General features: G+C 41.3%; 2 protein-coding genes and 1 pseudogene across 6 annotated transcripts; 1 reads left to right on the top strand and 2 right to left on the bottom strand.

Moving 5' to 3' along the window:
• Window positions 1-1,024: 1,024 nt before the first annotated feature.
• Window positions 1,025-19,313, top strand: LOC109898466 (non-structural maintenance of chromosomes element 1 homolog). Of its 4 annotated transcripts, none has more exons than XM_020493443.2 (8): window positions 1,025-1,125; window positions 17,061-17,193; window positions 17,402-17,523; window positions 17,620-17,697; window positions 17,796-17,942; window positions 18,051-18,167; window positions 18,514-18,640; window positions 18,826-19,313. In XM_020493443.2, exons 2-8 carry the CDS (start codon window positions 17,076-17,078, stop codon window positions 18,933-18,935), a joined length of 819 nt encoding a protein of 272 aa, XP_020349032.1. In that variant the 5' UTR covers window positions 1,025-1,125; window positions 17,061-17,075; the 3' UTR covers window positions 18,936-19,313. The 4 variants fall into 4 exon arrangements, with proteins under 4 accessions (XP_020349032.1, XP_020349031.1, XP_031689967.1 ...); XM_020493442.2 differs by lacking the exon at window positions 1,025-1,125 and adding an exon at window positions 14,141-14,323; XM_031834107.1 differs by lacking the exon at window positions 1,025-1,125 and adding an exon at window positions 14,206-14,323 and having other exon boundaries at window positions 17,043-17,193.
• Window positions 9,301-10,685, bottom strand: LOC109898461 (uncharacterized; annotated as a pseudogene).
• LOC109898464 (lysine-specific demethylase 8) lies at window positions 19,015-26,830 on the bottom strand. 2 transcript variants are annotated; one of them, XM_031834099.1, is made up of 8 exons: window positions 26,403-26,830; window positions 22,061-22,522; window positions 21,690-21,862; window positions 21,461-21,593; window positions 21,316-21,363; window positions 20,478-20,627; window positions 20,264-20,356; window positions 19,015-20,106 (listed from the first exon to the last, which is right to left on the bottom strand). In XM_031834099.1, exons 1-8 carry the CDS (start codon window positions 26,412-26,414, stop codon window positions 19,942-19,944), a joined length of 1,236 nt encoding a protein of 411 aa, XP_031689959.1. In that variant the 5' UTR covers window positions 26,415-26,830; the 3' UTR covers window positions 19,015-19,941. The 2 variants fall into 2 exon arrangements, with proteins under 2 accessions (XP_031689959.1, XP_020349029.1); XM_020493440.2 differs by having other exon boundaries at window positions 26,791-26,818.
• Between the last annotated feature and the right edge of the window lie 45,259 nt (window positions 26,831-72,089).

Here is a 72,089-nt window from a genome sequence, read left to right on the forward strand (position 1 = left end):
GAATTTGTTCTTAACTGACTTGTAAAATAAATAAAATAAATTGTGTGAGATGCTGGTGCTAAAATACAACTGTAGGCCCCAGTTTAGATTAGAATGAAGGAAACAGTAATGTTGATCATACAATAAAAAGTACTCTAATTCAACTACTATTTCAACTATTCCTTTCTAAAGACTGTCAGGTAGCACCTATACTGTTGCGGTTCTCCTTTTCTTAGATGCAGGAAACAGATATGGTAACTCAGTCCAAGCAGAGACATTTGCATCCTCATGATAATGCACATCTCGTTTTTTTCCTACCATGGCAATAGGTTGCGTGTGCTGTTTTCTTTTGCAAGGCCTTTCTGGTCCTGTACGTCATAGTAAAGGTGAGTAAAAGTAAAAAAGGTTTTTGGTTTTAAATATACTTAAGTATCAAAAGTAAATGTAATTTCTAAAATATATTTAGGTATCAAAAGTAAAAGTATAAACCATTTCAAATTCCTTATATTAAGCAAACCAGACTGCACAATTTTCTTGCTTTTTAAATTTACGGATAGCATTTGTGTTTATTGAGTCCGCCAGATCAGATGCAGTAGGGATGACCAGGGATTTTCTCTTTAAATGCGTGAATTAGACCATGTCAGGGAAAATGTATGGGGTATATAGGGTACATTATTTTATTTTAAGAATGTAGTGGAGTAATAGTAAAGTAAACTACAGATACCTCAAACTACTTAAGTAGTACTTTGAAGTATTTTTTTTACTTAATTACTTTACACCACTGGGTACATATTGCTAAAGGTGAGGCAGACTTTCAGCCTAAAATATTTTCCATTACAAATGCTCACCTTAAAATGCTTCTTTGTCAAACTTTTTATTACACTTGCAACAATTTAGATAGAAGGCTAAAAAGAACCGGATAAAAGTGATTTAATTGTTAGTACTCCATAAAAGTTATGTATATTTTCTCCCTCTAAAAAGGACATTTTAATGTTGCTCACTGGCAGGAAGATGTGACATCACTACAGTTAATTTGTTTTCCAAGCAAGGTTCAAGAGCAGGGCCCATAAATCAAAGAGGTGGATGAGGAGCCTTAGAGAAGCGCGGGACCAGTGAGGGCACCAGAGGTCCCACAGTACTTCACAGGTAATTGAGTATTGATTGCATTATAATCAGAATCCTAAAGTGTTCTTCCTTTGTGCTATTTTCTAGTCAATTGTGCAACTTGATCCTTTGCATACAAACATAAAGAAGAATGTGTGGTATAAGTCCTGAAATGTACATTACCTATTGGAATCCACAAGTGCTCACCTGGTATTTCTAAAACTAACTGGACCCAAGCTTAACATACCTGCAACACAGAGAAATATAGACAGTTGAAGTCGGAAGTTTACATACACTTAGGTTGGAGTCATTAAAACTCATTTTTCAACCACTCCAAAAATGTCTTGTTAATTAACAAACTATAGTTTTAACAAGTCTGTTAGGACATCTACTTTGTGCATGACACAAGTATTTTTTTCCAACAATTGTTTACAGACAGATTATTTCACTTCCAATTGACTGTATCCCAATTCCAGTGGGTCAAATAAGTTTACATACACTAAGTTGACTGTGCCTTTAAACAGCTTGGAAAATTCCAGAAAATTATGTCATGGCTTTAGAATCTTCTGATAGGCTAATTGACATAATTTGAGTCAATTGGAGGTGTACCTGTGGATGTATTTCAAGGGTCTACCTTCAAACTCAGTGCCTCTTTGCTTGACATCATGGGGAAATCAGCCAAGACCACAAGTCTGGTTCATCCTTGGGAGCAATTTCCAAATGCCTGAAGGTACCATATTCATCTGTACAAACAATAGCATGCAAATATAAACACCATGGGACCACACGGCCGTCATACCGCTCCGTAATGAGATGCGTTCTGTTTCCTAGAGATGAACGTACTTTGGTGCGTAAAGTGCAAATCAAACCCAGAACAACAGCAAAGGACCTTGTGTAGATGCTGGAGGAATCGGGTACAAAAGTATCTATACCCTATATCGACATAACCTGAAAGGCGGCTCAGCAAGGAAGAAGCCACTGCTCCAAAACCGCCATCAAAAAGCCAGATTACGGTTTGCAACTGCACGCGGGGACAAAGATCGTACTTTTTGGAGTAGAGGTCGACCGATTAATCGGAATGGCCGATTTAATTAGGGCCGATTTCAAGTTTTCCTAACTATCGGGAATCAGTATTTTTGGACATCGATTTGGCCAATTTTTAATTACATTTCTTTTTTTAAACATTTTTTTTACACCTGTATTTAACTAGGCAAGTCAGTTAAGAACACATTCTTATTTTCAATGACGGCCTAGGAATGGTGGGGTTAACTGGCTTGTTCAGGGGCAGAAGACAGATTTTTACCTTGTCAGCTCGGGGATTCAATCTTGCAACCTTACAGTTAACTAGTCTAACGCTCTAACTACATTGCACTCCATGAGGAGCCTACCTGTTACGCGAATGCAGTAAGCAGCCACGGTAAGTTGCTAGCTAGCATTAAACTTATCTTATAAAAAACAATCATTCATAATCACTAGTTAACTACACATGGTTGATGATATTACTAGTTTATCTAGCGTGTCCTGCGTTGCATATAATCGATGCGGTGCGCATTCGCGAAAAAGGACTGTCGTTGCTCCAATGTGTACCTAACCATAAACATCAATGCCTTTCTTTAAAATCAATTCACAAGTATATCATTTTTAACCTGCATATTTAGTTAATATCGCCTGCTAACATGAATTTATTTTAACTAGGTAAATTGTGTCACTTACAACAGAGTCGGTATAAGCAGCGGTTTGGGCCACCTGGCTCGTTGCGAACTGTGTGAAGACCATTTCTTCCTAACAAAGACAGCCAACTTCGCCAAACGGGGGATGATTTAACAAAAGCGCATTTGTGAAAAAAGCACAATCGTTGGATGACTGTACCTAACCATAAACATCAATGCCTTTCTTAAAATCAATACACAGAAGTACATATTTTATACCTGAATATGTAGCTAAAAGAAATCCAGGTTAGCAGGCAATATTAACCAGGTGAAATTGTGTCACTTCTCTTGCATTCATTGCACGCAGAGTCAGGGTATATGCAACAGTTTGGGCCGCCTGGCTCGTTACGAACTAATTTGCCAGAATTTTAAGTAATTATGACATAACATTGAAGGTTGTACAATGTAACAGCAATATTTAGACTTAGGGATGCCACCCATTAGATAAAATACGGAACGGTTCCGTATTTCAGTGAGAGAATAAACGTTTTGTTTTTGAAATTATAGTTTCCGGATTCGACCATATTAATGACCAAAGGCTCGTATTTCTGTGTGTTATTATGTTATAATTAAGTCTACGATTTGATATTTGATAGAGCAGTCTGACTGAGCGGTGGTAGGTAGCAGCAGGCTCGTAAGCATTCATTCAAACAGCACTTTCATGCGTTTTGCCAGCAGCTCTTCTCAAAGTTTCAAGCATTGCGCTGTTTATGACTGTTCAACTCCCGAGATTAGGCTGGTGTAACCGATGTGAAATGGCTGGCTAGTTAGCAGGGTGAGCGCTAATAGCGTTTCAAACGTCACTCGCTCTGAGACTTGGAGTAGTTGTTCCCCTTGCTCTGCATGGGTAACGGTGCTTCGAGGGTGGCTGTTGTCGATGTGTTCCTGGTTCGAGCCCAGGTAGGGGCGAGGAGAGGGACTGAAGCTATACTGTTACACTGGCCATACTATAGTGCCTATAAGAACATCCAATAGTCAAAGGTATATGAAATACAAATGGTATAGAGAGAAATAGTCCTATAAATACTATATTAACTACAACCTAAAACCTCTTACCTTGGAATATTGAAGTCTCATGTTAAAAGGAACCACCAGCTTTCATATGTTCTCATGTTCTGAGCAAGGAACTTATAAGTTAGCTTTTTTACATGGCACATATTGATTGCACTTTTACTTTCTTCTCCAAAACTTTTGTTTTTCCATATTTAAACCAAATTGAACATGTTTCATTATTTATGAGTCTAAATTAATTTTATTGATGTATTATATTAAGTTAAAATAAGTGTTCATTCAGTATTGTTGTAATTGTCATTTTTTTTATTTGTAATAATGACAATTACAACAATACTGAATAAACACTTATTTTAACTTAATATTATACATAAATAAATAAAAATCGGATGATTTAATAGATATCTGCTTTTTTTGGCCCTCGGTAATCGGTATCGGCGTTGAAAAATTATAATCGGTCGACTTCTATTTTGGAGAAATGTCCTCTGGTCTGATTAAACAAAAATAGAATGGTTTGGCCACAATGACCATGTTTGGAGGAAAAAGGGGGAGGCTTGCATGCCGAAGAACACCATCCCAACTGTGAAGCAAGGTGGTGGCAGTATCATGTTGTGGGGGGTGCTTTGCTGCAGGAGGGACTGGTGCACTTCACAAAATAGATGGCATCATGAGGTAGGAAAATTATGTTGATATATTGAAGCAACATCGGTCAGGAAGTTAAAGCTAGGGTTAAAGTTAGCTTAAAGCTTGGTCGCAAATGGGTCTTACTGTGCAGCCGTATTCATCGACCTGGCCAAGGCTTTCGACTCTGTCAATCACAACATTCTTATTGGCAGACTCGACAGCCTTGGTTTCTCAAATTATTGCCTCGCCAGGTCTACTTCTACGTCTACTTGACACACTTCTCTGATAGAGTTCAGTGTGTCAAATCGGAGGGCCTGTTGTCTGGACCTCTGACAGTCTCTATGGGTGTGCCACAGGGTTCAATTCTCAGGCTGACTCTCTTTTCTGTATACATCAATGATGTTGCTCTTGCTGCTGGTGATTCTCTGATCCACCTCTACGCAGACGACACCATTCTGTATACTTCTGGCCCCTCCTTGGACACTGTGTTAACTCATCTCCAGACAAGCTTCAATGCCATACAACTCTCCTTCCGTGGCCTCCAACTGCTCTTAAACGTAAGTAAAACTAAATGCATGCTTTTCAACCGATCGCAGCCCGCACGGCTCTGACTTAGAATACGTGGACAACTACAAATACCTGGGTGTCTGGTTAGACTGTAAACTCTCCTTCCAGACTCACATTAAGCATCTCCAATCCAAAATTAAATCTAGAATTGGCTTCCTATTTTGCAACAAAGCATCCTTCACTCATGCTGCCAAACATACCCTTGTAAAACTGACCATCCTACTGATCCTCGACTTCGGTGATGTCATCTATAAAATAGACTCCAACACTCTACTCAACAAACTGGATGCAGTCTATCACAGTGCCATCCGTTTTGTCACCACAGCCCCATACACTACCCACCATTGCGACCTGTACGATCTCGTTGGTTGGCCCTCACTTCATACTCGTCGCCAAACCCACTGGCTACAGGTTATCCACAAGTCTCTGCTAGGTAAAGCCCCGTCTTATCTCAGCTCACTGGTCACCATAGCAGCACACGCTCCAGCAGGTATATCTCTCTTGTCACCCCCAAAGCCAATTCCTCCATTGGTCGTCTTTCCTTCCAGTTCTCTGCTGCCCATGACTGGAACAAATTGCAAAAATCTCTGAAGCTGGAGACTCACATCTCCCTCACTAGCTTTAAGCACCAGCTGTCAGAGCAGTTTACAGATCACTGCACCTGTACAGAGCCCATCTGTAAACAGCCCATCTATCTACCTACCTCATCCCCATACTGGTATTTATTTATTTTGCTCCTTTGCACCCCAGTATCTCTACCTGCACATTCATCTTCTGCCAATCTACCATTCCAGTGTTTTAATTGCAATATTGTAATTACTTCACCACCATGGCCTATTTATTGCCTTAACTCCCTTATCTTACCTCATTTGCACTCACTGTATATATACTTTTTGTTTTCTTTTGTTCCACTGTATTATTGACTGTTTTTTGTTTATTCCATGTGTAACTCTGTGTTGTTGTATGTGTCGAATTGCTACGCTTTATCTTGGCCAGGTCGCAGTTGCAAATGAGAACTTGTTCTCAACTAGCCTACCTGGTTAAATAAAGGTGAAATACATATTTTTTTTTTATGACCCCATGCATACTTCCAAAGTTGTGGCAAAATAGCTTAAGGATAGAGGTCGACCGATTTATTATTTTTCAACAGCGATACTGACACCGATTATTGGAGGACCAAAATAGCCGATACCGATTAATCGGCCAATTTTTTTATTTGTAATAATGACAATTACGACAATACTGAATTAACACTTATTTTAACTTAATATAAAACATCAATAAAATCTATTTAGCCTCAAATAAATAATGAAACGTGTTCAATTTCGTTTAAATAATGCAAAAACAAAGTGTTGGAGAAGAAAGTAATATGTGCCATGTAAAAATGTCTGCCATGTCAAAAAGCTAACGTTTAAGTTCCTTGCTCAGAACATGAGAACATATGAAAGTTGGTGGTTCCTTTTAACATGAGACTTCAATATTCCAAGGTAAGAAGTTTTAGGTTGTAGTTAATATAGTATTTATAGGACTATTTCTCTCTATTCCATTTGTATTTCATATACCTTTGACTATTGGATGTTCTTATAGGCACTATAGTATTGCCAGTGTAACAGTATAGCTTCCGTCCCCCTCCTCGCCCCTACCTGGGCTCGAACCAGGAACACATCGACAACAGCCACACTCGAAGCATCGTTACCCATCGCTCCACAAAAGCCGCGGCCCTTGCAGCGCAAGGGGAATAACTACTCCAAATCTAAAAGCGAGTGACGTTTGAAACAGTATTAGCGCACACCCAGCTAACTAGCTAGCTATTTCACATTGGTTACACCAGCCATTAGGCTGATATGCTTGAAGTCATAAACAGAGCTGTGCTTGCGAAGAGCTGCTGGTAAAACGCATGAAAGTGCTGTTTGAATGAATGATTACGGGCCTGCTGCTGCTCAGTCAGACTGCTTTATCAAATCAGACTTAATTATAACATAATAACACACAGAAATACGAGCCTTTGGTCATTAATATGATCGAATCCGGAAACTATCATTTCGAAAACAAAACGTTTATTATTTAAGTGAAATACGGAACCGTTCGTTATTTTATCTTAACGGGTGGCACCCCTAAGTCTAAATATTCTTATTACATTGCACAACCTTCAATGTATGTAATAATTACGTAAAATTCTGGCAAATTAGTTCGCAATGAGTCATGCAGCCCAAACTGTTGTATATACCCTGACTCTGCGTGCAATGAACGCAAGAGAAATGACACAATTTCACCTGGTTAATATTGCCTGCTAAACTGGATTAGTAGTTATAACTAGTGATTATGATTGATTGTTTTTTATAAGATAAGTTTCATGCTAGCTAGCAATTTACCCTGGCTTCTACTGCATTCGCGTAACAGGCAGGCTACTCGTGGAGTGCAATGGTTAGAGTGTTGGACTAGTTAACTGTGCGGTTGCAAGATTGGAACCCCTGAGCTGACAAGGTGAAAATCTGTCGTTCTGCCCCTGAACAAGGCAGTTAACCCACAGTTCCTAGGCAGTCATTGAAAATAAGAATGTGTTCTTAACTGACTTGCCTAGTTAAAGAAAAGGTCACAAAAAAAAAAAAACGGAAATCTGCGCCCAAAAATACAGATTTCCGATTGTTATGACAACTTAAAATCGGCCCTAATTAATCGGCCATTCCGTTTAATCGGTCGACCTCTACTTAAGGACAACAAAGTCAAGGTATTGGAGTGGAAATCACAAGGCCCTGACCTCAATCCTATAGAATTATTTTGGGCAGAACTGAAAAAGCGCGTGTGAGCAAGGAGGCCAACAAACCTGACTCAGTTACACCAGCTCTGTCAGGGGAATGGGCCAGAATTCACCCAACTTATTGTGGGAAGCTTGTGGAAAGCTACCTGGAACGTTTGACCCAAGTTAAACAATTTAAAGGCAATGCTACCAAATACTAATTGATTGTATGTTAACTTCTGACCCACTGGGAATGTGATGAAATAAATAAAAGCTCAAATAAATAATTCTCTCTGCTATTATTCTGACATTTCACATTCTTAAAATAAAGCGGTGATCCTAACTGACCTACGACAGGGAATTTTTACTCTGATTAAATGTCAGGAATTGTGAAAAACTGTGTTTAAATGTATTTGGCTAAGGTGTATGTAAACTTCTGACTTCAACTGTAGGTATTTGAGCTATTAAATGGCCATGACAGAAAGTGGTGCCCATGACAGAATAACTCAATAAATTCACATTTTCAAGATGACCTTTGAGCTCAACAAAATTCAATTTAGCAAGGAGGCCTGTGAAAAGTAAATTCCATCACTTGCATTCCTGCATACTTGCTCAATATAAGCATGACAAGTTGGCATAGCAGACCTGTGGCTCTGTGAAAATGGCCTTACACAATCCCCTCCTGTGTCTCCACACTTCTATGTTGGCCTTCGTTCAAAAACATCCTGTCACAAAACCACCACAATACTGTGAAAGAAATTATGCTGAATTCCTCAGTCATTGCAACCGTATAATATTATTGATGGTTAAACTGGCAAACGCCTCACAATTTTCTGCATGATAAACCATCGCTATGTGTGTCACTAGTCAGGTAGTCTTTATTCAAGCTTCACCAGTTAAGCGAAGAGCTTTGAAGGGAAAAAAGTGTATGTTTTCTACAAAACATGAACTTCATCCTCAGAATTTTTTTGGGGGGTTTAACCTGATTCGCAACACATCTATGACATCAGAGGCTGGCTCTACTTTGTGGGCGTGTATTTCCATGGAAGCTGCAATATACTTGTTTCAAGAAACAACGCAATAAGGAACTAGGCCTACCACTTTTTTCTTCAGAAATTCAACCTCATGCTTGAGGTTTGTACTGTTAACACTATTTTGTCTATCAAGCATCAGATGCAATGAAACTGTCTGACTTTTTGACTATTTTGGGAAGCCATTAGAAGAGAAGTAACTTTTAGAGGCTGGAGACTAGTTTGACAACCTTGATGTGTAATCTAGATGTTATTGCTCAGTATTTCAGTATACATCCTTATTTTTTTCCATCCCAGATGATGAACAACATGTTTCAGACAGATGAGGCAAAGACAAGTCATGTTGTATCTCTTCAACAATTAACTGTTGCAGTTTCCCAAAGACAAATGTTTATTTACAGAAGCAGTACATCCAAAATGGAACATTTCTGAACTTGAGACTACAGCATTTTCATGGCAGAATGGTATTCAAACTGTTTGTATAATATAGAAAAAACATATATATATATATGAGCTCAAGTCCCCAAAATAAAAGAAATTGTGAAGTGCAAAAGTGTCTACCGTATAATCACACACAATGATAAGAGCTGTCATTGTCTATTTGCATGGCTTGGTCTGAACAGAAAGCAGTAAGAAAGGGACTTCCAGGTATCTGACATTGTCCTCCCTGTGAGTTGGGTATGACATTTAGAGGCATGTTCCCCATGGAGCTTTGAGGATTCTCAGTCTCCAGACACTTGTTCAGCAGTTTGTCTGAAACCTACTGATCTGGGCAATTTTGTCCCAGGCTCTGTAAAGCCTGATAATTGCCATCACTCGGGGGGGCGGCTGCATCCAGGGTCAGGCAGGCTGTGGTAACATGGATCCACATCGTAAATCAGAGGCTCTCTGTCCACATCCTGGAAACCCTTAAGTGGCAGTGGCACATCTATGAAGGCATCAGTTCCCCTCTCACTGTCCTTACCAACCACCTCACTGAAGCTCTGATATCCAGCAACGACACTGATAACATCGGACACGTTAGAACCGTAGATCAGACTGGTGTCCTATGATGACGTGGTAGACTCTGAATCATCACTGGCGCCATCACACGGGTGATATGAATTGTCGGTTTGCAAGAAGGTTGCACAGTTAGTGGACAAGTTAAGGTCTTGTTGACCAGTACCAAGACACAGCTGTGGATGGCCATTTTCCAACACATCAGCCTCACCAGAATAGTAGGAGGAGTTACAAAAGAGCAGAGGCCGCGTAGGAAATGAGGACGTCTTGCTTGGTGTTAACTCTTGAAGGGAGTTGATGGGCACTGAGGGGGAGTAGGTAATATTGTTGTAACAAGAGCCTCCAGACTCACTCATGAAATGAAGAGGATTGTAGTCAGATGAACACACACCAATATCTATTTGACTCAGGGCAGTTAATTTGTGTACCATCATCTGTCATAGGAGGGGCTAAGAGCAATGACTGAGGATTCCCATCCAAAGGAACAAGGCTGGGAAAGACTTTGCTCAGGGCCTCTTGAAGATGGCTAATGATCTGCACATTACTAGGCTCCGAGCTCATGGAACATGTGTTGGCATGACCCAGGGAAGAAGATGAGTCAAGCTCTGAGCCACGGCCTCTTCCACTGCTCCCATCTACTGTCGCGGGGTTTGTCCTGTAGGGAAAAATACCAGCGGGAAAGTTACATTGATCTAAAGCTTATTTTCATTGCAAGGACTTGAATGCTGACGCAAATAGGACAACACGAAAACGCCTTTTTAATTTTGCTATGTTTATATTGCATCAATATGCTCACCATGTTTTTCCTTCAGTGTCCATTTTCGAAGAATCAACATAGATGGAGGATAAAAGTATTTTGGGAGGAGACAATACCTGTGGTGGAGAACAAACATCACTAAATGCAAATACACAAATGGAAGGAATTACAGTAGGAAAGTAATGAAGGTTTACAGTTTATTTAAACAGAATATTTCAGCAGGAAGGCCTGAGGAGGTGTGGTATATGGCCAATATGCCACGGCTAAGGGCTGTTCTCATGCACAACGCAATGTGGAGTTCCTGTACACAGCCCTTAGTTATGGTATATTGGCCATACAGCACAAACCGCTGAGGTGCCTTATTGCTATTATAAACTGGTTACCATCGTAATTAGAACAGTAAAATTATTTTTGTTGTCATACCCGGGGTATACGGTCTGATATATCACGGCCTTCAGACAATCAGCATTCAGGGCTCAAACCATCCAGTTTATAATTGGAGATAGAGCCTCACCTTAGGTACTCCTGGAACCATATACAGTGGGGCAAAAAAGTATTTAGTCAGCCACCAATTGTGCAAGTTCTCCCACTTAAAAAGATGAGAGGCCTGTAATTGTCATCATAGGTACACTTCAACTATGACAGACAATGAGAAAAAAATCACATTGTAGGATTTTTTTATGAATTTATTTGCAAATTATGGTGGAAAATAAGTATTTGGTCAATAACAAAAGTTTATCTCAATACTTTGTTATATACCCTTTGTAATGACAGAGGTCAAACGTTTTCTATAAGTCTTCACAAGGATTTCACACACTGTTGCTGGTATTTTGGCCCATTCCTCCATGCAGATCTCCTCTAGAGCAGTTGCTGGGCAACACGGACTTTCAACTCCCTCCAAAGATTTTCTATGGGGTTGAGATCTGGAGACTGGCTAGGCCACTCCAGGACCTTGAAATGCTTCTTACGAAGCCACTCCTTCGTTGCCCGGGCGGTGTGTTTGAAATCATTGTCATGCTGAAAGATCCAGCGACATTTCATCTTCAATGCCCTTGCTGATGGTAGGCTTTGTTACTTTGGTCCCAGCTCTCTGCAGGTCATTCACTAGGTCCCCCCGTGTGGTTCTGGGATTTTTGCTCACCGTTCTTGTGATCATTTTGACCCCACGGGGTGAGATCTTGCGTGGAGCCCCAGATCGAGGGAGATTATCAGTGGTCTTGTATGTCTTCCATTTCCTAATAATTGCTCCCACAGTTGATTTCTTCAAACCAAGCTGCTTACCTATTGCAGATTCAGTCTTCCCAGGCTGGTGCAGGTCTACAATTTTGTTTCTGGTGTCCTTTGACAGCTCTTTGGTCTTGGCCATAGCGGAGTTTGTAGTGACTGTTTGAGGTTGTGGACAGGTGTCTTTTATACTGATAACAAGTTCAAACAGGTGCCATTAATACAGGTAACGAGTGGAGGACAGAGGAGCCTCTTAAAGAAGAAGTTACAGGTCTGTGAGAGCCAGAAATCTTGCTTGTTTGTAGGTGACCAAATACTTATTTTCCACCATAATTTGCAAATAAATTCATTAAATATCCTACAATGTGATTTTCTGGATTTTTTTTTCTCATTGTCTGTCATAGTTGAAGTGTACCTATGATGAAAATGACAGGCCTCTCATCTTTTTAAGTGGGAGCACTTGCACAATTGGTGGCTGACTAAATACTTTTTTTGCCCCACTGTACAAAAGGTCTGGGTTTGAACATTTAGGAATATTATCCCACAACTTGGTTTTGAGTCTGCAGAGGGGGAAAATAGGAGGATTTTAAAGTCTATAGGGCCAATATGAAGCTGTATGATAAAATATGTTTGTGGAAACAGACATACTGTCACCTACAGACATGTCAGGACAACTTACCTAACACTGCACCAAAACAAAGCACTTGTGATGATGATGATAACAGCAATGCAGCTGAAAACAATGACAATCTGGAGCACTTTCCGAGATGATGCAGCTGTGGAGCAGAGAAGAATATACAATGAGCTACAAGGTGAAAGTGGAATTAAGGTTTGAAAACCCATGGATGATAAATCTCATTTAATCACTTACGGTTAGTGAATTCCAACACTTCACTCCAGTCACTGAAACGGCCGCTCCGGTCAGCATAGGTTCTGACCTTCAGAGCATAAATGGTGTTTGGCTCCAAGTCTCTGCCAAGTAATTCATAGGAAGTTTTTGATTCATTTTTGGACACCTGTAGGAACAAAGGAAAGGGCCAGAGGGAAAGTTGTCTTGCTGATGTGATAGCAAACAGGGGAATGATGTAATATGAGGGATTTATTATATCCCCCTCCTTTACCCCATCTGTTTCTCCTTTCTTTCTGTAGCTCATTTCGGCAATCAAGTTCTTAGAAAACTCTTCATTATCAGGGTAGTTTATCTTCCATTTGACCAGGAAATTTCAATTTTCTGTTGGTTTCACCTCTTGGACTGTGTTTTTGGGGGGGGTTTCTGTACAGGGAAAACGATAGGGATGGTTTGACATATCAATCAATTAAAAGCATGGTTTAGTTTCATGCAATATTCATTATAACAGTAATTCATTTTCAAATAGCAATCTGCGTATGTAGATGCAACTCAGTGCTGCATTTGATACAGAGGACTTTGGAATTTAAGCACTTCCCAGAATTCCAAAGTGTTACATTAAACTCCTCCACAATAATAAGGTGCATTGGATCAATAGAGCATCCACATTTGGAAACATCATTGGACCTCTCCCTTTTCTTGAAAATACAATCCTTCTTGCCTCTGGGAAATAAGTTGAATAATTATGCAGTTTTGAAATGAAATATGACTTCTTGGTGAGATTAACATCGACAATAGAAAAACTTAAACAATAATAAACTTACCTATTTTGTGCGTCCAATTTGTTCAATGTCATGCTGTATTCAGCACACTTAGACTTGTCAGTTGTAAAATGACAAACCATAGTTTTGTCATAGTCGTTGAAGCATTGAAGATTTCCATCACTCATTGCTACAAGTAATTAACAAACAAAAAGCGTGTCAAATGTTAATCATGATCAGGCAAAAATACTGTGGTCAAATATACTTACATGTTTATAGGCTATATAAAAAAGACTCCTTACCATCATCAGCTATCAAAGTCCCAAGGTTTGTGACTATAATAAGCAATAGAAACATTGCTGCTGAATACTTGAGAGTAAACCACACAGTATAATTCAATCTGAAATCAGAAAGAGAAAATGTTTCCTGTTAGTGTTTAAATTCCTGCACATTAAAATAGGCTACATGTCAGCCTAAATGTGAAGAAGTGATTATTAATACAGTAATACGGTTTTTGTGGGTCTACAGTTGTTGCTTTTGTTAATAGACTTAACTTTCCCACTGGATTTCCTTGATTACTTAGAGATATAGCAAATAGAAAGTCACTCACCCACACAATGATATATTATAATTTTGAGGGCATACTCATACTCATGACATCTTAATCATTTAGAAATATTTTTGCAACTTGATCTATTGCCGGGAAGTCCGGTTGCAGATAAAGACATGGAACACTGAGCCACTGAGTTTCCAATCTAAACCAGAGCTAATGTACTAAGTTTGGTCTACCAGTCCGCTTGGGGGCGGTAGCACCTTGGCTTCAAGGTGGTTTTCCAGAAACACCGTTAACGTAACTGCAAGGGAAGAGATAGGCCCTTTCAAGTCTCACGTTCAACCCGCGTAAACAAAAGTTAGCTAGCTAACTTTTGACAGAAGTAGAAGAACCAAAATAGAGCAAGGACTGACTTGCCTGGTGAGTGGAGATGCTGTTGTTTTAAAGTTTTTATCTATTTGTTTTTTGATATATGCTGGTGCTGGTCTATTTTGTCCGGAACATTTGCTGACCTGTTGTTACTGCTGGTTAGCTTTCGTTGGTTAATAATGTTAACTGACTAGCCAAATCAAAGTGTATTGGTCGCGTTGCCGTACACAGTAGCAGTTATGGTGGATGCAGCGATATGCTTGTGTTACTAGCTCCTAACAGTGAAGCAAAAATGTCAAACAACTACACATAATAAAAAACAAGAAATACTGTCAGAACATCTCCAGACAGTTTGCTAACAACCCCTATATAACCACGTTTATCACTATTCTGGATAGTAGCTCATATCCTAGTATTATTCAGGATAAGTTGTTTACATAACGTTACACCTGATATCCCGCTCAATATATTGCTCCTTTAAGTTCTTAAGGATGAAATGGAATAGTAACTGATATGGACACTGACTGTAGGCCTTTAACCTCTAACATGTACTATATATTAATATATTATAACTCAGGCAGAATTATGCACTTCTTAATGGTACAACAAATGTTCATTTAGTCTCGAACAGGAGTGGACAAATTATTTATTTCATCTCTTGAGAAAATAGCAATGCATGTGTAATGTGATATCTTCGACACTTATGCAGGTAGACAGTATTTCATTGTATCAGCTTAAAATGAATTATTATGGCGGATCGAACTGCACAGGTAGCATACTTTTTGAAGTGATTTATTTAACAATCAGATAAAAACACAACACATAACAGCACCCATGATATGTAAAACTGAGCCTGCTCAAAAATCTACAGTAAACGGGATAAGATGTTTACATGCCACAGTATCCCGTCTAACATAAGCATATCACAGGCATGTTATCGGTTTGCCATAACTGCAATATACGTTTTTGGGGTTTATTGTAAACAGGATATGATGTTTATATGCGTCAACTCAAAAACAGAGTACTTGAGTATCCTGTGTAATAATGGGAGATTAGGTGTGCATGTAACATGGTCATCGTAATCAATATGCAATCTGCATACAGTGCCAAGGGAAAGTATTCAGACCCCTTGACTTTTTCCACATTTTGTTACGTTGCAGGCTTATTATACAATGGGTTAAATAAATACAAATCCTCAGTAATCTACACACAATACTTCACAATAAGAAAGTAAAAACATTTTTTTTGAAATGTTTGCAAATGTATTAAAATTAAACAGATACCTATACCTACCTAAGTATTTAGACCCTTTGCTGTTAGACTCTAAATTAGAGTTTGTGCATCCTGTTTCCATTGATCATCAAATCAACGTTTATTTGTCAAGTGCGCCGAATACAACAAGTGTAGACCTTACAGAAATGCTTACTTACAGGCTCTAACCAATAGTGCAAAAAGGGTGTTAGGTGAACAATAGGTAAGCAAATAAATAAAACAACAGTAGCGAGGCTACATAGACACCGGTTAGTCAGGCTGATTGAGGTAGTATGTACATGTAGATATGGTTAAAGTGACTATGCATATATGATGAACAGAGTAGCAGTAGCGTAAAAGAGGGGTTGGCAGGTGGTGGGTGAAGCACCCTTGACATGTTTCCACAACTTCAGGGAGGTGACCAAGAGCTCGAGCTCTAGAGTTTCTCTGTGGAGATGGGAGAACCTTCCAGAAGGACAACCATCTCTGCAGCACTCCACAGTTCACCTTCCAACAGGACAACAACCCTAAGCACACAGCCAAGACAATGCAGAAGTGGCTTCGGGACAAATTTCTGAATGTCCTTAAGTGGCCCAGCCAGAGCCCGGACTTGAACCCGATCAAACATCTCTGAAGAGACCTGAAAATAGCTGTGCAGCAACACTCCCCATCCAACCTGACGGAGCTTGAAAGGATCTGCAGAGAAGAATGGGAATAACTCCAGAAATACAGGTGTGCCAAGCTTGTAGCGTCATACCCAAGAAGACTCTTAACACTTATTTTCTTAAAACTGCATTGTTGGTTAATGGCTTGTAAGTAAGCATTTAACTTTAAGGTCTACACCTGTTGCATTCGGCACATGTGACAAATAACATTTGAAAGTCAAGGGGTCTGAATACTTTGAGGGCACACCAAAAATATATTTCCAAATAATGTGTAATATACAGCATTATACATATTACAGTGACCTATGTCGAGAATCCAGTGTCTAAATAAAGTGTTGCTAACAAAATGCAATGTACAGTGGTAGATACAGTATATTATGGGGCTCCCGAGTGGCACAGCAGTCTCAGTGCTAGTGGCATCACTACAGACCCTGGTTCGATTTCAGGCTGTATCACAACCGGACGTGATTGGGAGTCCTATAGGGTGGCTCGCAATTGGCCAAGCGTCGTTAGGGTTTTGGAATTTAGGAATTTGTTCTTAACCGACTTGCCTAGTTAAATCAAAATAGTAGAATGAGCAATGTGAAGTATACAGTATATGAATACACAGTGTGAAAACCGGTAAAGAAACAGACCAGTATTTTGCCTTTATATACATATATTTTCAGCCCACGTTGATACAGTGATTTTCATAGCAGATCTTTTCCTAACATCAACCTCCGTCTCCTAACCTGCTACGCTAATTCTCCTAACCTTGTCGATGTGTGTGCCCAGGCACTAGCAATTCTTGGTCAACCACATCGTGTGAGGTCCAGTGGAATCTCACACCCTCAAATGCTGCTTATTCAAAATAGTTGTTGAATGTTTTCTAGGGCTTTCCTTGCGCCATGGCTCGACCACTGGGAGAAAGCCATAAAAGGTTCCTGCAAACCATGATGGTCAATGGGATCATTGATGGTGCCAAGGCAAGGGCTCTCCACCGGCATTGCTGTGAGACACACGGTGGTAAGAACAGCATAGCTGCATACTATTTTGCCCCGGGTCCTCTACTGTTTATTTTGTGTCAGCATGGTAAACCCTTAAACTCAAAGGTCCAGTTTTCTAGACACAATAGAGATTCTCTATTGAAAGTGCCTTTAAGTCCAGGAATAGGCTTAATCTAGGTCTGTTTTTGTTGAGGGCCACTCACTCACATGTACCCCTTTTTATACAGCACACTATGCTCATGATAAACTTGATGAATTCATTGAGGTTATCAATGCCCAGCTACAGCCCATGTTCATGCAGATCAGAAAAGGGATGTCTGAGGAGGATGGTCTTCAGTACCATGCTTTGGTCAGTGACACTAATACAATTAATTCAAAGTTATTTTACTACTACAACCATCATGAACTGCTCTTATATTTCCTGTTGACATCTTCTCCCGTCCAGGTGAACATGGCTGAAACTGATGTGACCAGGATGTCAACTGATTATGCAGACAACGAGTTGGAATTATTCCGAAAAACAGTGAGTAGGATGTTTTTAGTAAATGCTAATGACTGACAAGACTTAAATAACATTTGAATATCTCTGTAATAACTGGCATGTTCTTATAATTTTTTTAGATGGACCTGATTGTGGACTCTGACAATGGAACCGCCTCTTCCACAGACATTCTTAACTGTGCCGACAGCCTCCAGACAAAGAAGCTAAAGAAAAGAGAAACGGAACATGTACTGAACAGGCTTGTTCAGGATAAGTGGCTGAATGAGGTGCCGTCTCTGAAGACCCATTCTATGCATGCAGTTATTGCTTCTTGTGGGCACTCACGTTCTTGTGCCACTGATTGACTTGCAATCTGTGTTTTATCTTTTCTTCAGAAAAATGGTGACTACTCTCTCTCCACTCGATGTATAATGGAGATGGAGCAATATATTCGGATGTTGTATCAAGACCAGGTCAAGGTCTGCCACATCTGTCACAATGTGGCCTTGCAGGTAAAGTGATACAATTTCAATTTAAATTACAGTAAATAAGTTGCATCTAATGTATTCCTCCTGCTAGCTAAATTGGACCCCGTGTCAAATCCAAATTGGTGGAACATCTGATTTTTGTCAGATTCCCAAACTCACTTTCCTCAATCCTCTGCTCTATGTTCAAAGGTAGATATGAATGTTTAATGTTGCGTTGGATATGCTTCTCATGAATGGTGTAGTTGCTACTCAAAATATGTTGACTGAATTTAAAATGGGATTGACACCACTGATATAGCCTGGCTTTCTAGGCAAAGCATTTGGTTTCGTGCATCATTTTTGTAATAATCTGGTCTTTTTTACCTCTCAGTGCCAGATGTGTGAAAATCCTACATGTGGCATCAAAATCCACACCCCTTGTGTTGCCAGATACTTCAAAGGAAGGACTGATCCACGATGCCCTGCCTGTGAGGACTTCTGGCCACATGAGATCCCAGGTAATAATGTTACACTGATCAAAGAATTGCAACACAAGTTGTACCATGATAGTCTATAATAGTTTGTATAAAGGTCTGTGTATACATATCACTTTCATCTGTTTCGACTCAGACAAAGAATAAACATATTTACCTACCGTATCTAGTCATTCATATGATTTAATTTCCCCTTCTCTTCCCTATAGATGTGTATAGATCTCCGTCCTCTCAGAGCGAGACTCAGTCAACAGCCAAAGAGAATACGGCCCCCACTCCTCGGTCTACAGCCCAGACCCGGAGGACCAGGAGGTCATAACCTCACGGATGCATGTATAGCTGTCAGAACTTTCAGTACAATGTTTTGCCTTCATTCAAATGTACAAATCAATTTAGTTAAGTTTGAAAGTTGAAAACGTTTTTATAATTGTATATCAAATGTTAGATACTTTCAGGAGAACATCTTTCATTGAATTGTCAATGATCTCCCGTGAGATCCTCTTAACTTGATTATCTTAATTTTATTAAGTTACTTTCTAGGGGAGCAATTCTGGGAAGTGTGGCAACTACAATCATTCTTTCAGGCAGTTTAAATGGAAAGCTGTGTTTACATAATTTGTGCCTGTGGTTCATTAGGTTGTTAAATTAGAATAGTACTGCCTTATTTGAATAAATTATGGAAATCACCTAATCTGAGTATCTGCGGGAACAATTAAATATGCTAATTTGAAAACACATACCCTATCAAATTAAATGGGTAACAACTCCATATGTTATATGCAGTAGGAAATGAGCATACATCAACTGCTCCTTCATTTAATGTAGTAATGAGTGGAAGAAAGCGCCGATCATGCAGGTAGCTTGGCATTCAATGTGTGTCATCACATTCAAGTGTTGACAGATTGAATACAACTGGCTTTCCTTTGTCATGGATATGAGGTGGGATACTTTTAATTATGTGATAGGCTATTTTCCTCTACTTAAGTTAATTGAGTTGAGCAGATTTCCCATAATTCTTCAATATGAATTGCCTTTAAGTTGCAAACTAATGTAAATTGAGACTTGTTTCCAACCTTATTCCTTTTTGAATTACCATTTGACACTTAACCATGAATTTGTTTATAGAATCAGGTGTTTTTAAAGCCATTTGGTGGGTGAGGCTCAGTGCTGAAGCAATGAAATGACAGAGATGTTAATGATTGTTTACGAAAATAACATTCAGACTTAAGTCACAACATGCGTGAGCACAGGACTTGCATTTTACAAGACCACCGCAATAACTAAAATTCTGACTAAAAACAACCTGAATCTGGATCCCTCATGGGTCATGACCACCAGAAGCTCACAGAAAAGCTGAGCTCCAAAGAACGCACGTAATGCCAGTGCTTGACTGGGATGAACAAGACCTCCCCAGGTTGCAACACACACTCTAGGTAGGGAGCCTTCACAAACTCTGGGAATCGCACCACGTCTGGGCTCTCCACCTCCACCTGCATTAAAGAAAGCTTTGTGTTTAAATGGCAAACACTTTACTAATTTCTCCCATTCAAAGTATGCAGCACTAACAGTTTAGGTAGAGCACTTATATGCTAGATTGTTTTTAAGATCATAGATCTGGTGCATGAAGAGATTAAGTGTAATTTTTACCTGACTAGTGTTGTGTAGGAGCTGCAATTGGTGAGGGTAGAGTTTCTCAGTGTCCTCAGGGGAATACAGACGAATGTACTTTCTCCCAACCACCTGTTACACAATAGGAAAACCATGTCACCAAATTATGATTGGCAAAAATACAGGATCACATCTCTGGCAGGGTCCAAATTGCTGAGAGTCTGATCCTACTTGCTGGATGTGTTGGACTCACCTGAGCCAGGAAGTTTTGTTGAGGATCCTGATGAAGGGGGGACACTGTACCTCCTGGCCCAAACCAAGCATTGATTGTGATGTCATCTTCATCTCCCTCACCAAGACAACAGTAGTCAGGGATACGGATGTCGTCTTTCAGCTCGGGGACCTTGGAGAAGAGTACATTGAACAAAACTGTTTTTGTAACTGAAACTTGTATGCTTTAAATGTATTTTGTACAAAACAAAAATGGAGGCAAGGATGACAGAAGCCTGTATCCTACATTTCCAGTAAAATGTACATTTGTTGTATTTTAGTTTTATAGTGAACAAAAATATAACTGCAACATGCAACAATTTCACTAAGTTACAGATCATATAGGAAATAAGTAAATTGAAATAAATTCATTAGGCCCTATTCTATGGATTTCACACGACTGGGCAGGGGTGCAGCCATGGGTGGGCATAGGCCCACCCACTGGAGAGCAATGCCAATTGCACGTTCACCCAGAACTTGAGACATCTGTGGCATTGTGTTGTGTGACAAAACGGCACATTTTACAGTGATCCTTTGTCCCCAGCACAAGGTACACCTGTATTGATCATGCTGTTTAATCAGTTTCTTGATATGCCACACCTGTCAGGTCGATGGATTATCTTGGCAAAGGAGGAATGCTCACTAAGAGGGATGTAAACAAATTGCTGCACAACATTTGAGAGAAACATTTCTGGGATATTTTATTTCAGGTCATGAAACCATCAATTTACATGTGTTTATATTTTAGTTAAGTATATAATCAACACTGACATCCTCACCCAAATGTGTTATGTAAAAAACAGGACAGGGCAATAACCAACCTGATCAAATAGCTGGTGCTGAGCAAGATATCCCAAACTTGATGTGTCCTAATGTGAGTGAGAGAGAGCAGGATTAGGCATTGAGTGAAAAGAGTCTATCCGTGGCTTATTCTTGGGACAATATTTTTCACGAGGAAGTACTTACTTTCACAACAATATAGCGATCGATGAATTCATTGACCGTAAGGAGTGTCTGTGACCATTCCTCATCGGTATATCTTGAGCCTACTTCAACAGGTACAGTCCGACAACCAGCAACAGTTTGCAGGTATTCTATGCTTTGCAAAGGGAGAAAACAAAATAAGTGTCTAGGGGACTTTGAGAAGGTAAGGGAAAGGGACTAGAGAAGGACACAAAATATAGAAAAAAGGTACCTCCAAGGGTGGTTTTTGAAGGCTGGCCAGTGATCTATGATACCCTCTAATATGACTGACTTTTGGGGATCCAAGTAGTCTTTCTTGAAGCTCTCCAATGATGGACAGTGTATCCTTGGTACTGCCAGAGCCTGCTTGACCACAGGCACTGACACACAGTCAACCTTCATTTTCTGTTGAGAAGAATTTAAACATAGCATAAACTAACACACAGTTTGACTTGGAGAATAAGCAATATGCAAAGCAAACTAAAATAGCCTACTAGCCTTTAAGAAAATTATGAGAAAAAACAAAAGGGATATGACACAGGCTCACAGACTGGTTAGAAAGCAAGAGGCCACAACATACACAGTATAAGATATGAAATCAACCTTGGCACTAACTCCTTCACTAGGATCCTCCTCATTGGAGTGCCTCTTCCCGATTTCATTTTGCAGGATCCTTACAATGGTTTGTAAAATATTGTCCATGATGGCTGCCCCCATGAGCAGGCCCAAGTCACATGTCCGTATGGCCTCCTGCACTGTAGCTGGTGAGGCATCATCACGGCATAGGGCAGCTACTTTGAACAGGCAGCCATATGAATACAAACACCTCCACTCCTTGTCCACATCACGCCACGTTCCTGTGTTGAGCTTCTCCCAGGAAAAGTCCAAGATGATCTGAGCGTTTTGCCTCCATCGACCGCTCCTGGTGTACAGCTGCTGCCTGCAACGTTTCAGCACATCCACCACAGAAGGCTCAACTTTTTCACTGAAGTCAAGTGGAAATTCTGCCTCCGTCACAGGCAAAGCAGCAGAGATAGCTGACCACAGTTCTGCCATAGACTCGTGCTGTGGAATAGAGAGTAGAGAGAACTGTTAGACCCAATCAATCTGGTCTGAAAACCACAAATGTTATAACTTAGCTAGCTGGGGGCTGCCTACCTGCAAAACCTTTGCTACCTGTTAACTATAATCAAGAATACACAAGACTTCTATTAAAACCACAATTTTCCATATCCTTCCTCAAGTATGACATGTCGTCACTGAATTAAATTTGAAGAGACAGATTTTCAGGGAGCGAGACCCCAGCACCGGTCCGGCTTACCTCCGCTGTACCCGCACCCCACCATACCCCTGTCTGCGCATTATGCCCTGAATATAGTCTACCATGCCCAGAAACCTGCTCCTCTTATTCTCTGTCCCCAACGCTCTAGGCGACCAGTTTTGATAGCCTTTAGCCGCACCCTCATACTACTCCTTCTCTGTTCTGCGGGTGATGTGGAGGTAAACCCAGGCCCTGCATGTCCCCAGGCACCCTCATTTGTTGACTTCTGTGATCGAAAAAGCCTTGGTTTCATGCATGTCAACATCAGAAGCCTCCTCCCTAAGTTTGTTTTACTCACTGCTTTAGCACACTCTGCTAACCCTGATGTCCTTGCTGTGTCTGAATCCTGGCTCAGGAAGGCCACCAAAAATTCAGAGATTTCCATACCCAACTATAACATCTTCCGTCAAGATAGAACTGCCAAAGGGGGCGGAGTTGCAGTTTACTGCAGAGATAGCCTGCAAAGTAATGTCATACTTTCCAGGTCCATACCCAAACAGTTCGAACTACTAATTTTGAAAATTACTCTCTCCAGAAATAAGTCTCTCACGGTTGCCGCCTGCTACCGACCCCCCTCAGCTCCCAGCTGTGCCCTGGACACCATTTGTGAATTGATCGCCCCCCATCTAGCTTCAGAGTTTGTTCTGTTAGGTGACCTAAACTGGGATATGCTTAACACCTCGCCAGTCCTACAATCTAAGCTAGATGCCCTCAATCTCAAACAAATCATCAAGGAACCCACCAGGTACAACCCTAACTCTGTAAACAAGGGCACCCTCATAGACGTCATCCTGACCAACTGGCCCTCCAAATACACCTCCGCTGTCTTCAACCAGGATCTCAGCGATCACTGCCTCATTGCCTGTATCCGCTACGGAGCCGCAGTCAAACGACCACCCCTCATCACTGTCAAACGCTCCCTAAAACACTTCTGTGAGCAGGCCTTTCTAATCGACCTGGCCCGGGTATCCTGGAAGGACATTGACCTCATCCCGTCGGTTGAGGATGCCTGGTCATTCTTTAAAAGTAACTTCCTCACCATTTTAGATAAGCATGCTCCGTTCAAAAAATGCAGAACTAAGAACAGATACAGCCCTTGGTTCACCCCAGACCTGACTGCCCTCGACCAGCACAAAAACATCCTGTGGCGGACTGCAATAGCATCGAATAACTGTTCAGGGAAGTCCGGAACCAATACACGCAGTCAGTCAGGAAAACTAAGGCCAGCTTCTTCAGGCAGAAGTTTGCATCCTGTAGCTCCAACTCCAAAAAGTTCTGGGACACCGTGAAGTCCATGGAGAACAAGAGCACCTCCTCCCAGCTGCCCACTGCACTGAGGCTAGGTAACACGGTCACCACTGATAAATCCATGATTATCGAAAACTTCAATAAGCATTTCTCAACGGCTGGCCATGCCTTCCGCCTGGCTACTTCAACCTCGGCCAACAGCTCCGCCCCCCCCGCAGCTCCTCGCCCAAGCCTCTCCAGGTTCTCCTTTAACCAAATCCAGATAGCAGATGTTCTGAAAGAGCTGCAAAACCTGGACCCGTACAAATCAGCTGGGCTTGACAATCTGGACCCTCTATTTCTGAAACTATCTGCCACCATTGTCGCAACCCCTATTACCAGCCTGTTCAACCTCTCTTTCATATCGTCTGAGATCCCCAAGGATTGGAAAGCTGCCGCAGTCATCCCCCTCTTCAAAGGGGGAGACACCCTGGACCCAAACTGTTACAGACCTATATCCATCCTGCCCTGCCTATCTAAGGTCTTCGAAAGCCAAGTCAACAAACAGGTCACTGACCATCTCGAATCCCACCGCACCTTCTCCGCTGTGCAATCTGGTTTCCGAGCCGGTCATGGGTGCACCTCAGCCACACTCAAGGTACTCAACGATATCATAACCGCCATCGATAAAAGACAGTACTGTGCAGCCGTCTTCATCGACCTTGCCAAGGCTTTCGACTCTGTCAATCACCATATTCTTATCGGCAGACTCAGGAGCCTCGGTTTTTCGGATGACTGCCTTGCCTGGTTCACCAATTACTTTGCAGACAGAGTTCAGTGCGTCAAATCGGAGGGCATGCTGTCTGGTCCTCTGGCAGTCTCTATGGGGGTGCCACAGGGTTCAATTCTCGGGCCGACTCTTTTCTCTGTGTATATCAATGATGTTGCTCTTGCTGCGGGCGATTCCCTGATCCACCTCTACGCAGACGACACCATTCTATATACCTTCGGCCCGTCTTTGGACACTGTGCTATCTAACCTCCAAACAAGCTTCAATGCCATACAACACTCCTTCCGTGGCCTCCAACTGCTCTTAAACGCTAGTAAAACCAAATGCATGCTTTTCAACCGGTCGCTGCCTGCACCCGCATGCCCGACTAGCATCACCACCCTGGATGGTTCCGACCTAGAATATGTGGACGTCTATAAGTACCTAGGTGTCTGGCTAGACTGCAAACTCTCCTTCCAGACTCATATCAAACATCTCCAATCGAAAATCAAATCAAGAGTCGGCTTTCTATTCCGCAACAAAGCCTCCTTCACTCACGCCGCCAAGCTTACCCTAGTAAAACTGACTATCCTACCGATCCTCGACTTCGGCGATGTCATCTACAAAATGGCTTCCAACACTCTACTCAGCAAACTGGATGCAGTCTATCACAGTGCCATCCGTTTCGTCACTAAAGCACCTTATACCACCCACCACTGCGACTTGTATGCTCTAGTCGGCTGGCCCTCGCTACATATTCGTCGCCAGACCCACTGGCTCCAGGTCATCTACAAGTCCATGCTAGGTAAAGCTCCGCCTTATCTCAGCTCACTGGTCACGATGGCAACACCCATCCGTAGCACGCGCTCCAGCAGGTGTATCTCACTGATCATCCCTAAAGCCAACACCTCATTTGGCCGCCTTTCGTTCCAGTACTCTGCTGCCTGTGACTGGAACGAATTGCAAAAATCGCTGAAGTTGGAGACTTTTATCTCCCTCACCAACTTCAAACATCAGCTATCTGAGCAGCTAACCGATCGCTGCAGCTGTACATAGTCTATTGGTAAATAGCCCACCCTTTTTCACCTACCTCATCCCCATACTGTTTTTATTTATTTACTTTTCTGCTCTTTTGCACACCAATATCTCTACCTGTACATGACCATCTGATCATTCATCACTCCAGTGTTAATCTGCAAAATTGTAATTATTCGCCTACCTCCTCATGCCTTTTGCACACAATGTATATAGACTCTCCTTTTTTCTACTGTGTTATTGACTTGTTAATTGTTTACTCCATGTGTAACTCTTTGTTGTCTGCTCACACTGCTTTGCTTTATCTTGGCCAGGTCGCAGTTGCAAATGAGAACTTGTTCTCAACTAGCCTACCTGGTTAAATAAAGGTGAAATAAAAAAATAAAAAAGAGCAAGAAAAAAAGCCCTATCCCCAAATATTGTTACAATGGATCAGATATCTAATGAAATACTGTTTGGCTCTTCCCCAAGCAAACGTATCATCACTGGGCACATGTCCTCTTTAATACCCCGAGAATGAGATTGTAAAATGTGGACAAAGAAATAGTAAACGGTCTAGTAATTTGGATATTGCACAAAACACTTTTAGTTACCGTTGTTGACATGTGTAGACGTTGGTGTTGCAATAAAAGAGCTCCGTGTAGAAAACGAATACATTATTTATGTTCCTTGTCGACATGATGATATATCCTTCCTCAAGTATGACATGATGTCACTGAATTAAATTTGAAGAGACAGAGATTTTCAGGGAGCGAGACCCCAGCACCGGTCCGGTAAGAGCAAGAAAAAAAGCCCTATCCCCAAATATTGTTACAATGGATCAGATATCTAATGAAATACTGTTTGGCTCTTCCCCAAGCAAACGTATCATCACTGGGCACATGTCCTCTTTAATACCCCGAGAATGAGATTGTAAAATGTGGACAAATAAATAGTAAACGGTCTAGTAATTTGGATATTGCACAAAACACTTTTAGTTACCGTTGTTGACATGTGTAGACGTTGGTGTTGCAATAAAAGAGCTCCGTGTAGAAAACGAAAACATTATTTAGGTTCCTTGTCGACATGATGATAGGGTTCGATCATGCAAACAGTAATATCACATTATTTTGCACATGAAGCACATTTTTCGTAAAAAAACAACAACGTTATTAAGCAAAATACATCTATCCTGCCAGCTCCGGTCTGAAGAGTGGACAATTTGTATTCTCCAGCTGTGCTGACTAGTGACATATTAGCTCTGCAGCCGGGAAATGGCGCTATTATTCTTTATGTATTTGTCATTTGCCATTGGCTAACCTAATTTAGCAGGTTTAAAAAATACCTAAAAAGACGCCTGTCCCCACATTCGTTTTTACGGAGAAACGAAATTTAGGTTGAAAATACTGTACTGTAACTTACCCCAGATTCTCCCATCACGATAAAACAATGGTTAGTTATAATTATAAACTGGGTGGTTTGAGCCCTGAATGCTGATTGGCTGACAACTGTGGTATATCAGACAGTATACCATGGGTATGACAGAACATGTATTTTTACTGCTCTAATTATGTTGGTAACCAGTTTATAATAGCAATAAGGCACCTCTGGGTTTTGTGGTATACGGCCAATAAACCACGGCTAAGAACGTGCCTAAAAACAGCCCTTAGTCGTGGTATATTTGCCATACACAACCTTATTGCTTAAATATATTTGACTGTATCCCTGGTGGTGATGCACGTGCGGGTTGAATAAATGTGCAATTCATATCTAGGGCTTTCATTTTTTCTTTCCTTTACAGAGTTTAATTCAATAAGAGGAAAACTACAAAATTTAGAATTTAAAATAAAGAGACGGGCGTGCCAGAACAATGATATGTGTGATGATTGTGAGGCACTATACAAATTCAACAGTCAGAAGCAACCTTGTCTCAGATTATTTTGTATCATTCTCTATGTAAATCTGACACACTCCAATTAGTATGACATGTTATGTTTCGAATTGTATGTATTAATTTGTGGATGTCCATCATCCATTTCGTATGATATGTTATCCTCTTAAGAATTACAAATCGTATTATATGTTACACATTTGCAAAGTAGCTAAAAAGTATTAAGTACTTGCAAAGTTGCTAATTAGCTAAAGTTGTCTGTGATGAGATTTGAACTCGAAACCTTTGGGTTGCTAGATGTTCGTATTATATGCCCACCGATTAATTCTATCGATGTGGATTAGGCATGGTATCTAACGTAGTACCTGATAAGCAAGGGTTTATTTAGTCTTCTAGGGCGGGCAACAAGTAATGACAGAAGAGAAGCTACATCTAATTATAGACAAGTTCATTAACAAATAGCCTACCAAAATGTTGTGGTCTGCGGTTGTGAGGCCAATTGGACGTACTGCCAAATGTTCTAAAACAACGTATCTAATACAACATTGGAAGTGTTTTATGGTAGAGAAATTAACATTTCATTCTCTGGCAACAGCTCTGGTGGACATTCCTGTGGTCAGCATGCCAATTGCATGCTCCCTCAACTTGAGACATCTGTGGCATTGTGTTGTGTGACAAAACTACACATTTTAGAGTAGCATTTTACTGTCCCCAGCACAATGTGCACCTGTGTAATGTTTAATCAGCTTCTTGATATGTCACAACTGTCAGGTGGATGGATTATATTGGCAAAGGAGAATTGCTCACTACAGGGAAGTAAACACATTTGTGCACAAAAGCTTTTTGTACATATGGACAATTTCTAGGATATTTTATTTCAGCTCATGAAACATGCCACCAACACGTGTTACATTTATTGCTGTCTCTGCCTGGCCGATTCCCCTCTTTCCACTGGGATTCTCTGCCTCTAACCCTATTACAGGGGCTGAGTCACTGGCTTACTGGGGCTCTCTCATGCCGTCCCTGGAAGGGGTGCGTCACCTGAGTGGGTTGATTCACTGATGTGGTCATCCTGTCTGGGTTGGCGCCCCCCCTTGGGTTGTGCCATGGTGGAGATCTTTGTGGGCTATACTCGGCCTTGTCTCAGGATGGTAAGTTGGTGGTTGAAGATATCCCTCTAGTGGTGTGGGGGCTGTGCTTTGGCAAAGTGGGTGGGGTTATATCCTTCCTGTTTGGCCCTGTCCGGGGTGTCCTCGGATGGGGCCACAGTGTCTCCTGACCCCTCCTGTCTCAGCCTCCAGTATTTATGCTGCAGTAGTTTATGTGTCGGGGGGCTAGGGTCAGTTTGTTATATCTGGAGTACTTCTCCTGTCCTATTCGGTGTCCTTCTCTCTTTCTAACTCTCTCTCTGAGGACCTGAGCCCTAGGACCATGCCCCAGGACTACCTGACATGATGCCTCCTTGCTGTCCCCAGTCCACCTGGCCGTGCTGCTGCTCCAGTTTCAACTGTTCTGCCTTATTATTATTCGACCATGCTGGTCATTTATGAACATTTGAACATCTTGGCCATGTTCTGTTATAATCTCCACCTGGCACAGCCAGAAGAGGACTGGCCACCCCACATATGCTCTCTCTAATTCTCTCTTTCTTTCTCTCTCTCGGAGGACCTGAGCCCTAGGATCATGCCCCAGGACTACCTGACATGATGCCTCCTTGCTGTCCCCAGTCCAACTGACCGTGCTGCTGCTCCAGTTTCAACTGTTCTGCCTTATTATTATTCAACCATGCTGGTCATTTATGAACATTTGAACATCTTGGCCATGTTCTGTTATAATCTCCACCCGGCACAGCCAGAAGAGGACTGCCCACCCCTCATAGCCTGGTTCCTCTCTAGGTTTCTTCCTAGGTTTTGGCCTTTCTAGGGAGTTTTTCCTTGCCACCGTGCTTCTACACCTGCATTGCTTGCTGTTTGGGGTTTTAGGCTGGGTTTCTGTACAGCACTTTGAGATATCAGCTGATGTTAAGAAGGGCTTTAATAAATACATTTGATTTGATTTGACACAGGTTGAAATCATATTTTTATTCTGAAGCAAAGGATACCTGACAATGAACTGTGGAGAAGGAGATGAAGGACTGTGGCATGTCATGGAAAACCATCCCCCAAAAAGTCAGACAGGCTCTTGTGGGAAGCCTTATATTCTACATAGGAATGAAAATTATGACGTTTTTAAAAAGTAAGTAGGGTCATTTCACAAAAAGAGTGCCTTTTGTGTCCCTTTGATATTTTAGGTAGAAATTGTGCACCAATATATAATTTTCAATGCATGTGTTATATTACATTTTTTCTATGAATAAAGGCTTGCTAAAGTGCCAAAATGAAGCATTCTGACACGTCCCTCATTCAACCCATTACTTCTAGGAAGATTTTAACGCACTTAATCCCAAACTTTCTCTCAATTTTGCCATAATTGTAAAGCCCTAGTTATTTGGTTGCTTTTTTGACCAAGTGTTTCCTAAAGACAAGGAGCATCCGCGAATGGGATTTAATTTGGGATTTTAAATGGAATCCGTTTTGCATCATTTTACATGCCATTTAATTCCATGCAATAGTAATATAATTGTATATTAATAATCCTTAATTTCAAGTGTCATAGTTTGCAAATAAAAGTGAGGATGACAGTGAAAAATTGAAGGTTTACCCTTTACAAAAACTGAACTTCATGAAAGAAATGCCCTGTTGGTGACATCTTGTCACAGTACACCCACACTGTGTAAACCCAGCCAACCCATGGCTCTCTTACCCAGTCACATCTGCTCACGACCTCCCAGAGCTGTAGCCTCACAAGATCAATCTATCAATGTCGCATCAATTTTATTTGGACTGTTGCAGCCAGGCTTGATTTGGCTGGATAACCTGCACAAACTGTAGCATGCTCAGTGGACTGAAGCAAATTGAAAATAGTTTAACACCGTAAACACTTTTGTTAGATAATTGATTATACATTGTCTGGCTTTACCAGACTGTTTAGGAAATGAAGAGCCCAAGATTGCATGGGTGACTGGTTTAGGGGAAACGCCAGTCACGGCATTGCCCAAGTCCACAGGAGGCTGCTGAAGGGAGGACGGCTTATAATAATGGCTGGAATGGATCGAATGAAATGGCATCAAACACATGGAAACCATGTATTTGATACCATTCCATCTCTTCGATCTCCAAACAGTTTCACGACCCTGTCATCTCCAATTAAGGTGCCGCCAACCTCCTGTGCCCAGGTTATATGACCTGCTACCAAAATAGAACCACTGTCAGTGTTTATTTAATACATGCTTTACTTTACTGCACCCGGAAATTGCTATACAATTTCCAAAAGTAAAATGAATAGAACTTTGTGTGGTTCATGTCTTCATTGTTTGTGATGGCTAATGATCTGCAGATTAGATAAATGTTGACGTCATACTCTATTCACAAGGGAAGTTTGAGACAAATACACAATATTGTTTTGATCTAATGATGTGCATAAATGCTTCAAGTACAAAGTACATGATAAGACAACACAGAAAAATATGATGCAGATTAGATCAATTCCCCTCTAACCCACTGCTATTATTTTCCAATTAACATCAGAGACTGAGTCAACAGACCCATGCTTAAAGATGTCCGCCAGCGATTTTCTGTTGAAAAGCGATATCCCAAGTATACAGTAAAGTACACACATAGAGGGTAAAAACAATGAGAAAAACAATGCTTTTTAGACAGAACTGCAAACGCCTGGGAGTAGGGCATTCAAAGAATTGGTTTAAAAGTCTGCTGTGATGTCATCGGCCTCACCCCTTCCTTAAGGAACAATAAAGGAGCAATAGAGAAAAAAAGTGACCCCCCCCAGCTGTGTTATGTCATACTTGGACAACCTTTTGTTAAGTAAATCAGGTATTAAATGAGGTGAAAATTAAAATGGAGGATGACTTTAAGCATAGTGTATTTCCTCAGAATATGCTATTTCATCAGACTCCCTCGATCAATGCCCATAAAGTCTCATTTAAGTGGTATGGAGCAGCGCAAAATTCAACAAATATTGACAACACAATAGGGAGGATAGCCTCAGCTTGGCTCATCCATTTACAGCCTTCTATATATTAGAACATTTGTTTAGTCCTTAATTTAGTGGTAATTCCTCCCTTGGCGATTAGTCTGACTATTAGATGGAAATGGGCCAGCTGCCTGAGACTGGCGATGGGAATGCAGTTATATGATCTGTGAAGGAGTGTGTGTGTGAGGAGGCCAGGAGGATAGTTTCGTAGCTCTATTGAATAAACATGCTAAATGAGAGTGGGGTCTCATTATGGTGGAAAGGGCACCAGATGACAAGAAAATCAAACAATCTAATATTAATAGAGTAAAAGCTCTAATGTTGTGACGCACATTTCAGAAAAGATGTGTCAGAGATACCCCCCCCCCCCCCCACCCCCCACCCCCCCTGTATCCTCAAGCTGAACTTCAACACACCTGCTGAGATGACCTTGATCTATATATGTGCCAAAGTCCTGTCGTTTCAAAAGCACAGCGATTGAGTCAATTATAATGATAAACGTGTTTATCAATATTGAAAGGACAAGACACTCCATCAAGGATTTTGGACACACTGACAAACAGAACATACAGCTCTATCCTGGCAACTCTATGGGGCCTGTAGCTGTAAGCTCTATCCTGGCAACTCTATGGGGCCTGTAGCTGTAAGCTCTATCCTGGCAACTCTATGGGGCCTGTAGCTGTAAGCTCTATCCTGGCAACTCTATGGGGCCTGTAGCTGTAAGCTCTATCCTGGCAACTCTATGGGGCCTGTAGCTGTAAGCTCTATCCTGGCAACTCTATGGGGCCTGTAGCTGTAAGCTCTATCCTGGCAACTCTATGGGGCCAGTAGCTGTAAGCTCTATCCTGGCAACTCTATGGGGCCTGTAGCTGTAAGCTCTATCCTGGCAACTCTATGGGGCCAGTAGCTGTAAGCTCTATCCTGGCAACTCTATGGGGCCTGTAGCTGTAAGCTCTATCCTGGCAACTCTATGGGGCCTGTAGCTGTAAGCTCTATCCTGGCAACTCTATGGGGCCTGTAGCTGTAAGCTCTATCCTGGCAACTCTATGGGGCCTGTAGCTGTAAGCTCTATCCTGGCAACTGTATGGGGCCTGTAGCTGTAGGCTCTATCCTGGCAACTCAATGGGGCCTGTAGCTGTAGGCAGAATAATAGAGATACAGAACACCTTCAACCTGTGTGTTAAAAGTCCTTCTCCATGGCGCTGTGTGTCTTTGAAAGGGAAAGCTTGTGCTTCAGGGTGTGTGTTGCACAGCGTGATTTCATCCACAGAATCATCTCGTTGGTTTGACATGCTGGAGGAAAGTCTCACCCATGGGAATTGACGGTGAAGTCATTAGTACGTGAAATGCTGAACAATTTGTTTTCGCTTCCCTCTATCACTCTTTCATTACAATTGCTTGCTAAACATAGGCTGAAGATAAATACAACAATACCTATTTGGATGCAATGGCAATGCATATTTTTGCATCAATTTTCTTCAGACATGATTTCTTTCATGCTCTGATTATTATAATATGTATAAAATAATTCATGGTAGAGAACAACACAAGGTATTATACCAAATGGGGGGAATCATCCCAGCAGGTGCGCCAACATAAACGTAAATATACACTATATATACAAAAGTATGTGGACACCACTTCAAATGAGTGAATTTGGCTATTTCAGCCACACCCGTTGCTGACAGGTTTATAAAATCGAGCACACCGCCATGCAATCTCCATAGACAAACATTGGCAGTAGAATGGCCTTACTGAAGAGCTCAGTGACCTTCAATGTGGTGCCGTCATAGGATGCCACCTTTCCAACAAGTCAGTCCGTCAAATTTCTGCTCTGCTAGAGCTACCCCGGGTCAACTGTAAGGGCTGTTATTGTGAAGTGGAAACGTCTAAGAGCGACAATGGCTCGGGCGCGAGGTGGTAGACCAGACAAGTTCACAGAACAGGACCACCGAGTGCTGAGGCGTGTAGCGAGTAGAAATCGTCTGTCCTCGGTTACAACACTCACTACCGAGTTCCAAACTGCCTCTGGAAGTAACATCAACACAATAACTGTTCATCAGGACCTTCATGAAATGGGTTTCTATGGCCGAGCAGCCGCACACAAGCCTAAGATCACCATGCGCAATGCCAAGCGTCGGCTGCAGTGGTGTAAAGCTCGACTGGAGCAGTGGAAATGCATTCTCTGGAGTGATGAATCAAGCCTCACCATCTGGCAGTCTGACGGACAAATCTGGGTTTGGCAGAGATGCCAGGGGAACACCTGCCCGAATGCATAGTGCCAACTATAAAATTTGGTGGAGGAGGAATAATGGTCTAGGGCTGTTTTTCATGGTTCGGGCTAGGCCCCTTTAGTTCCAGTGAAGATAAATCTTAACGCTATAGCATACAATGACATTCTAGGCAATTCTGTGCAGTTTGGGGAAGGCACTTTCCTGTTTCAGCATGACAATGACCCCGTGCACAAAGTCATATCCATACAGAGATTGGTGTGGAAGAATTTGACTGGCCTGTACAGCGCCCTGACCTCAACCCCATCAAACACCTTTGGGATGAATTGGAATGCCAAATGCGAGCCAGGCCTAATCGCCCAACATCAGTGTCCGACCTCACTAATTCTAGTGGAAATCCTTCCATGATGAGTGGAGGCTGTTATAGCAGCAAAGGGGTAACCAACTCCCTATTAATGCCTGATTTTGGAATGAGATGTTCGACAAGCAGAGGTCCACATACATTTGGTCATGTAGTGTACAGTAGATGAGTCAGATTGATATTTGATTGGTATCTTTGTATGTGTTCGTTCGGCTAATGAAAAAAAGCTACAAAATAATTATAGGCATGTCTCTTTGATCTGATCCGAGGATAGTTGAGTTCTCAGATCCCATTATAAAATGGTTTTGGGGAAACCTGAACAAACACAAGAGGAAATCTCCTGTCACAGACCTCAAAATAATCTATAGACACAGCACTATTGTTACCTGTCAGACACCCCATGAAATTCAAATAATCTCAGAGCAAACTGTGGAGCTGTTCCCGTATGTAAAGCAGATGGAAAACAAGGCAGCGAGTTCTTCTAAGAATCACAAGGGACTGTAAAATGTTTCACACATTTCTATTCACTAGCTAGCTATGTAAACAGCCTGAATTCTGGGAGCTCACTCCATTGTTCACCTACTGGAGTGGAAGCAAGATTTCAGTACCCCATAAATGCTTTTTGCTCTCTGCGTTTCCCCACTCTCCAGGATTTTGTGGGGGCATTCCAAACAAACAGGTTTGTTTGAAAATGATTCCATAAAATAATGACTTCTTCTGAGTTATAGACTACATTCTATTCTCAACAAATCAAGGATAGCATATTTCCCATACTCTTCCACATTTCCCACCTTTTATTTCCAAAGATGTGAAAGTCTGATCTCAGATATCAGCTGCTATCAGCTGCTATCAGCTGCTGGGTAGCCAACATGATATCATAGGAAAATGTCCTACTGGCAAGTTTTTTTCAAAAGGTAATTTGTCTGTCACAGTAGGGGACGTTTTTCTCAGTACATTGCAGTCAATGGAAAAGATGAGTGCCACAGGGTAGACGTTTTTCTCAGTACATTGCAGTCAATGGGAAAAGATGAGTGTCACAGGATTGACGCTTTTCTTGTTTATCTCATCTCTCTCTCTCTCTCTACCTCCTCTTTATCCCCATCCACCCTCTCTCACCCTCTCTGTCTCTCCCTCCCTCATTTTCCCCCTTTTCTCTCATCCTCTCCCCCTTCATTCTCTCTCCCTCCTTATTTCCCTCCCTACCGCTCTTCTCATCTTCCTCCTCTCTCCCACCTCTGTCTGTCTGTTGACTCTCTTCCCTCCCTCCTCTCTCTCCCCCCCTTCACCCTCTCCCTCTGTCTGTCCCCTCTCTCTCCTTACAATCCCCTTTCTCTCGCATTCTCTCTCCCTCTTTCTTTCTTTCCCTCCCTCCCCCTACAACCTCTCTCTCTCCTTCCCCTCCCTTCTCTCACTCTCCCCCTTTTATTTCTCTCCTAACCCTCCATTTTCTGTCCCTCCTACTTTCCCTGCCCCCCCCCTTCTCTTCTCTTCTCATCTCTCTCTCTCCCTCCTCTCTCCCACAGACAGATGGACAGGCAGACACAGACAGACAAACAGACACAGACAGACAGGCTCTTAGTTTCTATAACTGCTTTTTTTAATGCTTTGGGGTCGATTGACTTAAATTTTTATATGCCGGAGCATGACAGCCCCCCGGTCACAAATATATGTATGTAAATATGTAAATATGTAAAATGTTGGAAGATTAAACCTTTTTTACTCTCCGAAACCACCCTTATGACCCCCAATTAAGTCACTTCCTGTAAACAGACAGACATACAGGCAGACACAGACAGGCAGACAGTTAGGCAGGCATACAGGCAGACAGACAGTTTCAAGTCAATACATTTTTCGGGGACCAATATCCTCTTCAGAATTCATTGAAGAATTCATAACAAGGCTCTTAGTTTCTGTGAAGAAGGGATGGGAAGGAGGGAGGGAGGGAGGGAGGGAGGGAGGGAGGGAGGGAGGGAGGGAGGGAGGGAGGGAGGGAGGGAGGGAGGGAGGGAGGGAGGGAGGGAGGGAGGGAGGGAGGGAGGGAGGGAGGGAGGGAGGGAGGGAGAAAAAGAGAGGAGGGTGTCATCTCTGTGATACATTTCTCCATATTGTGATACTAATCTTGCCCCATTGAATGCAATGTATTAAATTAGTCATCAACACTGTGACAATCATCTTTTCCCATTGACTGCAATGTATTGACATAAACATCAACCTTGTGACACTCATCTTTTCTTATTGACATAAGCGTCAACACTGTGACAATCATCTTTTCCCATTGACTGCAATTTATTGACATACGATTCAATTGGTGACACTCATCTTTTCCCATTGAACCCAATGTATTGAGATAAACACCAACCCTCTGATTCTCATTTTTTCCAATTGACTGCAATGTATTGAGAAAAACATCAGCTACGGTGACATTTGATTTTTTTGCAAAAATGTGCCATGACGTTTTCAGGCTGATAATGTGCTGGGGTAGCACGGTCAAAGTCCCTGTGTGAGTCCCTACATCATTAGAACATGATGAGGAAACATACACTTGGCCTCAGCTGGGCATGCAGTGAGAGTGTGTGTGTGTATTCTTGCATGAGGTGCTGTGGGAGAGACATTGCTCACACTGTGATGTAGATGCCATGTTTGTTTATCTCTGGGTCTGTCCGAGGTGTGGGTGTCGCTGCAGGAGAGAACAATGTATTATTCAGATGTGTATCACTCTGTGGGGGTGAGGGGTGTGTACTGTGTGTGTGTGTGTGTGTGTGTTGGGGGGGGGGGGTGCAGTGAATGCCAGAGGCCCAGCAATGCTATTTCTCCATGGGCTGTCAACTCTGACATCACCTGCTGGCCGTTTTGCCAGGCCCTAATCGGCAGGGGTCTCTGACCTTTTCCTGGTTCATGCAGTAGAGAGATGGCTGAGAGATCTCAACGTGTCTGTTATGCCCAGGGACTCACTAGCTGGTGTCACACAACAACATACACTGCTTATCTATTCTGGATCAACACATTTTGATAAACAACCTCCGATCTCTAATGCAATATTAGTTTGAACCCTGACCAATAGCACTAACTCTGATGGTAAATGAAAGTGTCAATGTGTTTCATGGTGTCCTTTTATTGTGGTGATTTTCCTTTGAATCTATTGGTGTGATTGACAATTGGCTCTCTTGGACTAACTTGGGTTGGTACAGAATATTGCTCCAACCTTTAGTGGCAGTTAGGACACACCGTAGTAGAGTAAAACCATCATTTATAGTTACCTCTAGTGTCTCTCTACCAGCTGTGGAAAACAACTTGGGGTAGAAAAAGAAAAGCTAAACTGTAATTACATTTACATAATCTTGTCATAGATTATTATCATCATAATCCTCAAGATTACAGTCAACCAAGTGATCTTGCTACTAGCACTATAGCACTCCATTTCAAATCCCATACATTGACTTTGTAATCAACAGTCCCTTTAGCGTGTTAGCTGCCACCATCGAGCCGGAAAGTATTACGGACAATTGCTGGACTCACTGTGGGTTAATCCCTGCAACACTAGGCTTGTCTCTCCATTGCAGCAGCAGCATTAGCAGCATAAGCGCTGCTGGTGACATTATGAGGGATGCCAGGACCCCAGCCAGCCAGGGCATCAGGGCAGCGTGGAGCGTGACTGTCAACAGAACATTCCCAGGGGCCTGCAACACTAAACCACCAAGGCCCCATCGCAGGGATGAAATCACCCCCCATTACACTCCTGGTTCTCTGAAAAAAAAAGAACGGAATGAAATAACCCTGTGGTGGTGTTGCCGTGGATCAGAATCCAATTAAACACTGTTTAGCTCTAAACAAGCTGCCAGTCTTAGCCTGTTGACTCATGAAATTAATGTATTGTTTTGCTAAAAATAAACAGGTACAACAGAAAGCACAGTGTTACCTCAGGCAGCAGCCAATCAAACTGACATGGGAGCATACCTGGATGATGTAAATGTCAAATTGTACGTCGCAGATTGGGTTGTCAAAGAGACAATACAATAGAGCATTGATAAGTCTGATCCTGGCAAAATTAAAAACTGTGGGCTAGTTTGTAGTTTATATTTCTTTAAGGCTTGTGTAATGCACATGCAGTACAAACATGTATTGGCTCAGTGAAGCAACTCCCCAGGGGGCTGTGTTCTACTCCCTAGCTGCCATGTCAATATAACTACTGACCACTGCAGTATCTCTGAGCATCACAAAGACAATTTATGCAGGCATCAAGCCGTTTGAGGTTAAGGGTTCCTCCTACGCTTCATGGATACTCTTAATGGACATTTGTAAATGCCTTGAAGATGTAACAAATGAGAGGTATAAAGTTAAATGTCCTGTGAAATCATAAGAAGGCCTACAACAAGCAGGTATTTCAGCCTCAGGCGCTTTCCGAACACAAGGCAATTATCTTGGGTACAGCCAGCCCTTATCTCAAAGTGACCACAGGTCCGCATCAAAAGCTTGTTAATTTACAGATGCTGCCACTTCTCAGCTGTGGTGGCAGAAATGACTGAACCATCCCTGGGGTCATTGAAAAGACACACTTCCGCCAGTTTGGCATGCCTCTACACTGTAGAGCAGAGCTGTAGTGCTGTTGCTCAGCTCAATCCAGGCAGGTGCTCAGTTCCCGTGGCCTAATGTGAGACGCCACAGTGCAGGCAGTCCGTCTAAACCACTTTGGATCAAATTAATGCAACCAGGTGTGGCCCCACAGTAGGGGCTCAGGTGACACCTGCTACTTCCCTTTAATTAGAGCTAAAACAGCTGTTTCAGGGTAGACAGAGGGGGCAATCGTCCCATGTCACTCTACAGCCTGAATCAGTGGTTTGAATGATCAAGTATAGGTGGCATCTGTATGTCGCTGATGGTGTTAGAGATGCAAAAAGCCAATGAGCTAATGACACGAAAGCCAATGGGGCGGTATTGCAGGTTAGTCCTTGTCAATAGGATTATTCAGTGTATTCAATATTTTTGCCAAAGAGAAATGTATTTCTCTTTCTAACAAGGTCGTATAGAGAGATAGAACATGATTTTTTTGTGGCTGCTTGTCTTACTGGATATGATGAATGTTTTTAGACAGCTGTCTGTGTGGGGGAAAAGTGGGCATGGCCCTCCTGGCAATTGGCAAGCGAGGCCTGAAGGGACGGAAATGGAAGTAGTGGCAGGATTCACCTACTCATTCTAACAGCAGGACATATCCACAAGGGACAGTTAGTGGTGAGTGGTAGGGAAAGTTTAAGCTGGCTTTGATGTTACTCATATAATAGGCATAGTATATATGAAGAGTGGGCACCATCTAGCATTCTGATTTTCTTTTGGTTTTTAGACAGAGAGAAAAAAAGAGAATGTGACATAAGGGTGCAAACGAAAACATTTTGTAATGTGGAATCCACAGATGTATTTAGTTCTGTTTTTGTAAATGCAAAGTGAGTCACCAGTGCACTCTTAAGCCATCGTTCCTCTGGAAAGAGACAACCAAAACCCTAAAACCGAAACCAAAGGACAAAGAAATCGAGACCTAGATCCAGCCGACAGTAAAAATGTGAATAAAGTCGATGACATTGATGAGATGGTCTCTCTCTCATCATATATCAGAATAATGGACTGTGGGTAGCAGTTACAATTAGATATCCTTTATTATATCTGAATTAATGAGGTAATGATTCGATTATGGAATGTGCACTCAACCAGGGATACAAATTGACTCCCGTTCGTGGAGAGGCTTTCATTCAAATGAGGAGCCTCTTGTTTTATAGACCTCAGAATGGTAGAGACCTCCTGTGTGATGGATTATGTTGACACGTGTTCAGATTCCCTCCCTACCGTTGTGTTGGTGTGTCGGGATGACAAAGCATTTATATGGTTGATCATGTGGATGTAGAATACCCCATACACGAGATGGAATAAGGCACAATGTGCATTAAATCTGGAGTGTTATTCTGTCAGTTTGTTTCAAAGGAACCTCAAGGTTTTATCTCAAAATTCTCAGTACCAGCATTTTCTAAAATCAAATACTTTCAAGTAATTTCCCACCATTTCCAAAATGGTATTTCACACTGTAAAAAGCTTATTTTCCAGTAGAGGGCAGTAGTGTGGCAGCAAACTGCTTGTCAACCCATGTGTGTCTACTGTATTATTACTGCTAAGCGCACTAGTAAGCAAAAACCAAAGAAAGTTTTTAAAATCATGTTTAGATCGCTCTTTGTGTTGATTAACTATGTCACATGCTATATGGAGAAAACATGCTCTTTATATAAGTTCCCAGCACATTGTTGTGACCGTATTTGGCATCAAAATGATACTGATATTGTTTCCTTTAAGGACTCTGAGCAGCTGGAAACAGTTATTTTGAAAGCAACAAAGTGAATGTTCACATTGATAAGCGGATTTATTCTATTTTGAATACGAGGTCGGAAAGATAATTGTCCTGGGGTCCATTCAGAATTTAACTGATTATTTGAGGTGATAAGATATCAGCACAGACAAATAGAAGCTCCCTTTTCAATTCTGAGAGCTTCTTTTGACTGCAGTACATTCTTCTCAGGATGACTACCACAACAGAAACCGAAAGTAGTCTGTAGGTGTTGCTGTTATCTATATAGAATGATCCTAGAGTGTATAGAAAAACACACTTCCTTGTGTTCACCTGAGTATAAGAATGGCTTTGGGCAGCTTGTGAACAAACAAAACCTTCAGGATGTGTGGGAGGAAGTGTGACCTTGAGACTTAGTCTCAAACTAGGTCAGCAGTCACCTTTGCTTGTGTAGAGGAGTCTATTCTTCTCTCCAGTACCAGTACAATCTAATGCCCTGGGTGGATGCATACGCACAGTCCTCTCTGCACTCGTGGGAGGGTAAACGTTCACACTTGTTTTCTATGGGAGTAGGAGATTGATAATTTCTCTGGCACCTGTGACCTGCCTCTGTTTCTGCCACCACCAACTGCCAGGTCATTTCAGAGGGGAAAGAGCAGGATACATAGTGGCAGAAGAGTGTCTAGCTTTCAGTTGGAACCGTGTGCGATACTGTAGGTGCTGCACTTCCATCGTTCAAGGCTGTGCAGAACCCCGACAAGTGTATGCCATCGCTTGCTATTGATTTAGGAGATCTAAGGAGTAGCTTGATGATTTCTACTCTATCCTCGCTTAGCAATGAGCCTCCCCCTCATTGCCACTCTGCTCACTTAAGCCTGTTGGACAGTGACGCCTCCTGACTTTAAGAACATAATTTGCATCCATTTTATTTCCATTACAATAAATAATTTCCATACACCTGTCATGCCACTAGATCATTATTTAAGTAATTTTCATAAAAAGCCCCTTTCGTTATTTTTCTTTGGCAGAGAGAGGTGCTTTAACGTGCATTGGACAAAACAGAGTAGTCATTTATTTCAAATTTCTTTAATCTCTCTCCCCCATACTTCCTTGATCGGTGAGTGCCCATGAGATGGCATTGAACATCAAATATTTTGCTCAGGCCCTCTGACTTCATGAGACCTTTGATCTTCACATTACAGTCAGATGTTTGCATGAGGATCCTTTGATTATCCCCTGCTTTCACTTGTTCTCTGAATATTGCGTTCTGGATGACTCCATCTTAACACGATACAAACAAATGACAAAGCAAATCATGTTTTTAAAGTAAAGATCAAAATGTAAAAATGCACAAATTCTCTTACAGCACGTGTGGATTTTCCTCTGTAACACAAATGGTGTCCCCACAGGACTCTAAATAATAGAGCTGCCTCTGTGGTATCCTTGGAAACTGAAGGTGTTATGAAAATGGTTTTAAATCGAGTCTTCCATATTGTAGATTATGATCATTTCCTGTTATGAAAAAAGGGCATTTGGACAGTAATAATGAATCAGTCAGACTAAGAACTTCCTGCTTTTGCTTTCCTTCCCCCTACCTTTTACCAAAAACGACAAAACATTGGATGTTCCCTCCTAGATCTATCTGCAAGACCATATGTTTCACCAGTCCATATAAACAACCAGTCCATTATTTAAAAAAGTGGAGACGAAAGAACATGCTTTGTCATATTAGCCTACATGGCTAATTATGCAACAAATATTGTGCACATTTTAGACCGTCTCTGGAAAAAGAGGCAGAGTCATAAATGATGGCGAAGACACATAATTGAACTGGCTGAAGAACTGCAGTTGCCCAAAAGCTTCTTACACTTCCTCTGAAATCAAAGCCCAAACCATTTCATTATTTTCTTCTGTCTACTTTAGTGGAGAGTAGCCTCGGGCAGTCACACGGCAAGGCTGTCTGTCCATTGAAACATTTAGTTGAGATTGTATTTTGACATTGGTGATGTAACTGGTTCACCAATGGAAACAGCTTCATTCTCACACAAAGGGTTCTATAAAGCATTAGGAGTTATTATGTAACACTGCACTGATTACAGAACAGTATTAATGTCATTCATTAAACCTTACTTGTATCCTAAGTGTATCTATTTTTATTTTTTTACCTTTGTTCGTATCCCCCAGGGCAAGTGAACTGATTCCAGAGCCTGACCCAAAACACAACTGGAGGAGGACAGGTACTCGGAATGGACTTCTAGTCCGACTCAGGAGGCGCGCACACCACCCACCGCTTCCGAGTACACTACTCGCTAATGTTCAGTCTCTGGATAATAAAGTTGATGAGCTCAGGGCGAGGATTTCCTTCCAGAGAGACATCATGGATTGTAACATACTCTGTTTCACGGAAACATGGCTCTCTCAGGATATACGTACATAGGATATATATATATATATATATATGAGTCATACATATATGAGTCCGTACAGTCAGTTGGGTTCTCAGTTCATCGCTCAGACAGGAATAAATATCTCTCCGGGAAGAAGAAGGGTGGGGGTATATGTTTTATGATTAACTACTCATGGTGGGATTGTGATAACATACAGGTCCTCAAGTTCTTTTGTTCACCTGACCTAGAATACCTCACAATCAAATACTAGTCAAGGATCATATCACCTCTACCTTACCTGACACCCTAGACCCACTTCAATTTGCTTACCACCCCAATAGATCCACAGACGATGCAATCGCCATCACACTGCACACTGCCCTATCCCATCTGGACAAGAGGAACACCTATGTAAGAATGTTGTTCATTGACTATAGCTCAGCATTCAACACCATAGTACCCTCCAATCTCATCATTAAGCAGACGATACAACAGTAGTAGGCCTGATTACCAACAATGACGAGACAACCTACAGGGAGGAGGTGAGGGCCCTGGGATTGTGGTGCCAGTAAAATAACCTCTCACCCAACAAAACAAATGAGCTGATCATGGACTTTAGGAAACAGCAAAGGAAACACCCCCTATCCACATAGAAGGGACAGCAGTGGAGAAGGTGGAAAGCTTCAAGTTCCTCGGTGTACACATCACTGACAAACTGAAATGGTCCACTCACACAGACAGTGTGGTGAAGAATGAGCTACAACGCCTCTTCAACCTCAGGAGGCTGAATAAATGTGTCTTGCCACCTAAAACCCTCACAAACTTTTACAGATGCACAATTGAGGGCATCCTGTCGGGCTGTATCACCGCCTGGTACTGCAACTTCACCAGCACAGACAAATAGAAACATCTGGAGAGCCCGCAACCGGAGGGCACTCCAGAGGGTGGTGTGGTCTGCCCAACACATCACCGGGGCAAACAACCTGCCCTCCAGGACACCTACAGCATCCGATGTCACAGGAAGGCAAAAAAGAAAATCAAGGACAACAACCACCCGAGCCACTGCCTGTTCACCCCGCTATCCTCCAGAAGGAGAGGTCAGTACAGGTGCATCAAAGCTGGGACAGAGAGACTGAAAAACAGCTTCTATCTCAAGGCCATCAGACTGTTAAACAGCCATCACTAGCACATTAGAGGCTACTGCCCTATATACATAGACATGAAATCACTGGCCACTTTAATAATGGAACGCGTGTCACTTTAATAATGTTTACATATTTTGCATTACTCATCTCATATGTATATACTCTATTCTATCATATTCTGCTGTATCAGTCTATGCTGCTCTGACACTGCTCACCCAAATATTTCTATATTATTAATTCCATTACTTTACTTGAACTTTACTTTACTAGATTTGTGTGTATTGTGTGTATTGTTGTGAAATTGTTCGTCATTACGTGTTAGATAATACTGCACTGTTGTAGCTAGAAACACAAACATTTAGGTACACCTGCAATAATATCTGCTAAACACGTGTATGTGACAAATAATGTTTGATTTGATTTGATGTCACCCTGTCACCAGTAGAACCTGATGAACAACATGAGTGTGAAGAATATGGCCATGCTTATTGTCCTACCAGATCCGTGACGAGAATGTTCTAGCTACTGTATCCCTCTGTCCTTAGACTCTTGTTGGAGATAGCCGTCCAGTTTATCAGGTGCCAGGCTTCCATGACTGTTATGATTGTGTATTTACAAGTTCATTACAATTAGCTATTTGCTTTAGCGCCATTTGTACCTGATAGAGCAGATCTAGTCTCACGTGGAAGTTAGCCGTCTGATGTGATCGAGAGACTCATTGGGGGAGGGAAACTAAAACAGACCCAGAAATTTGGACCAGATGCACATTTGAGTGCCCCAGGACTGTCTATTTACTTTATGCTGTTATATTTTATGCTGCATTTACCACTCATAGAAAATAGCTGGTTAAACAATCCAAGCATTGTTCACATGGCCTATGCTTCCATGGCAGTCACTGATCAGCATGTTTCGAACAATATATTTTTGAAACAGGAAAATGTACACATGTCCTGCACTTTTATGAGCATTTAAAACATAATCCATGAAATATATAATATTTGGATTTTGATTTTTTTTAAACAATCACAAGTCAGGCGCCTCCCCCAATGCTCGAATGGGCAGGTCGCCGCTGGCAGAAGGGAGCCTGTGTGAAATTACACAAATAATTCAAGTCGTACCCGTCAAGCTATTTTTCAATGCAGTCAATGTATTTTCTTCCGGACACAGGCAAGAGGGGGGAAAAAAACACTTTGATTTACAGTGCATGACTTGAACAGTTCCCTATCTGAACAATCTGCAGGGCCCATCTCAGTATGTGCCACAGACCACTGTCTTTAAACCACTGTGACAGCACACCTCAACAAGAAAGAAGTCTCCATTCTGTCTCCAACATGTCAGATCATCTTATCAAAGGCAAAGTCACTCTTCGAATGGCTGTGAAAAGCACGGAGCAGGCACTGAGACTACTAGGATTAAAATAATTAATGTTGGACAAAATTGAAAGATAAAAAGACTCCATCTCCAAGCCTACCAGTAAAAACTACTACTAATCATTACCATTACTGCTGTTACTTACACAGTTTATGACACGTAATAGGACTGTTCAACTGCTCAACCTTTACGTAACACAGTCTTAACCATAACTCACAGTCTTCCTCACCTTATTCTAATACAACTAATAAAGAGATCCCTGGAGCCAAATGTTCCCGTTCAGTAGTCCCATTGCGACAGTGCTACTGGTGGAGTTGGTTGCTGTAGCTCACAGCACCAGGCAGCAGCAATAGCAGTCTCCCTCAGCCTCTCCTCCCTATCCTCCACAACCTCCTCAGGCCTCACAATGTTGTCAAACTTTTCATTCGCTACCACGTACACGAGGGCATGATTACTGCACTACCTGTGCGATAGAGACATTTCCTCTGTGGTGTAGGTTCCTTTCATTAAAGCACAGCCATACATCTTCCCTGTGTCGTGGTGGTGTACAGGGAGTGCAGCCAGCCTCCATCCAGGGGAGCATACAGACATACACACTGTATCATTTGTGGCAACCTGTTAACACTGGGCTCACCTTTTTAATTCTGATTTAGAGGGTGAAGTGAGGAGTTGTGTGGAGGTGCTGATGATACAACCCTTCACACCAGGCCCGCTGAACAAAAGAGCCGACGGAGACCGGCTCTCCTCCAATAGACACATGAATCATCGTTGACAAGGCTCCTCCCTCCTGGTGTTGCCGCCATGAATTATCTACCTTTGTAAAGGCCTTGATCAATTAGTCATTTGTTCAACTGTGGCCCACAATTAATGCATGCGATTCCCAATGCTGCTAGTTCCTAACATGTTGTGCATTACTTGATGCTGCCAATTAAAGGATCAGGCAGACACTAGGACTCGGATCCGATATGGGGTTGCTTTGTCATGGGATTCATCTGAAACCTGCAGCGCCTCTGAAGGTGGTGGTTGGGAAAGCATCTCTCTCAGATTGATGTCCTCAGGAATGCTGTTGGAGAATACATTTTTTTGATAAATTCAGAGAGTGGGTGCCATTCACCTGAATTGGCGACTATAGATAGCAGGTTTCTGAACAGAATATGAAACGGAAGCGGAGGGGGCGAAATGGAGATGTCTCTCCTTCGTTCAAGCTGAATACTGATTGGATGCGTGTTTGGCCCCAGTGCTCCGCAGCAGCATGCAGCTTCCCGGAGCCCACTCCAAGCACACCGATGCATGCGTCAGGGGTGCTGTAGTGCGTGAGGCTTACTGTAATTGGAGCAATCTGTTCCCTCAACCTGGAACTGCTGGGGCTTCCAGGGCTGTTGATGTGTTTGGAGTCATAACCCCATGCAAGATGTCCTCCTTTTCCCCCAGATCCATTAGCGGACAGTGTGGCATCAGACCTGTTGTCTGAGGAGGCTCCAACCTCTGCTCCGGCACCACATGCTCCCTGCTGTACCTGGTTGGTTGCACGTTGACATCTTCACTTGCCAACACTTCCAGAAGATTGTCTGCTTCTCTTATTCAGAGATATTTGCGCTGACACCATCTCTGTGCTCTCTCACCTCCTGGTTTTAATGTGATTTACAGTGAGCACCTAGCATTTAAATGTACCTGTGTATTAGTGGTACTGATTGCCTCACATGACTTTCAGATATGCTTTTGTAATGTGGACTTATTGGTCAATGGTTTGTGATGGTGTTGATAGCCTTTTCTCGTAGACAACAAATGCAGGGGAGAAGGTGTTAATCATTCCGCAAATAGGATTTACAGTATATGGCAATACCATCTATCATCTAGACTCAGGAGGACAGTGTGTGTGAAACATCTAACTTGACACGATTTCAAGTAAACTGTAGAATTGCATTTTTGCTTTGCTACAATTACATCAGTCTTTTTATGAAAAGCCCAGTAAGGTTAAATTACGACCATATTGTGCTGACATGTTATAATATTTAATATCCTGGTTTTACTGACCATAGAACTCACTGAACTCACTTTTGAATAGCTGTCACATTATTACGCTATGTTGAAAGATTTCCCCCGAATTCTATTGCACATTTAATCTAATAGCTAAGAGAAATATAGTCCAAACTGTTGGTCTGGTCTGTATAATCTAGAGTAAAGTCTTAAAGCAGGAGATGTCCTAAGAGCACAATGAGTCATAACCTACATCAGCCATTTCTAAGCCTGTGTGATTTGCATTAGTCTTATATATTTGATTTTACTGTCACATGCTTGACAGGCACTCAGGCCATCAGTAGAGCGGCGACGTGTGAGAGAGAAAGAGGAGAGGGGGGGGGGGGGGGGGGAGTCTGAAACAGGTTTCAGGTGATCTCTACAGGAGTCTTAACCCATGTAATAGAGCAGGGCCATGCTCTCTCAACTGGAAAGCAGCATACATAAACAGCCACATACATCCTCACATTAAAATCAAAGTGGATGGACTACCATCAAAGAGGCTAGGGCAGATGCATGACATTTTCTGGCTCATTTAAACCCCTTTTCTTCCTTTTTCTTCTCCAAATTAGACATGCTTTGTTGGAGGAGTCACGTCCTCAGAGGGAGGGATTAGTGTTGTGGGTCTCGTTTGAAGTGCACAGCTGAAAAGAGGTGTGCTCATGTTGTGAAAAGAATCCATCTGTATTTAATGTCTTTGATTGTTATTTGTCTCTCTGAAGGGACTTCACTGCAATTTGGGGTAAGTGCTATTCACCCAGACTTTACTACCTCAAAGACAAGGCCATCATAATATTCACCCAGAATTACCATGAGAAATGAATGAACAGAAATCTATGCCCTATATCCCGCCATCAATGACAGCGGGAGGACAGCGCCTCATCAAATCCATTTAATTGGATCAAATGACATAGCCAGTAATTATTTAGATATTTCCCATATCTCGTAATAGGACCTCCAGAGCTACTGAGGAGCTGTGATGCAATGGTACAGCGCGACAATATAGATTACAGACATGCAACTACTGAGCAAATGTAGAGACTGCTATGAATGGTTGTGCCACCAAGACAATGTGGCACTGTGTGCAAAAAAAAAAAAAAAAGTAGGGCACCAGCTCTCTGTGCCAGGCAGCACTAAGCAGCATTACGGACAGTGGCAGGGGTGAAGGAGATGTACCAAAGAGGTGTGCTTCACTGGTCATCACTCACACTTACCCCCATGACAAGAACCTATGGCAAGGCTACTTATCTAGTGCACTCCGTAGAGAAAAACCCTCCCCCAATGTCCTGGAGAATTACCAAGCCTGAGACTAGGATAAACACCTTAGTCTCCTTAGAGGGCTGTGAGAGTTTGGGTTTTATGCCAAGCTATTGGCTAGATTGTTATGAGTGATATATTGTTGTGTTCTTGTTGAAATTCATTATGCAGCAATGCCTGTTTCTTAAACCATTTCGGGAGAGTAATAGAGGAAACATTTTTATTAGAGCAGTACATAGTAAGGATGTGAGATGGCCTCTAATTCTTTGTCTACTTTTTTGCAAAACTATTCAAAGTAATGTGGGAATTAGAAGTTACAGTCTTCCTTGACAGGAGTCGACGATTCCTTATTTTGTGTGGTTCAATATTATAATTTATCCTTAGATCAGTCGAAGAGCAATCACATTAATGTAATGTGCTGAAATATTCATCCCTCACATGTATCATGAATGACAATGGCTGTAAAAAGAAAGGACACATAGACAGATTTGAATCTTAGCTGTGGAGGGGGAGGAGAGTGGGAGCAGACCATTGTAGTCTTAAGCCATGACTATTGGCAGAGATATCTGGAGACAACAGTGGAGAAGTGGAGTCGGCAGATTGACTCCTTTGTGATATTAATGAAATTCCCTGATCCATAGTGGGCTGAGCTGTCATCAATTATGATACACAAAGGAAGTGGCAGTCGTGAAGAGATGAGGATGAAGAGACGAGTGTTTGTGTTTTATAATCTAGCTCATCTGAGAATAGTTTTATTTTACCCAAGTCAGTTAAGAGCAAATTCTTATTTTCAATGACGGCCTAGGAACAGTGGGTTAACGGCCTTTTTCAGGGGCAGAATGACAAATTTGAACCTTGTCAGCTCAGGGATTCGAACTTGCAACCTTTCGGTTACTAGCCCAACGCCCAACCACTAGGCCACCCTGCCAGTGCCCAGCTTTATCAGTATGTATGTAGTGTACATTCACTGATATGAATCACTTTTCAAATCATAGAGCCTGTTTCACCCAGCTGTGCAAACATAATCTTGTCTCTAAAATACAACAATACCCCCATTCAACAGAAGGGTCATGAATACTGTGTCATAATGTAAATGTTTCAAAACAATTTACTAGCGCATCAGCATCATTCTTTATCTGATAGCAGTGAAAGGCTAACAGTAGCTAGCCCATCATCAAAAATGTCCCGGAGTTCATTCAATGTTTTAGAGAACATGAATATCGCTGCCCTAAATTCTTTGTTCAACTGAAACAACCATATTTTCTGCAGCACACACAGTTTTATGTCCAGATGAATTTCACTCAGCAAAATCACCTTCTGCCAGAATAACCAACTAAATGAAATTGGATATTTAACCTTTCCCCCAGATAACTTCTGAAAAGGGAAAAGGTACTACTCATCGGCTTTGGCCAAGATATAACCATTTCCAGTTATCATAAGACAATGGGTGACGCAGCACAATAAGTTATGACATTCCCTTATAAAAGGTGACACATTGCAGCGGAGTGGAGGTGATTGGCTCACCCAACGTGACCCTCCAGATCACCGTTTCATTAGTGTTAACAAAATGTTCCCCACCGTCAAGGGTAAGCACCCAGCGAGCACATTTGGTTCCTTGGAAGTGGTGGGAACGCATGTTTTTGGTTTCGCGTTGCTTGTGGGAACGAAGCCATACGTTTCCTGCCGGGTAAAAACAGATGCTCAAATTTAGCCAGTTCTGGAAACGTTTATTTTTAGGTTCTAGGGAGGTCTGAGAACATTTTACTCGGGAGGTTTTATTAATGCTTTGAGAGCAAAAAATGAAAGCTTATTTGGAGGTTTTTGAATAACTTCCATAACACTTTCACTGAATGTTTCATAAAGGCCTTTAATAACACTGCTAGATTATTTGGGGTTATCTTTAAAAAAAAACTCCAAACACAGATACTGTAGACCACATACACTACCGTTCAAAAGTTTGGGGTCACTTAGAAATGTCCTTGTTTTTGAAAGAAAAGCACATTTTTTGCCCATTAAAATAACATCAAATTGATCAGAAATACAGTGTAGACATTGTTATTGTTGTAAATGACTATTGTACCTGGAAACGGCAGATTTTAATGCAATATCTACATAGGCATACAGAGACCCATTATCAGCAACCATCACTCCTGTGTTCCAATGACATGTTGTGTTAGCTAGTCCAGGTTTATCATTTTAAAAGGCTAATTGATCATTAGAAAACCCTTTTGCAATTATGTTAGCACAGCTGAAAACTGTTGTTCTGATTAAATAAGCAATAAAACTGGCATTGTTTAGACTAGTTGAGGCTCAAAATGGCCAGAAAGAAATAACTTTGTTCTGAAACTCGTCAGTCTATTCTTGTTCTGAGAAATGAAGGCTATTCCATACGAGAAATTGCCAAGAAACTGAAGATCTTGTACAACGCTGTGTATTACTCCCTTCACAGAACAGAGCAAACTGGCCCTAACCAGAATAGAAAGAGGATTGGGAGGCCCCGGTGCATAACTGAGCAAGAGGAACATTAGAGTGTCTAGTTTGAGAAACAGATATCTCACAAGTCCTCAACTGGTAAATCAAATCAAATCAAATTTATTTATATAGCCCTTCGTACATCAGCTGATATCTCAAAGTGCTGTACAGAAACCCAGCCTAAAACCCTAAACAGCAAGCAATGCAGGTGTAGCTAGGCTAGGAAAAACTCCCTAGAAAGGCCAATACCTAGGAAGAAACCTAGAGAGGAACCAGGCTATGTGGGGTGGCCAGTCCTCTTCTGGCTGTGCCGGGTGGAGATTATAACAGAACATGGCCAAGATGTTCAAATGTTCATAAATGACCAGCATGGTCGAATAATAATAAGGCAGAACAGTTGAAACTAGAGCAGCAGCACAAAGTCAACAGTGAAGAGGCGACTTCAGGATGCTCTCCTTCTATCAAATCAAAGCAAATCAAAATGTTTTTGTCACATGCGCCGAATACAACAAGTGTAGACTTTACTGTGAAATGCTTACTTACAAGCCCTTAACGAACAGTGCAGTTCAAGAAGAAAATATTTACCAAGTAGACTAAAATAAAAAGTAATAATAAAAGTAACACAATAAGAATAAGAATAACGATGCTATATTCAGGGGGCACCAGTACCGAGTCAGTGTGCAGGGGTACAGGCGAGTTGAGGTAATCTGTACATGAAGGTGGGGGCAAAGTGACAATGCATAGGTAACAAACAAACTGCGAGTGTACAAAAGGGATGGGGGGGTTCAATGTAAATTGTCCGGTGGGGATTTTATGAATTGCTCAGCAGTCTTATGGCTTGGGGGTAGAAGCTGTTGAGGAGCCTTTTGGTCCTAGACTTGGTGCTCCGGGACCACTTGCCGTGCGGAAGCAGAGAAAACAGTCTCTGACAATTTTAGGGGCTTTCCTCTGACACCACCTATTATATACAGTTAAAGTCGGAAGTTTACATACACTTAGGTTGGAGTCATTAAAACTTGTTTTTCAACCACCTCACACATTTCATGTTAACAACTATAGTTTTGGCCAGTCGGTTAGAACATCTACTTTGTGCATGACACAAGTAATTGTTCCAACAATTGTTTACAGACAGATTATTTCACTTATAATTCACTGCATCACAATTCCAGTAGATCAGAAGTTTACATACACTAAGTTGACTGTGCCTTTAAACAGTTTGGAAAATTCCAGAAAATTATGTCATGGCTTTAGAATCTTCTGATAGGCTAATTGACATAATTTGAGTCAATTGGCGGTGTACCTGTGGATGTATTTCAAGGCCTACCTTCAAACTCAGTGCCTCTTTGCTTGACATGGGAAAATCAAAAGAAATCAGCCTAGACCTAAAAAAAAAGGAATGTAGACCTCTACAAGTCTGGTTCATCCTTGGGAACAATTTCCAAATGCCTGAAGGTACCACGTTCATCTGTACAAACAATAGTACGCAAGTATAAACACCATGGGACAACGCAGCCGTCATATCGCTCAGAAAAAAATATGCATTCTGTCTCCTAGAGATGAACGTACTTTGGTCCGAAAAGTGCAAATCAATCCCAGAACAACAGCAAAGGAACTTGTGAAGATGCTGGAGGAAACTGGTACAAAAGTATCTATATCCACAGTAAAATTAGTCCTATATCGACATAACGTGAAAGGCCGCTCAGCAAGGAAGAAGCCACTGCTCCAAACCTGCTATAAAAAAGCTAGACTACGGTTTGCAACTGTTCATGGGGACAAATATCGTACTATTTGGAGAAATGTCCTCTGGTCTGATGAAACAAAAATAGAACTGTTTGGCCATAATGTCCATCGTTATGTTTGGAGGAAAAGGGGGGAGGGTTGCAAGCCGAAGAACACCATTCCAACTGTGAAGCACGGGGGTTGCAGCATCATGTTGCGGGGGTGCTTTGCTGCAGAAGAGCTGCTGGTGCTCTTCACAAAATAGATGGCATCACGAGAAGGAAAATTCGAAATGGACATTGACCCCAAGCATACTTCCAAAATTGTGGAAAAATGGCTTAAGGACAACAAAGTCAAGGAATTGGAGTGGCCATCACAAAGCCCTGACCTCAATCCCATAGAACATTTGTGGGCAGAACTGAAAAAGCATGTGCGAGTAAGGAGGCCTACAAAGCTAACTCAGTTACACCAGCTCTGTCAGGAGGAATGGGCCAAAATTCTGTACATGAAGGTGGGGGCAAAGTGACAATGCATAGGTAACAAACAAACTGTGAGTGTACAAAAGGGATGGGGGGGTTCAACTTATTGTGGAAGCTTGTGGAAGGCTACCCGAAATGTTTGACCCAAGTTAAACAATTTAGGCAATGCTACCAAAAAACGAATTGAGTGCATGTAAACTTCTGACCCACTGGGGATGTGATGAAAGAAATTAAATCTAAAATAAATCATTCTCTCTAATATTATTCTGACATTTCACATTCTTAAAATAAAGTGATGATCCTAACCGCCCTAAGACAGGGAATTTTTACGAGGATTAAAGTCAGGAATTGTGAAAAATTTAATTAAATTGTATTTGCCTAAGGTGTATGTAAACTTCCGACTTCAACTGTACGTACAGTCACTGTGTGGATGACGTCATCAATGCACTTATTGATGAAGTCGATGACTGAGGTGGTGCATTCCTCAATGCCATTGGATGAATTCTGGAACATATTCCATTCTGTGCTAGCAAAACAGTACTGTAGTGTAGCATCCACGTCATCTGACCACTTCCGTATTGAGCGAGTCACTGGTACTTCCTGCTTTAGTTTTTGCTTGTAAGCAGGAATCAGGAGGATGGAATAATGGTCAGATTTGCCAAATGGAGGTCAGGGCATCTCTGTGTGTGGAGTAAAGGTGGTCTTGCATTTCTTTTCCCCTGGTTGCACATGTGACATGCTGGTAAAGATTTGGTAAAACTGATTTAAAAAAGAAATACAAGACCACCTTTACTCCATACACAGAGATGCATACATCACACAGAGATGCATACATTAAAGTCCCCGGCCACTAGGAGCTACACCCTTGGCTGAGCATTTCTTCTTTGCTTATGGTCTTATAGAGTTGGTTGATAGCGGCCTTAGTGCCAGCTTCGTTTTGTGGTGGTAAATAGATGGCTATGAATAATACAGATGAGAGGTCTCTTGGTAGATGCGGTCTACAGCTTATTATAAGGTACTCTACCTCAGGTGAGCAATACCTTGAGACTTCATTAATATTAGACATCGTGCACCAGCTATAATTGACAAAAAAGACACATACCCCCACCCCTCGTCTTACCTGAGGCAGCGTCTCTGTTCTGCCGGTGCATGGAAAATCCCGCTAGCTCTATATTGTCCTTATCTTCGTTCAGCCACGTCTCGGTGAAACATAAGATGTTACAGTTTTTAATGTCCCGTTGGTAGGATAATCTTAATCGTAGGTCATCCATTTTATTGTCCAATGATTGCACGATAACGAGAAGAATGAAAGGCAGAGGGAGTTTACTCGCAAAATGCCCCCAAAAGAACTACATTTTTATTATTTGATTTGTGTTTGCAGCTCTGCCTAAAAGGCCAACATCAAGGAGTCGCCTCTTTACTGTTGAACATGACTTTAAATAGAACCGTGAGGGAACCTTTTGGAAATGTTACGCTAAAGTCCTGAAATTCCCACAGAAGAATGTTTTTTTTAAAATGCTCTATTAACTATTTGAGAACATTCCCAATGTCAAACCAGTTATAAAACCTTCCTAGAACATCATCAAAATGCAAATGAAATTTAACCATGTTTGAACTTTTAGGAAATGTTTTCTTAAAGTAATGAAATATAGAAAAAACGTTTCCGTAAATGTGCTGAGAATGTTCCAAAGCCAAGCAACTATCCTGTACCATTCCCAGAAAGTTGTGGGATGGTTGTATGCAAATAACCATAGGACAACCAGACTCTCAGCAAGCTCTAAGAAACAAATGGTTCTCAGAACGTTATGCATTAGCTGGGCAGAGATTAAGGGACTGGGGTTCACTGTCACCTTCACTTTACTGTGTGTGTGTGTAGGTATGTGTGCGTGTATGAGTGTGTATTTGTGTGCTGTTTAGAGTTTCCACCAATGAGGGTTGATTTTCCCTAGTCAATGTGTGTCAGTGAAAGTGGAATTTATTATGTGTCAGACCTCTATAAGCAGGGCTTGCCAGTGTCACAATTGCTAGGGGAAAGCTATTATGCCTCGGACTGGAGCTGAGAAACTATTAAAAACAATAGCAACATCATGTGAACGGCAGATAAACCACAGTCAGAAGCAAGGAAAAATGTCCCTTTTAAATTGGAAGAATTTTCCAAGGGAGGCTGCAGCTGGATTTATGTCTTCAAGTATGGTCCTTGACCCAATGGTGTCTTCTCTTTACAGCTGCAGGGCCTACCCAGAGTGCATTAGGAGGGTTGGACTCAGGAGAGTCCCCAAAGTGCATCAGAGCACTTTCTAATTACTGCAGTATAAAACCCGTAACAGAACCACCGTGACTTAAACCTCCCCGGAACAGTCTGTTGTTTATGCTACCCTCGTTTCACAAGGACAAAGGAACAATAACATTGATGCTTCACGTTTTAATATTTTTTCCAGGCAGATATTATCGATGTTGTTGTAAAGCAAAACATATACCATGCTTGTACCTTTGGTGTCATGATTATATTAAAGTGAGAGGCAGATAAATGAAAGTTCATTATTTTGGGAGGGGGTGTCAGTCAGCTTTGTGTTCTGAAACCGTGACACCCTTTGAAGTTTCAAAAGCAATGATGCCCACATGTTTATTATTATTGACATTCAGGCCAGCCCAGGTTGGCGCATTAGCTACAGGTCACGGAGCCCTAACAGTCAACATGAATAATGACACAGAACACCATCTGGGGGACTTCAAAGCTTCACATTAGTCTGTGATTAACACCGGAGTTAGGACGAGGGTCACTAAGCAAATCCAAATTACAGTACACAACTGTACGTGCATTCATTAGATACACATGTATTCAAATGTGCAATATAAAAAGCTGTCACTCACTCAGCCGTATGTAAATCATTTTAACACAACAGCATATACTCCCTGACTACACCTAGAATGTACATAAATTACCAGAAAGATATACCGTATATGAATGTTACAGGTATTACCAATAATCCCATCGCATTAATGTTCATGAGTGGAAAAGGTCATTTTTACAAACATAATGAATGCATCATAAATCTCACATACTGCTGTCAAATGATATTGGCATTCCACCTTTGTGTCTAATGGAGAGGCAGACATAGCAGAGCATTGCATTAGTATGTTCTGGGCACTGCGTCTCACTGCTCTTCAGCTGCACAGCTCTGCTCTACTCTACCTGAGGCTGTCGTCTCCCAGTGATTGGTAAGCCTCTCCAGCCTGAGTCACTGTGTGTCTTCAGATTGTAAGAGCACGGAGTACTCTTTCCAACCTCTGTAAGCAGCTGCTTGGGGGGGAGGAGGAGAGACCTTGGAGATGCCTGATGTAATGAAGCCCGCAGACAAGTGCTGCTTCTCAGAAACCCATTGTCCTTGAGAACACGATGCACTGCTTTTGTTTTAAGTGATTCGGGATGGGAGAGAACAGTCAGAGCAACATTACCAGGAAAAACAAAGAGAGCGGAACATGATGAAAATAAGCAAATTACATTTGATAATGCCATGTTCTCCCCAAGTTTTCATTGCAATTTTATATACTTATTTGGAAAACATATGAATACCAAACATATGAATACCAAAGCAGAATACCAAACTGCTGTAGTTTCACATATTCCAATATGTTCTATGTTATTTGTAGGTTGGAACATTAACGGTGCTGTCACGGCAGATTTCCTCCTCTTCCTCTGAAGAGGTGAAACAAGGATCGGACCAATACGCAGCGTGGTAGGTGTCCATGGTTTTAATACGAAAAAAACCCCAATAAACGTGAACTAACCGAAACAGTCCCGTGTGGCACAAACACTGACACAGGAAACAATCACCCACAAAATACCCAAAGAATATGGCTGCCTAAATATGGTTCTCAATCAGAGACAACGAAAGACAGCTGCCTCTAATTGAGAACCAATCTAGGCAACCATAGACATACAATTTACCTAGACAGGACACAGCCCCATAAACATACAAACCCCTAGACAAGACAAAACACATAAATCCCCCATGTCACACCATGACCTAATGAAAATAATAAAGAAAACAAAGATAACTAAGGCCAGGGCGTGACAGGTGCACATCAAAGCTTTTATTTCCCCTATTGTACTATACTGCCAGTCACATTCTGATAAAGGTCCACAAAGCACACGCGTCCCTGGGTCACTTGTCTTTTCAGTTCACTGCAACAAACACTCAAACTGGACAGTTTTATCTCAATCTCTTCATTCAAAGACTCAATCATGGACACTCTTACTGACAGTTGTGGCTGCTTTGCGTGATGTATTGTTGTCTCTACCTTCTTGCCCTTTGCGCGGTTGTCTGTGCCCAATAATGTTTGTACCATGTTTTGTGCTGCTACCAGATTGTGCTGCTGACATGTGTTGCTACCATGTTGTTGTCATGTGTTGATGTCTTGCTATGTTGTTGTCTTAGGTCTCTCTTTATGTAGTGTTGTGTTGTCTCTCTTGTTGTGATGTGTGTTTTGTCATATATATATATGACAAAACACACATCACAAGGAGGCCGTCAATATAAATAAAAATGTGTGAATTACGTACACAACGGTTTAATCAAAACACACACATGCACAAAATTATATACACACATCATACGTAATTGGATTGAAGGTACATGACAATAGGAAACTCATTTGTTCACCACGCATCACTCTAACCTGCCCTGCGTTGCAACATAGTTTGGCATGTCACAAGTGGAGGATGTGAACATATTCTTCACCACCTTAAACTTGAACATTTCTTAGAATTTGAAGTAGACGTTTTTTCCTCATCATCGTCCTTCATTGCCTGCTTCTAAATCATCATTTCATTCAGACCCTCCTCTCTGACACATTGTTCCTCAACATATCCTAGGAAGAAAAGGGTCAGCTCCCGTGCATCTCTGGCAGCCAGAGTACTATACACCCTATCTGCAATGACAGAGGACAGAGGAAGCCATATTGCTGTCGGAAGAGAATAATGCAAACGTAATTACCGTTAGCTATTAACTAAAGCCCAACTCAGCTCAGTCTCCTAATTGTCATGACAGCTAAAACATTTTTGTCTTCCGTTCGTGTGAAGCTTAGAAGGACCCCCAGCTCTGTAGCTGTAACTGGTGTGAATGGGGCGATATGGGCGTCTTCGATGACTGTGGCATGGTGGCTTAAGTTTCCCCCCTGTCTGTTCAACATGAATAATTGTGGTGGAATTTGAGCATGCTGATCATGAAATGTGTAAGGCTAATCCAATCATTTCCAGTAGAAATTGGGGATCTGAGAAATACACTAAACCCGAGAAGGAGGTCTTCACATGTTGTGGAAAAATAGAAAGTGTTTGATGTCTTTAATTTAATAATGTGTCACCCTTGTATGAAAGAGTTAAAAGTTTGTCATAATTTGCTCAAAAACATTTGCATACATTTCTAACTTCTTCCGTTGGAAATGCATATCAAATTTGTACTCTCAGTCGATGTGACAACATTCATTTGATAAATGAGGATGAATATGCTCATGTCTCATGTACAGCATAGTCTCTAAAGTCTTCTCATGAGGTTGACTAGGCAATCCAAGGTGTTGTATGCGTTGTGTTACTCAGATAGTATGATCCCACCAGTCTAAGGACTGCGGCATAGGAGTGACACCACCTGTCACAAGACAAAGAGACAATTTTCTTACTTCTAAGAAGTTATTTGAGGCAGTGTGACAATTCTTTGTCTTCATTGTGATTCAACAACAGGAAGTAGTCTATTTATCACTGTCTAGTGAGTAGAGGTGTATCTAGTTGTCATAAAAAGGTCACCATATTCACTGGACTCTGGGGTCTCTGCCGATTAAGAAGATCACATCTTTGTTTAGTTTCTCAAAGGAAGTGAAGAAAGATGATTAAAGAGTTGTTTTTCAACCTTGGAGTCTGACCTCTTCACAACAAGGTATTTTACAGAATGAATCAGCATTCTGCCAAAATACACAGAAGATTATTTGTAAAGGGAGAGACCATTTTCCCCTTAATAATACCAACTCTTATCACCTTGTCTATTTCATTCAAATCTGAAATGTTTTCCATTGCCTTTGTTAAGTCTTCATTACCTTTTAACCACATGGATATGAACTCGGCATGGGTTATTATGTATTTTCATTGAGTTGAATTACAATAGAATAGCCATATAAAGTTAGATTCTCTTATTCGGTAAACCCAAAATGACATCATTGTGACGTTTCAACTTTTCATCCAACATTACGGCAACAGATGAAGCTGAAGTGCACTTGATCCAGCGAAGAGTTCAAAGTATCTGACAATTTGACAGAAAGGCAGTGAGACGCATTCAAGATCTAAGACAAATTAGGCTCTAAGTATCGGTTCAGATCTTAGAATAAACAGAGCAACTGCAAAAATATATATTTTTTTTAACAAAAAATAAACATTTATCAATTGAATGAAGCTATGGTAACTGACTGTCAAACATCAGTTGCCATAGCAAACATCCTTTGAAGTATGCATATTAAAAGATGCAAGGTCAAGATACCATCCACTGACCCTGTTTAGTGATGATCAGGAAAACTTTTTGTTACTTCAAAAATAAGTTGACACATCAGTACTTTTACCAAATTCAGTTACGATTTAATTTCCCTGGGGTGCCGCTCTCTGCTAATTTCATATTCTAATCTCGTTAATCAGATTCGATGTGATATAGAGGTAAATTAGATTTGTAGTTATTGGCATGCATGTATGTAATTACATAATCATATGGATAAGAACTTGCCATTGTATTGGGAAGTGTGAGAGAGGAGATTGAGAAACTATGTCCCATATATATCATGTATCAATATAATGCAGACTGGTGTTGATTCTCATTTAGTTGGCTGAATAAACCAGGCCCTGAATTAGACAAGCAGGTCAGCGACCAGGCGATGATGGGTCTGGCATTTTGTTGTGCAAGATTTCTCTCTTACAAAGTACTGTCAAATTGAAGAGAATACAAAATTAACATATTCCAATTTGTTTGAGCAGTATTTTGTTGTGAAACATTTCTCTCTTCATTGGAATACACAGATAGTATGAACATTCATCCAATTCAAGACCAATGACCATATTTGCATTGACTAGTTTAATTAATGACACATTACTATTGATTTAATCCATTTCCTGACCAATATCCCTCAACGTCAGCTGACGCAAATTAATTTCTCCATCCAGCTTACTATCACTCTTTTTTCAGGGCACACAACGATTCCAACACCATGATTGGAGGTAATTGCACTCCTTTACAACTGCACTCAGGAGAACTTACACAGCCGAGGAGGAAAACATATATAGTGTAGCCATTCATTTGCCATCTTCAAAAAAGGGCATCAGCGATCTGTGAAATCACTTTGTTCGTTTGAGATGGTTGCACATTCTGTCCATTTATGTCTGATAATGACTTAGATTATGTGCCTCTCCCTCTCTGCCTGCCTACTTTTGGAAATTGCAGTAAGTCAGACTGGAGCATTCCCATACCCCCACTTCCTGACGAAAACCTTTAACAGCCTCAGCCTCATACTAATCAAAAGAACATATTAAAGAATGGGAAGTTCCAGTAATTCCAGGCTCTGGGTAAGCGAGCCACAGTTTGTATGCTGCGATCCATGAAATAATATGTCAATAGGATAGCAGAAAACATGTGAAGTCCCTCCCACCGATTCATTTTTTATCATCAGTCTTCAGTTCTGCCCATGTGGTTTTATTGCTCCATGGGAAGTCTCTGGCACTGGCGCTCCAGTCTCTATTTTGCCACTGATGTTTCATGAGGAATGCTGTACATTCCTGTAATTAGCAAGCCTTTGAATGGAATCCATCATTTCTGCTGTGTAGATGCGCCTATAACAGTTCCAGTTCCATTATATGTATTACTCCACGTATATTGATTGAAGGCAGATGCTGAGAGGGGGATGGAGGTTGAATAGACTTCCATGGGGGGATTTCTGATTGAACGTTAGTGTGAGCCCTATTTACCAGTCTAATAGCCTCTATCATGTGCTGCATATAGCAATTTCAAACCAATGCAGTCCCCATCAACTGAAGTCCACAGCAAGCTGATCCCCCTATTTAACAGAGGATCTCTTGTGAGAGGTTTACTGATTTCCCCATTGTGAAGTACTTCTTTTAAATAAACATATTCCTATTCCACCATACTGGGTATTAATACCTTACATCATGCAGCTGTGGATGCTCCTCAACATGACCCTATCCTTTATGGTTGAACCAGACTCACAAAACATCCTGCTCATTTTGGTGGGTAGTTCAATAGTGTAGTCAGTTCAATATTTACATTTACATTTTAGCCATGGAAGTCATTACATTGCAACGCGTGAAATGATTAAAGCAACTGTATAACTAAAATCATTTCAATCATCCACTTAAATTATCATCCGTTTAATTACTAAGATAAATTAATACTGTCAGCACAAGAAAAGCAATTACTTGTCTTTCGGTAACATTTGTGCCTTCAGAAAGTATTCACACCCCTTAAATTTTTCAACATTTTGTTTTACAGCCTGAATTTAAAATGTAATCAACATTTAACATTTTTTTTCTCACTGGCCTACACACTATACCCCATAATGTCAAAGCGGAATTATGTTTTCGAAATTTTTACAAATGAATTAAACATGAAAAACGGAAATGTCTTGAGTCAATAAGTATTCAACCCTTTTGTTATGGCAAGCCTAAATAAGTTCAGGAGTAAATATTTAGCTTAACAAGTCACATAATAAGTTACATGGACTCTGTGTTCAATAATAGTGTTTAACATGATTTTTTAATGACTACCTCATCCCTGTATCCCACACATACAATTATCTGTAAGGTCCCTCAGTCAAGCAGTGAATTTCAAAAACAGATTCAGCCACAAAGACCAGGGATAATAAAGCAGACATTGACTTTCCCTTTGAGCATGGTGAAGTTATTAATTACACTTTGGATGGTGTATCAATACACCCAATCACTACAAAGATACAGGCGTCCTTCCTAACTCAGTTGCTGGAGAGGAAGGAAACCTCTCAGGGATTTCACCATGAGGCCAATTGTGACATTTACAGAGTTTAATGGCTGTGATAGGAGAAAACTGAGGATGGATTAACAACATTGTAGTTAATCCACAATACTAACCTAATCAAAGCAGGGACAGAGAGACTGAAAAACAGCTTCTATCTCGAGGCCATCAGACTGTTAAACAGCAATCACTAACATTGAATGGCTGCTGCCAACATACTGACTCAACTCCAGTCACTGGAAAAATGTCTGTAATAAATGTAGCACTGGCCACTTCATATAATGCTTACATACCCTACATTACTCATCTCATATGTTTATACTGTATTCTATACCATCTACTGCATCTTGCCATCTTGATGTTATGGATCACTAGCTACTTTAAACAATGCCACTTCATATAATGTTTACATACCCTACATTACTCATCTCATATGTACATTTGCAAATAAATTCATAAAAAATCCTACAATGTGATTTTCTGGATTTTTTTTCTAATTTTGTCTGTCATAGTTGAAGTGTACTTATGATGAAAATTACAGGCCTCTCTCATCTTTTTACGTGGGAGAACTTGCACAATTAGTGGCTGACTAAATACTTTTTTGCCCCACTGTATATACTGTACTCTATACCATCCACTTCATCTTGCCTATGCCGTTCTATACCATCATTCATTCATTCATATATTTTTGTATGTAGATATTCTTATTCATTCCTTTACACTCGTGTATAAGGTAATTGTTGTGAAATTGTTAGGTTAGATTACTCGTTGGATATTACTGCATTGTTGTAACTAGAAGCACAAGCATTTCCCTACACTCGCATTAACATCTGCTAACCATGTGTATGTGACAAATAACATTTGATTTGATTTAATTGACAGAGTGAAAAGAAGGAAGCATGTACAGAATAAAAATATTCCAAAACATGCATCCTGTTTGCAACAATGCACTAAAGTAATTCTGAAAAAAAATGTGGCAAAGCAATTAACAGTTTGTCCTGAATTCAAAGTGTTATTTTTGGAGCAAATCAAGTACAACACATTACTGAGTACCACTCTCCATATTGTCAAGCATAGTGGTAGAAGCATCATGTTATGGGTATGCTTGTAATCATTAAGGACTGGGGAGTTTAAGGACAAAAAAAGAGCTAAGCAAAGGGAAAATCCTAGAGGAAAACCTGGTTCTGTCTGCTTTCCACCAGACACTGGGAGATGAATCCACCTTTCAGCAGGACAATAACCTAACACACAAGGCCAAATCTACATTGGAGTTGCATACCAAGACAGTGAATGTTCTTGAGTGGCCGAGTTACAGTTTTGGCTTAAATCTGCTTGAAAATCTATGGCAAGACCTGCAAATGGTTGTCTAACAATGATCAACAACCAATTTGACAGAACTTGAATAATTTAGAAAATAATAATGGGCAAATAATGCACAATCCAGGTGTGCAAAGTTCTTGGAGTCTCACCCAGAAAGGCTCACAGCTGTAATCGCTGCCAAAGGGAATTCTAATACTGTATGTGTTGACTCAGGGGGTTGAATAGTTATCTAATCAAGATATATTAGTGTTTTATTATTCATGACTTTATTTTACAAATGTTATAATTTTTCTTCCACTTTGACATTAGAGTATTTTGTGTAGATCGTTGACAAACAATGTCAGTTAAATCCAATTTAATCTCACTTTGTAACACAACAAAATGTGGAAAAAGTCAAGGGGTGTGAATACTTTCTGAAGGCACTATTTAAACAAAATTGAACATGAAGACATACTGTTATATAATATTGTATTAATCTGTATGAAATAGTCTGTCATTTTATATTTTTGCCAAACATTTCCTGATTGTCGGGCCCATTCTTAAAGCATTCCATTTTTTGGCACTGGAGCTATGATGATGATAAATTAAAATTGTCATATGCTTGACTGAACTTGAATGTGAGAGGTGAAATAGGAAAAGTTTTCCCCACATTGCTATTCACCTGGACTGCCTGTGCTGTGCAGTCTGAGAAACGTCACTGTAGTTGTAGATCAGTTGGGGATACACTTACAGCACATCTCTGTAGTATTGTCTTGTTGACAGTAGAGGTTCTCTGGAGTGGGATAGATGATTGGGTGGCAGGTAGCCTAGTGGTTAGAGCGTTGGACTAGTAACGGAATTGTTGCAAGATTGAATCCCTGAGCTGACAAGGTAAAAATATATTGTTCTGCCCCTGAACAAGGCAGTTAACCCACTGTTCCTAGGCTGTCATTGAAAATAAGAATTTGTTCTTAACTGACTTGCCTGGTTAAATAAAGGTAAAATAAATATTGATGTGTCCAGGCCCTCTGAGGTTATGTTATTCACCAATAGTTTCCTTGAAACATAGGAAAACAGCCCTTTTCATCTCATTGTGGCAACTTTTAGAAATGCTTTCCTGTCCTTGGTTACAAAACTTCAACAAACTCCCAAGGGATCTATGCATGGCTTAGCAGTCTCTCCTGTCTACATACACAGAGAAATAATGAAGTCAGAAGAGGTCAGAGAGCTCTTCAAAAGCCCTGCTCCCTTCCCAGAGTTAAGTATGTGACACTATTTCCATCGTTTGTGGAATATTAGAGGCTTGTATCCTGAACTGACAAAATATTAATTTAAATTCCACACTTGGCTAACAATTCCAACCCACAATGAGAGGATTCTTCCTTTTCCTCTGTGCTCTTTTTGGCTAAAGCTGAAAGGACACCAATTAGTTAGAGGCAGAACAACACTTCTAGCAATACCCTTCCACAACACTCAGGAGATCAGTCTCTACTATTAAAGTGAATACACTACAATGCTTCAGATGTTTCTAATTGAAACCTTTGGGACTGACTTTTTGAGCTTTGAGAAAAAGCATGTAAATGTTAGGAAAGAGCTCAAAAGATCAGAGTCCATCTTCCTGGTTGAAAACAATGTAGCAGAGGAGGCCAAGAGACAACCTCTCCCCTTCCCCTGTCAGGAATATACCAACTATCAGAAACAATACTTTACAACCTCTCCCCTTCCCCTGTCAGGAATATACCAACTATCAGAAACAATACTTTATAACCTCTCCCCTTCCCCTGTCAGGAATATACCAACTATCAGAAACAATACTTTTCACTTCTTATTGGATATGGCTGTATTCTGTCTTTAATTCACCAATGAGAGGTATACGTAAGAGTATCTTTAGCACTGTTTAATTATTTATTATGTGTTATGTATGTTTAACATTGCATAATACAACATGACTAATTATTCAATGGTTCATGTGTTAAATATTCTCTTCCATGAATGTCATAATTTGGAAAACACGATATGGATGACCAATTAGCTTTAGGAAGACTGCATCCACTTCAGTTACTCTCCCCGTGACAGTTCTCTCAAAGTACTGAAGGTAAAATGTGTTCATCCAATGCAATAAGGAACTTTGAGGCAGCAGCCAGGACTTGGCAAACGGCAGGCATTAGCAAATGGCAGAGTGCCTCACACAGTGAATGCTGAATCATTCATTTTGCAATGGAAATGATGCTACCCATACTGCCCTCTCTTTTGAGGGGGTACACAATAGGAGGGGTCAGCAGTTTAGGTCTTGCGCAAAACATTATCCACGGCAACAAAAAAGGTAGATTTAGGGAATTTATGGCCTGTTACATTGATGGCCTAAGTCATTAAGCATGGGACACTTTAAAAAAAGCACACACTCAAACTCTCACAAATCCTATAAGTCACCAAGGGGTTAAGAGAAAGAACATTTGTCAAATTAAGTGAAACCTGTGGTATTGATTTCTTCTAACCAAGGTAAATGAAAGATCATTAATTACAGGGGATTAATGGATAAATGAGGGCACGGCAGAGGCCTTTCCTAGGGCGCTTTTAATGACCCACAGGGTAGATGAAAGGGTGCTTCTGCTCTCCACTTTATTTTGTTACCACTGGATAACAGCCAACATAGCACTGTCTCACTGTGTGGCCCTCTAATGTGCATTGTGTGGCTTGGCTCATGAGAGCAGTCATAGGGAAGCATAGGGAGTCACAGAAGCACTGCAGAAACATTCAATTACGGTCAACGATGTAAAAATTACGTGGCGTCATGTGTAATTGCACCTCTCCACGGTCATGGCCATTTGTCCCGGACTAGTTGATTGCTGGGTCCTGTGGCAACGTGATTAGAGACTTAGAGTCTACAGAAAACCTTTGTGTCCCTTTTCTACCCAACACACTGAGGTCTGTGGCTTGTTACTCAGGCTTCCTCAGAGGAAACAGCTGTTCGCGTCTTCTGTCTTCATGAGGAAGATGGATGAGCACCTCAACATGTTTATTCTGTCACTTTGTGTTCCAGAAATCATTTTCCCAGCCCAGATGTTTTGAGAATTTATTCTTAATGATACTTAGAGTAACATCCCACTGGGCACACAATGGTTGACTCAATGTTGTTTCAGCGTCGTTTGTCAAGCTATTGTGACGTGGAATCGATGTTGAAAACCCATTTGGATATTCAAAAAGTAATCGACCAATACTGTTTTCATCTAATTTCAACCAGTATTGTAAACATTAGGGTAAAACTTAACAACTGAAATACATTGACTTAACCTGACTAAAAGATTGTTACATCAGTTTAATTTCAACATAATCACCAGAACTATGTATACATTGAAATTGTGTAAAAAAATTATACTAACAAACGTTAAAAGCTTTTCATCCTAAATTCAATATACAGTATATTGGTGGTTGAATAATGACGAATTTCGTATGTTTGAATAGACATATTTTATTTGACCTTGTTTCAATGCTGACAGTAAAATGGAATGTTTGAATCAATGTCATAGTTTCAACGTCATGCCAACAACCTAAATAAAGAGGTATATTGAAATAAAATGTGAAGCCACAGTCCAACGATTCCTGGCTGAACAGTGACTCCTACTGGTATGAGGGGTAATGCACTGTTGTTTAGGTAGTCTACGCAATTTTTCTTAATTTTTAAAATGTATTTCACCTTTATTTAACCAGGTAGGCTAGTTGAGAACAAGTTATCATTTGCCACTGCGACCTGGCCAAGATAAAGCGTAGCAATTCGACACATACAACAACACAGAGCTACACATGGAATGAACAAAACATAGTCAATAATACTGTAGAACAATAGAAAACAAAAAGTCTATATACAGTGAGTGCAAATGAGGTAAGATAAGGGAGTTAATAAGGCAATAAATAGGCCATGGTGGCGAAGTAATTACAATATAGCAATTAAACACTGGAATGGTAGGATGTGCAGAAGATGAATGTGCAAATAGAGATACTGGGGTGCAAAGGAGCAAGATAAATAAATAAATACTGTATGGGGATGAGGTAGGTAGATAGCCCATCTGTAAACAGCCCATCTATGTACAGGTGCAGTGATCTGTGTGCTGCTCTGACAGCTGGTGCTTAAAGCTAGTGAGGGAGATATGAGTCTCCAGCTTCAGAGATTTTTGCAGTTCGTTCCAGTCATGGGCAGCAGAGAACTGGAAGGAAAGATGACCAAAGGAGGAATTGGCTTTGGGGGTGACCAGTGAGATATATCTGCTGGAGCGCGTGCTACGAGTGGGTGCTGCTATGGTGACCAGTGAGCTGAGATAAGACGGGGCTTTACCTAGCAGAGACTTGTAGATAACCTGTAGCCAGTGGGTTTGGCGACGAGTATGAAGCCAGGGCCAACCAACGAGAGCGTACAGGTCGCATTGGTGGGTAGTGTATGGAAGTCGAGTATCGAAAGGATGGTCAGTTTTACGAGGGGATGGTTGGCAGCATGAGTGATATAGGAAGCCAATACTAGATTTAATTTTGGAATGGAGATGCTTAATGTGAGTCTGGAAGGAGTTTACAGTCTAACCAGACACCTAGCTATTTGTAGTTGTCCACGTATTCTAAGTCAGAGCCGTCCAGAGTAGTGATGCTGGTTGGGCGAGCAGGTGCGGGCAGTGATCGGTTGAATAGCATGCATTTTTAAACCTTGCATTTAAGAGCAGTTGGAGGCCACGGAAGGAGAGTTGTATGGCGTTGAAGCTCGTCTGGAGGTAAGTTAACACAGTGTCCAAAGAGGGGCCAGAAGTATACAGAATGGTGTCGTCTGCGTAGAGGTGTACCAGAGAATCACCAGCAGCAAAAGCAACATTCTTGATGTATACAGAGGAGAGAGTCGGCCCGAGGATTGAACCCCCATAGAGACTGCCAGAGGTCTGGACAACAGGCCCTCCGATTTGACACACTGAACTCTATCAGAGAAATAGTTGGTAAACTAGGTGAGGCAATCATTTGAGAAACCAAGGCTGTCGAGTCTGCCAATAAGAATGTGGTGATTGACAGATTCGAAAGCCTTAGACAGGTTGATGAATATGGCTGCACAGTAATGTCTCTCATTGATGGCGGTTATGATGTCGTTTAGGACCTTGAGCGTGGCTGAGGTGCACCCATGACCAGCTCTGAAACCAGACTGCATAGCGGAGAAGGTACGGTGGGATTCGAAATGGTCGGTAATCTGTTTGTTAACTTGGCTTTCGAAGACCTTAGAAAGACAGAGTAGGATAGATATAGGTCTGTAGCAGTTTGGGTCTAGACTGTCACCACTTTTGAAGAGGGGGATGACTGCGGCAGCTTTCCAATCTTTGGGAATCTCAGACGATACGAAAGAGAGAGGTTGAACAGGCTAGTAATAGGGGTTGCAACAATTTCGGCGGGGTCCAGATTGTCTAGCCAGGCTGATTTGTAGGGGTCCAGATTTTGCAGCTCTTTCAGAACATCAGCTATCTGGATTTGGATACAGGAGAAATGGTGGGGGCTTTGGCGGGTTGCTGTGGAGGGTGCCGGGCAGTTGACCGGGGTAGGGGTAGCCAGGTGGAAAGCATGGCCAGCCGTAGAGAAATGCTTATTGAAATTCTCAATTATAGTGGATTTATCAGTGGTGACAGTGCTTCCTAGCCTCAGAGCAGTGGGCAGCTGGGAGGACGTGCTCTTATTCTCCATGGACTTTACAGTGTCCCAGAACTTTGAGTTAGTACTACAGGATGCAAATTTATGTTTGGAAAAGCTAGCCTTAGCTTTCCTAACAGCCTGTGTATATTTGTTCCTAACTTCCCTGAAAAGTTGAATATCAAGGGGGCTATTCGATGCTAATGCAGAACACCACAGGATGTTTTTGTGCTGGTCAAGGGCAGACAGGTTTGGAGTGAACCAAGGACTATATCTATTCCAAGTTCTAACACTTTTGAATGGGGCATGCTTATTTAAGATGGTGAGGAAGGCACTTTTAAAGAATAGCCAGGCATCATCTACTGACGGGATGAGGTCAATGTCATTCCAGGATACCCCAGCCAGGTTGATTAGAAAAGCCCGCTCGCAGAAGTGTTTTAGGGAGCGTTTGACAGTGATGAGTGGAGGTCGTTTGGTCGCAGACCCATTACGGATGCAGGCAATGAGGCAGTGATCGCTGAGATCTTGATTGAAAACAGCAGAGGTGTATTTGGAGGGTGAGTTAGTTAGGATGACATCTATGAGGGTGCCCGTGTTTACGGATTTGGAGTTGTACCTGGTAGGTTCATTGATAATTTGTGTGAGATTGAGGGCATCAAGCTTGGATTGTAGGATGGCCGGGGTGTTCAGCATGTCCCCGTTTAGGTCACCTAGTAGCACGAGCTCAGAAGATAGATGGGGGACAATCAATTCACATATGGTATCGAGAGCACAGCTGTGGGCAGAAGGAGGTCTATAGCAAGTGGCAACAGTGAGAGACTTGTTTCTGGAAAGGTGAATTTTTAGAAGTAGAAGCTCGAATTGTTTGGGTACAGACTGATAGTACATACAACACTTGGAAGCCAGTGTTGGGGAAGCCAGTGTTGGGGAAGCTACTCTGAAAATATAGTTGACCAAATTCATTTAACTGAAGTTACTTTGAGAAAGTAATTCACTACATCCAAACTACTTAGTGAAAAATTATCACACAAATGGCAAAAACGTTGGGGTCAAATGTTAACAGAATGTTTTTGTTTTTAATAGGCAAAATTGTACAATGTTTCATGTGAGAAATAGGCAGGTCTGATGACAAAAAAAAGATTGCAAATTGAAAAGAATATGGGTGAAGTAGGCAAAGAAGTAGTGTGCAATTCCAGTAGTTAGCTGCTACATGGCAAAAATGTCATTAACTACTGAAAACATGACCTAGATTTGAATTGAGTTCAACTCCCACCAAGCTATTGCAAAATATAGTTAAATACAAGTTGTCCTACATGTAGTTCACTAATCCCCAACACTGATGGAAGCTGATCAATGACTAAATGTGTTGACATGATAGCTCACATACACACAACCACCCACCCACCATATGCTGCTATGAGGCCCCTCTTTCAATGTCCCTGCAATCTCTTCCTTAGGCCTGGTAACCAAATGAATCGGCAACTGGGCATTTTGATGCATGGCCCTAAGCATTATGGGATGTTAATTGTTTATTTAACTCAAAAACCACACCTGTGTGGAAGCATCTGCTTTCAATATACTTTGTATCCCTCATCTACTCAAGTGTTTCCTTTATTTTGGCAGTTACCTGTATATTTAAAATTAGGGTGAAAAATATGAATATTTCTTCGTGGAATTTTGAATGCATTTAGTTTTCAATGCAATAGTTTTGAAGGGTATGTTGAAATTACATGCATGTAAGAACCTGTTAGTCAGGTTGTCATTTAATTTAAGTTGAAGTTTTACCCTAATTTCAATGTTTACAACATTGGTTGAAATGAGATGAAAACAGTACTGGTAAATGACTATGGGTTTTCCATGTAGATTTCACTTCACAATAGGTTGATAAATGACGTTGAAACAACAATGACTCAACCAGTGTGTGCCCAGTGGTATATGTCTGCAGTGGTGGAAAAAGTACTCAATTGTCATACTTGAGGAAAGATGTTAATAGAAAATGACTCATGTAAAAGCAGAGGTCACCCAATAAAATACTACTTGAGTAGAAGTCTAAAAGTATTTAGTTTTAAATGTACTTAAGTACAGTGGTGCAAACAGTATTACATTGTCATACTTGAGTAAAAGCGAATATACCTTAACAGAAAATTACTAAAGTAAAAGTAACAGAATAAAATACTACTTGAGTAAAAGTCTAAAAGTTTATAGTTTAAAATGTACTTAAGTACAGTGCTGGTAAAAGTACTTGGATTGTCATACTTGAGTAAAAGTAAAAAGTAAATGTTATACATCAAATTCCTTATATTAAGCAAACCAGAGGGCACTCCTTTCTTTTTCTTGACTGACGGCACACTCCAACACTAAGACATGATTTACAAATGCAGTATTTGTGTTTGTGAGTCTGCCAGATCAGAGGCAGTAGGGATGACAACGTGTTATATTGATAGGTGCGTGAATTGGACAATAATTCTGTCATGCCTAAGCATTCGAAATGTAAATGTGTGCTTTTTGGTGTCAGGGAAAATGTAGTGGTAAAAGTAGACATTGTCAAAAATATAAATTGTAAAGTCAAGTACAGATACCCCCC

Source organism: Oncorhynchus kisutch, linkage group LG10, assembly GCF_002021735.2.
Source record: "Oncorhynchus kisutch isolate 150728-3 linkage group LG10, Okis_V2, whole genome shotgun sequence".
NCBI lineage: Eukaryota > Metazoa > Chordata > Actinopteri > Salmoniformes > Salmonidae > Oncorhynchus > Oncorhynchus kisutch.

Coding starts and splice junctions, on each gene's coding strand:
- LOC109898464 (XM_031834099.1), bottom strand. Junction 21,364..21,460: donor ATCGCTATATTGTTGTGAAA/GTAAGTACTTCC, acceptor CACTCACATTAG/GACACATCAAGTTTGGGATA. Junction 20,107..20,263: donor TCCTACACAACACTAGTCAG/GTAAAAATTACA, acceptor TCTTTAATGCAG/GTGGAGGTGGAGAGCCCAGA.
- LOC109898466 (XM_031834106.1), top strand. CDS start 16,232: ATGGGAATAACTCCAGAAATACAG. Junction 16,256..17,060: donor GAATAACTCCAGAAATACAG/GTGTGCCAAGCT, acceptor AATGTTTTCTAG/GGCTTTCCTTGCGCCATGGC. Junction 17,698..17,795: donor TGGAATTATTCCGAAAAACA/GTGAGTAGGATG, acceptor TAATTTTTTTAG/ATGGACCTGATTGTGGACTC.